The 63,012-nt window shown below is 40.4% G+C and overlaps 7 protein-coding genes across 11 annotated transcripts in view; 3 read left to right on the forward strand and 4 right to left on the reverse strand.

Annotated features, from left to right (window-relative positions):
- Positions 1-5,824: 5,824 nt before the first annotated feature.
- On the forward strand, positions 5,825-10,747 carry LOC124036174 (P2X purinoceptor 4-like). Its single transcript, XM_046350397.1, has 10 exons — positions 5,825-6,136; positions 6,417-6,564; positions 6,721-6,792; positions 6,898-6,970; positions 7,269-7,365; positions 7,728-7,808; positions 8,279-8,420; positions 9,574-9,710; positions 9,888-10,571; positions 10,664-10,747. The coding sequence occupies exons 1-9, from the start codon at positions 6,018-6,020 to the stop codon at positions 9,994-9,996; spliced, it is 978 nt and encodes a 325-aa protein (XP_046206353.1). The 5' UTR covers positions 5,825-6,017; the 3' UTR covers positions 9,997-10,571; positions 10,664-10,747.
- Positions 10,748-11,887: 1,140 nt separating this feature from the next.
- Positions 11,888-16,036, forward strand: LOC124036175 (P2X purinoceptor 4-like). Its single transcript, XM_046350398.1, has 12 exons — positions 11,888-12,456; positions 12,598-12,745; positions 13,464-13,535; positions 13,766-13,838; positions 14,046-14,142; positions 14,229-14,309; positions 14,430-14,571; positions 14,817-14,953; positions 15,025-15,118; positions 15,304-15,369; positions 15,536-15,646; positions 15,853-16,036. The coding sequence occupies exons 1-12, from the start codon at positions 12,320-12,322 to the stop codon at positions 15,880-15,882; spliced, it is 1,188 nt and encodes a 395-aa protein (XP_046206354.1). The 5' UTR covers positions 11,888-12,319; the 3' UTR covers positions 15,883-16,036.
- A 12,685-nt stretch (positions 16,037-28,721) lies between these two features.
- Positions 28,722-32,847, forward strand: LOC124036177 (protein GUCD1-like). 2 transcript variants are annotated; one of them, XM_046350401.1, is made up of 6 exons: positions 28,722-29,114; positions 29,483-29,567; positions 29,710-29,875; positions 30,306-30,397; positions 30,537-30,778; positions 31,079-32,847. In XM_046350401.1, exons 1-6 carry the CDS (start codon positions 29,108-29,110, stop codon positions 31,168-31,170), a joined length of 684 nt encoding a protein of 227 aa, XP_046206357.1. In that variant the 5' UTR covers positions 28,722-29,107; the 3' UTR covers positions 31,171-32,847. The 2 variants fall into 2 exon arrangements, with proteins under 2 accessions (XP_046206357.1, XP_046206358.1); XM_046350402.1 differs by having other exon boundaries at positions 28,723-28,962.
- Positions 32,585-43,614, reverse strand: upb1 (ureidopropionase, beta). The gene is made up of 9 exons (XM_046350399.1): positions 43,437-43,614; positions 40,519-40,690; positions 40,233-40,320; positions 39,515-39,609; positions 38,734-38,892; positions 35,678-35,929; positions 35,366-35,408; positions 33,291-33,445; positions 32,585-33,054 (listed from the first exon to the last, which is right to left on the reverse strand). The coding sequence occupies exons 1-9, from the start codon at positions 43,538-43,540 to the stop codon at positions 32,971-32,973; spliced, it is 1,152 nt and encodes a 383-aa protein (XP_046206355.1). The 5' UTR covers positions 43,541-43,614; the 3' UTR covers positions 32,585-32,970.
- Positions 43,615-45,956: 2,342 nt separating this feature from the next.
- Positions 45,957-51,318, reverse strand: LOC124035177 (uncharacterized protein C22orf15-like). Of its 2 annotated transcripts, none has more exons than XM_046348603.1 (5): positions 51,026-51,318; positions 50,592-50,678; positions 50,039-50,161; positions 47,620-47,694; positions 45,957-47,292 (listed from the first exon to the last, which is right to left on the reverse strand). In XM_046348603.1, the coding sequence occupies exons 3-5, from the start codon at positions 50,145-50,147 to the stop codon at positions 47,150-47,152; spliced, it is 327 nt and encodes a 108-aa protein (XP_046204559.1). In that variant the 5' UTR covers positions 50,148-50,161; positions 50,592-50,678; positions 51,026-51,318; the 3' UTR covers positions 45,957-47,149. The 2 variants fall into 2 exon arrangements, with proteins under 2 accessions (XP_046204559.1, XP_046204558.1); XM_046348602.1 differs by having other exon boundaries at positions 50,039-50,174.
- A 2,080-nt stretch (positions 51,319-53,398) lies between these two features.
- Positions 53,399-60,487, reverse strand: LOC124035178 (adenosine receptor A2b-like). 2 transcript variants are annotated; one of them, XM_046348604.1, is made up of 4 exons: positions 60,265-60,487; positions 59,876-59,927; positions 57,391-58,059; positions 53,399-56,021 (listed from the first exon to the last, which is right to left on the reverse strand). In XM_046348604.1, exons 3-4 carry the CDS (start codon positions 57,723-57,725, stop codon positions 55,013-55,015), a joined length of 1,344 nt encoding a protein of 447 aa, XP_046204560.1. In that variant the 5' UTR covers positions 57,726-58,059; positions 59,876-59,927; positions 60,265-60,487; the 3' UTR covers positions 53,399-55,012. The 2 variants fall into 2 exon arrangements, with proteins under 2 accessions (XP_046204560.1, XP_046204561.1); XM_046348605.1 differs by lacking the exon at positions 59,876-59,927.
- A 2,121-nt stretch (positions 60,488-62,608) lies between these two features.
- Positions 62,609-63,012, reverse strand: part of LOC124036179 (cytospin-A-like) — a 33,387-nt gene continuing 32,983 nt past the window's right edge. For both annotated transcript variants that reach the window (XM_046350408.1, XM_046350407.1), the window contains exon 16: positions 62,609-63,012. This exon is cut by the window's right edge and continues 2,952 nt beyond it. The gene's annotated coding sequence lies outside the window, so the exon portion shown is untranslated.

Consider the following 63,012-nt stretch of genomic DNA (forward strand, 5'->3'; position numbering starts at 1 on the left):
GTCCCTTACTGAAGCTGAAGGAAGATCAAACCATGATGTAGTATGGTAGTGATTTTATTTGTAATGATGTCATGTACAGCTTTCGTGATCAGTTAATTCTTTCTTCAAAGCAATTTTTTGCTCACAACTCAGTTTCGTCCTGTTTTCCAAGCAAGATACACACTGATGCTCTAATCATTACATAATAATGATACATTGGGCAAAGGTGTGCATGTAGAGTGAAAGGGGGAAAAAAACATCTGAAACATGGGCAAAGGTCTACGGCAGGTGTTGCAGAGACCCCTGCTGCACAAGAAAGACAATATTCAAATAAAATAAAATCAAACTTTATTGGTCACATACACATGGTTAGCAGATGTTAATGCGAGTGTAGCGAAATGCTTGTGCTTCTAGTTCCGACAGTGCAGTAATATCTAACTGTAATGAACGCGATGGGACATAGTACTGGTTTCATGCGCAGAGCGCATCAGGTGTTTATTGGTAAAGGACCACAGGAGGAAGCAGGTAGCTGGGTCCAGGGGCAGGCAGAATGTCATACACAGGGGGTCCAAAAAGGCAACAGTACAGGCAGGGAAGGGAAATGGCAAATAACGTCGTCTGGGAGATCAGGCAATAGCTTGATAACAGGAAATCCGATAGGCTAAAGTACAGGCAGGGAATAGGCAAAAGGCATCGTGAGTGAGACAGACAAAAACTATCATACACGGGAGGATTAAATTACGGGGAAAAACAGAGCTCTGAATAGAAGTGTCACAAAACAAACAATACCTCACAATGATGGGGTGCAAAGAACTGAACTAAATAGTTGTAACGGTTTTCTTGAGTTGAAGGAGAGGCGGACCAAAATGCAGCGTGGTTTCTATTCATGGTTCTTTAATAAAGACTCTACACATGAACAAACTAACAAAACAAGAACTGTGAAAACCCAAACCAGCCCTATCTGGTGCAAACACAGAGACAGGAACAATCACCCACAAACACACAGTGAAACCCAGGCTACCTAAGTATGATTCTCAATCAGAGACAACTAATGACACCTGCCTCTGATTGAGAACCACACTAGGCCGAAACATAGAAATACCCAAATCATAGAAAAACAAACATAGACTGCCCACCCCAAGTCACACCCTGACCATACTAAATAATGACAAAACAAAGGAAATAAAGGTCAGAACGTGACAATAGTGTGTGATAATGACATACAGGTACACACAAATGTACTGAACCTCATAGATTTGACATATTTTACAAACATTTTCACAGTGCTAGAGGCATTACTACATACATGGGTTCATTCCCAGACTGTGCCACAACCGGCCATGGCCGGGAGTCTTACAGAACGGCGCACAATTTGCCCAGCGTCATCTGGGTTAGGGGAGTGTTTGACCGGAGGGTTTTACTTGGCTCATCGTGCCCTAGTGACTCCTTGCGATGGGCCTGTAGCCTGCTGGCTGACCCTGGTCGCCAGATGAACGGTGTTCCTTCTGACACAATGGTGCGGCTGGCTTCCGGGTATTATTATATTATTGATCAATTGACTATGACTTTTTAAATCACCCAGCAGTGCTATTTGCAGAGGGGGACATAACGTGGCAGGCGGTCTGGGGGCCTTCCCATTTTTGGGGACATTTAAAGCACATTTCCTGCATTTCTACATAATCTAATATGACCCATGGTCCTTCTAGCCATCTTTAGAACAACAAAAAGCAAGCAAAAATGCCCACAGTCATCAAGCTAGGTAAGAGATGATTAAATATGTTTAAGTGATTGATAAGACTGAACCAGATCCATGATAATTCAATAATCAAATGTAAATGTAATGTGTTGCACCTTTAACCAATAGCCTAACAAATGAACAACTGTTACAAATAAATTACAAAGACAACTTTTGATTGTCTTTAAGACTATATCAAATTTCAGCCAGAACACCCAGCCAACCCAAGCCGCCTACATGCCCAACCCCCACCAGTCAAGTCAATAACTCAACTCTCTCCCCAACTTCCTTCCCATTTTTAAAAATGTAATTCAAGGAAAAGGTTTGGAAAACAAAAGATGAATGAAAACACACATACCCCTATCCATTAACACACAGAAACTATACACCCTCCATGTAATTAATATCGTAGGCCTAATAGTCCTGTAGAGCTTTTTACTTGCACACAATACAGCTGGAACACCCCGTCCTGCCCCTAGGTGTCCACGTCCCTGTAGTGCCCCAACCAATCACACCCCACTCAGCTTTAGGATCTTAGTAAGTAAGCATTTCATGGTAAGGTCTACTACACCTGTTGTATTCGGCGCATGTGACCATTTTTTACATTTGATTTAGTGACACATTAATTATTGGTTTCAGGTGTGTTAGGCCAGAGTGACAACAGTACAGCAGATCCGCAGGGCCAGGACTGAACAGCCCAGCAGCTAGAGATTGCCTTATGAATATATACCTTAGATATACCTTATGAAAGTTGAACAGTATACCTTTAATCTTAAAACAAATGTAGTGATACAGTACATAACTCAACATTTATTCCATACATTGTGGGAGGATAACCAACCTTCCAATGAATGGCAATGCATTTATTAGCCACTATAAATGCTAGGTTACACAGTTTCTTCTGATATAATGTGAGTTGTATTAGTCAGTATGTCAATGTAGCGTTATTGATCTGTCAGTTTCCCTAGTTAATTCTCTACTTTTCACACTGACACAGTAATAAACAGCATCAACATGTATCAACATTTCCAAGCAAACAAAAACAGGGAGAAGGGAGAATCTGTAGACATGCTGAGATAACAGAACATGCTATTTGCCAGAATTCAGCCAGCCTTCACAAGACCACAACACATGCACATATTTCCCCTTTTGTGCTTTACACCTCCAGCAGAATAATACCATTTTTTGAGTGCATGATATTCAGTTTCACTGGCATATATAGTATGTTATATGGATGGTCTTTATGTCTGAGATGATATGAACATGACTGGGCATTGAAACATATCTGTATCCATTCATCATCATCAGTAGCGTCTGCCTCACATTTGTGTTTGACATGTTTGGTATCATCAGGAAAAGCCTCTATCAACCCTTAATACAGTTTGGAAATCAACTTTGGAGGTTTGTCAGACTTCCTTAAAATAGCATCTGGCGTGTCCAGTGTTTGCTGGACAGAGGGAATAAAGTGTTGTATCTGCAAAAATCCACCTCACCTCTGTCACAGACTGGTCTTCCCTGGCTGCCTGACTCTGCTAAGGCCCCTGTCACCAGCTGATCCTCCTACAAAGAGGCATGACAAATAATTACCTTGGTGTACAAACTAGAAGAAATGGTTCAATAATTGAAATGAACATTATTCCCAGATCCCAGACTGTAGCTTTAAATTTAGCCTGCTGTCATGTAGCTACTGTAGGTCTACTCATCAATTCAAAATGGAACTTTGTATCATTCACTGAATATACTGTGAAATTCACCTGAACTTCATAGACTGGTCTTCCCTAGCTGTCTGACCCTGCTGGGACCCCTGTCACCGTCTGATCCTGCTAAGACATGATGAGCATAGTGTTGGACCTGCTGGTCCCGACAGAGATTATGGCTCATTTGGCATTTTTCATACTACAGGCGGGAACAGGCCTTAATCCGACGACAGACGACTTTGGGATGAAACTATTTTTGTTGTCCCACAGATTATTTGAAACTGTCCTCTTTCTGCTTTGTAAGCGTTAGCCTACCTATTGTATTAAAAGTACATATTTTTCGTATTATTCACACACTCAGAATTCGCTGCTTCAACTTCAGTAGCCTAACTTCAGTAGCCTACCTATATATATGATTAGACTGTAGTTTACTACAGTGTCTGTAAATAAACATTGATAATGAAAAGAGGTGGAAGGCATTCAACCAAAGTGAGTCGAAGTGCAATCAAATGTTTTTTATCGTGGTTGAAAAGGAAAACTCACAATAGGTTAGGCTACTATGCTGGGTGAGCTTTGCACCTTTTCAATTTCAATAAGTATGGATTACCCATTTATTTGTCTCTGCCTGTAAACAGTCCTCCTAAAACGTAGGCTATATCCTATAGGATTATGCAAAAATGTAGCAAGTGACACTGCTGCTTCCAGTTCAGTAGCCATACCTGCGAAATCAGGTGCCCGTGTGGTCTCAATTAAATAGAGTAGGCTGTAGCCTATGTATACATGGACGGAGAAGCATGGGGCAGTTATCTTTCCAAGGAAAAGTACTTCCTAAAATGGCCTGTGATTAGGCTATAATTTACTACATTGCCTAGAAATAGGCCTAAATATTGATCACCCATATTTCTCAGTCTGAAACTCTTCCCACTCCTTAAAGGTAGGCTATAAAAATAGCTGAAGAGGAAGTGCAAGTCTCTCCTACTCTGCTTGCTTCAATCTACATCTAGCATATTGGCTGATATAGCTCAGTAATACAGATTGCCTAATATAAGTCAGAATCTCTGGTAATTTAACCTGTTTCTTAAGGTATTGTTGCACATTTGATATTGCCTATAGGGCGCAAAATTGCTGGGACCATGGCTGGCAAGTGAGCTGCGTTACATACGCCTAAAATAACATTGTGGGATTAAGAAATTGGTCCTGCACAGACCTCTTCTGTGCACCATGATAGTGAAGCCTCTAATGTTAGAGCTGTTTATTACTGTGTCAGTGTGAAAAGTAGGGAATTAACTAGGGAAACTGACAGATCAATAACGCTACATTGACATACTGACTTGTCATGTATTGTCATATATTGTCATGTCTTGTCCCTGTGCTTTCTCTTCTATTCGTTTCCCCCCTGCTGGTCTTATTAGGTTTCTTTCCCTCTCTTTCTCTATCGTTCCGTTCCTGCTCCCAGCTGTTCCTAACGACCTCGTTTACTCTCTCACACCTGTCCCCTATTTTGCCCTCTGATTAGGTCTCTATTTCTTTCTCGGTTTCTGCCTCTGTCCTTGTCGGATTCTTGTTTGCTGTTTGCTGTGTTCTTGTTCCGTCCTGTCGTGTTTTGCCTTATCATCAGATGCTGCGTGTGAGCAGGTGTCTCTGTCCTGCCTCTGAGCTGACCTGGCTGTGTGGTAGCTACTCACTAAGTGTAGATTATTCATTCACTTCAGCAGAGAGGGAATGAAACATTAGCTAGCGTTACATGTCAGTTACAATACTAGCTCAGCACTGCGAATAAACACTAGTTTCGTTTTTTTCTGTTAAAGAGCAGTTACCTTGACGGCTACGTCAGTCAACTAAAGATTAGCCAGTTTCTGTTCCTTTCACAACTATGTGAAAGAGCGCAAGGCGTACACTGAACTATGCTCAACTCCCCCCTGTGCTGGTCCAGCCAGACTTCCGGAGGCTTTGCCTTCACACAGCCTATCAACCCACTCTGTGGTCTCCACATGGTCCTAAATCCAGTCGGCTAAACACTCCAAAAAGCCTACCCGACCGCTCGGAGGCGTCTGCACACCGTTGCCTTCTTTTCTATTACATTCCAATGATAATACCAGGGGACAAAATGTAAATGTCAGAATGTTGGGGAGACATCCCCCCTTCCTCAGTGAAAGTTGTGCCCCTGCCCAGATACAAAGAAGCCCTTCATAAGGATATGACCCTTTGATATGCAAATACTGATAGTGTCAGAAATCTTAATTTAATATCCTTTACCTCTTTTAATGTTCTTACCGGTATAGCCCAAGGCCTACATAATTAGTCAATATGAATATATTATTATTCATGTACTTCTCAAGCAATTTATTGTCAAATCATTTCAAAGTAGCAAATAACATAAAACAATCGACAAAGACGACTTTGTTTTCCGCTTTGGCTGCTCGGTAGGGATGTGCACGCACACTGCCTCCACAACAACGATGACTGGACCAGTCTTGAATTTCACAGACGTAGAATATTGTCCGGTCAATGGAACTGCAACAGCTGCAAGCTGACCCAGCGGAAGGAGAAGAAAGAACCAAGTATGAGTCAGAAGAGATCCTTTCTCTCAGTCAGACTTATCCAAAATGCCTTGTAAACTGCTAAATCTATGTGAGTATGAAACACATAAACTGGTCCGAATACAAAGTGTAAGGCTGGGATCGCTGAAATGGACATTTAACGGAGTCATATTGATGTTCATCTGGTGAGTAGGCTATTCTGCAGAAGGATTCATCTTGCGGTAATAACGGTAATAGACTACGAACGCCCACTCGCCTTGACTGATCAAGAATGTGTGCATGAAAATAAAGTATGAATGTTTTATGTAAGGATTATATTCTAAAATAAGGATGTATTACTTGCATCAACTGTATCTCTTGTAACCATGCCAATGGTATTTTAAAACGATTAGGGATATCTATCAAAGTAGGCTAACTTACTCCAATTTGCAACATACCATGATCAAATATTGTTTTATTTTGTAGCATTATGATGCTCTGGAACAAGGAGTACCAAGAACACGACTATGTGGTCAGCTCTGTTACTGCTAAGGTCAAGGGAGTGGCCTTAACCAGTTTACCAGATGTTGGTGATATAGTATGGGACGTTGTGGATTACAGTGGGCCATCACAGGTGTGTGTGTGTGTGTGTTTATGTGTGTGTGAGATAGTGAGCGAATATTGTTGTTTTATTGTTGTATATTATATACATATTACATTTGTAATATACATGCACATATTTTTACATTGGTTCTGACTTTCTATACATTTGTTTGACTTTCTGTTTCAGGGAAAGAATTCATTTTTCGTGGTGACCAATGTCATTGTTACAAAAAAACAAAGGCAAGGAAAATGCCCTGAGGTAGAGTGCCAGTAGGACATCCTATTACTGTACAGTCTAAGGTCTTATATCATTTCTATTTGATGACTAGAACACACTAATCTCCTAGGAATGTTTATATTACAGGTCCCTCCGTATGGAAAAGTGTGTCGGACAGACGAGGACTGTGTAAAGGGATTCTGGGATCAGCACAGTCACGGTACAACTACAACTGTCTAGAACTTCTCCCATTATCCATCTCTTCTGTTTGTGTCATCTCTATCTGGTGATACCATTTGTTCTTGCATGGAGGGGAGGAATTTGTCCCCAGTGTGTTAAGGTTTCAGACGGTCAGCTCCGCTCTGGGCTCTTTACTATTTGCAGATACATTATGGTTATATACGTTTATACAGTGGTAGTAAACATGTAGACACATGATAATAGAACATCTAAGATAATAGTTGATATTGTTTGTCATGTGACCCATACAATAATTCAAATGTTGCTTTCCTTTTCAGGGATTCAGACAGGTGCATGTGTGAAGTTTGATGTGACACGGAAAACATGTGAGGTGTCTGCGTGGTGCCCCATAGAGTCCAAGAAAAAGCCCCCCAAGTAAATAAGCTCACTATTATTGTTGTTGTTGTTCTCAGCATCAGTATGCATTTATTCAAATTCAGTGTGATTTGACATGTGGTCCCTGCAGAGGTTAGTTACTCAGTAAATAATGTTATCTTCTCTTCTACATAGACCACTGCCTGACAGCTATATTTATACTTTAGTTCCTCTAATGTGGAGGAAGCTCACTTTGTTTGTGCTGCATGTGTATGTAGTCCAATATGCCAAGGAACATTGTTTCACAGTAGTTTAACAGAAACTTTTAAATGAAAATGAAACCGTCCGCTGTAAAAAATAAAATAAAAATGTTTTCACAACTTTGCTACAATAATACAATTGATGACTCCTCTGACGTCTAGGCCTGCTCTCTTGGCATCAGCTGAGAACTTCACAGTCCTCATCAAAAACAACATCAGATTCCCAAACTTTAATTTCATGAGGTGAGACTTTCCAATTCAATATGAATGAATTTGGCTTTTTAGTTTGCACACAACAGTTCTCAAGTATATTATAATTAGAGTAACCTTCACCACCTTTACAGATGTGGGATCTTAATTTGATCACCCGGTTGCAGAAGAACTTTCCTGCAATGCAGGACATTTAAAACTTGTAGTATATTTGGGGTTTAAAACATTTTAAAGGCTTCTGAAGTTTGTATTTTCGACATGATTTTCCCTTAAGAAAAATGTATAAAAAATGTCCATCAATTGTAATCCAGACAATAATTCAAATTTCCTGTTGCTGCAGGATTATTTTCCTGCTGTAGCTAACTGGCTCAAACTAAGATCATTAATCTGTACATACTCTGAGAGCATAAAAAACGATTAAATTAATTCATAAAAATATGGAAAACAAGCACATTCTTCAATTTAGTGAAAGTGGATCTAACTGATGCGTTTTTGTCTTACAGAAGGAACATCCTCCCTGAGATGACGGAAAGCTACCTGAAGCGCTGCCAGTTTAACAGGCATACAGACTCCTCGTGCCCCATCTTCCGTCTGGGGGACATTGTAAAGGAGGCTAAAGAGAACTTCTCAGAGATGGCAGTTGAGGTGGGCTGCTTTGTTAGATGGAGTTTCTCAAACAACCACAAACTTTCACATAAACTAACTCTATGACCCTCAATTATGTATGTCCCTCACTGTTGTCTGTATCTATTTTGGCACTGCACATAATGTTGGACATATTTGATTACTTAATGAATTACAGAATTATGGTTTGGATTCAATCCGTATCCGCGTAAAAATGTTAAGGTGATTTCCGATTTGGTATTTTATTAGGATCCCCATTAGCTGTTGCAAAAGCAGCAGCTACTCTTCCTGGGGTCCACACAAAACATGAAACATAATACAGAATGAGATAATACAGAATATCATTAGACAAGAACAGCTCAAGGCAGACAGAACTACATACATTTTTTTAAAGGAACACGTAGCCCTACATATCAATGCATACACACAAACAATCTAGGTCAAATAGGGGAGAGGCGTTGTGCCCAGAGGTGTTGCTTTATCAGTTTTTTAAAACCAGGTTCTCTGTTTATTTGAGCAATATGAGATGGAAGGAAGTTCCATGCAATAAGGGCTCTATATCATACTGTACGTTTTCTTGAATTTGTTCTGTATTTGGGGACTATGAAAAGACCCCTGGTGGCATGTCTGGTGGGGTAAGTGCCTGTGTCGGAGCTGTGTGTAAATTGACTATGCAAATAACTTTGGATTTTCAACACATTAATGTTTCTTATAAAAAGAAGAAGTGATGCAGTCAGTCTCTCCTCAACTCTTAGCCATGAGAGACTGGAATGCATAGTATTTATATCAGCCCTCTGATTACAATTAAGAGCAAAACGTGCAGCTCTGTTCTTGGCCAGCTGCAGCTAAACTAGGTATTTCCTTGCAGCACTGGACCACACGACTGGACAATAATCAAGATTAGACAAAACTAGAGCCTGCAGAACTTGCTTTTTGGAGTGTGGTGTCAAAAAGTGAGCCGACATGTGCAGCGTGTACCGTGAGGGCAGTGCAGTCTCCGCGAACGCGGGAACATTGCCTTTATATTTAAATCGAGGTATAATGCGGATGTTCCCCGATACTTCGGCGATACAGATTGAATCTAGCCCTAAATCACCTTAGTTAGATTACATGATTGTCAGGTTGATATAAAACACGTTTAGTAGATCATCTCCACCATGCTCTCTCACCAAAGGGTGGCGTCATTGGGATCCAAATTAAGTGGGATTGTAACCTGGATGGGTTCTTGCGGAACTGTCTGCCCAAATACTCCTTCCGCCGGCTGGATGAGAAGGAGAGCAATAGAACACTGTACCCTGGTCTCAACTTCAGGTAATTGTGACAGTCCTTGTTCTTGAGGCCAACGGTCATGTCATAGGTCATACATGGTCAGTTGACCCATGTCAAATTATGGAAAGCTGTCAATCAATACTGCTATAGACATTTGTAATTGTATATATCAATGCAATCCAGATATTACATTGTTTAACCTACTACTTGTGTTGGCAGGTTTGCCAGATATCAGACAGAGAAAGGTGTTGAGGAGAGAACCCTGTTTAAAGCATTTGGGATCAGGTTTGATGTCATGGTGTTTGGAGAGGTTTGTATGACTGAGTAAATCTCATCATTTAAACCTGCAACAATGATGATGGTAATCTTGTGAATGTTGTTATTTTGTAGTTTTTTTTTACCCCCTTTTTCTCTTTAATTTTGATCTTGTCTCATCGTTGCAACTCCCCAACGGGCTTGGGAGGCGGAGGTTAAGTGATGCATCCTCCAAAACATGACCCGCCAAACCTCGCTTCTTAACACCCACCCGGTAAACCCGGAAGCCAACCGCACCAATGTGTCGGAGGAAACACTGTTCAACTGACAACTGCTTTTAGCCTGCAGGCACCCGGTCCGACACAAGGAGTCGCTAGAGTGCGATGAGCCAAGCAAAGTCCCCCCAGGCCAAACCCTCCCCTAACCCAGACGGCGCTGGGCCAATTGTGCGTCACCCTATGGGACTCCCGGTCACGGGGGATTGAACCCGAGCTGTATCTCTTAGTAGGCGTACATTTATTTTTCTAATTCATGAAAATCTGAAAAATACAAATGGTAATTTATATCATGTGTTCTTTTAAGGCAGGAAAATTCAGCATAATCCAACTGATCATATTTATTGGATCAACTCTATCATATTATACACTGGTGAGTGTTATTCAGTCTTTTTTATTCAACTTGTTTCAAATGCAAAACTAATAACAGGGAAAGTAAAGGACAATGATTGTGATTTTTCGTAGACCACTGTATTTATCGACTGGCTCATTGGGACCAGTTGTTACTCTAAAGAAGCCAGACAGAACTACTCCGAGAAGAAAGTTGAATCTGTTCAGGACAGAAAGCAGGTAGGTGTGGGATGTAGGAGTGGGATGGCATTCCCCACTGAGGATTATACAAACCCACAGCAAGATTGTCATTCTCATTGGCTGAATTGTTTGATGTAAATATGTGGTGAGACGCTGAACAATGAGACAATTCTTCTTCTATGTTCCAGTGCATTCTCTGTGTCTCGTTTGTGGACGAGAACCATATAAGAGTGGTGAAGAAATCACATAAGAAAAGTTTACAACAAGTGAAGCCCATCTCTGTTCACCCATGCAAGGTTAGCATAACTGTGTTTTCCCCAATGTAGTGCCATTCTCACCCTGATACAATAGATAAAGATGTCACTTTTAATCTCACTTTCTTATCCTCCTCTTTGTCTTTTATAAAGTAAGTCAGTATGGTAATACATACATATTGTATCAGTGCATATGACTAATTTGATGTGTACTGCACACTTGTTGCCAGGATGACACAGGGCACCTGAGTGCCATGGTTGGTGTATTGCAGAAAGACAACAACATCATAGACAAGCCGTCCCAGGTTCTCCCCCGGCCCAACCGTCCAGCCTGGTGTCTGTGTGGCTGCTGTCTCCCTTCCACCCATCCCCAGGAGCAGCTGTGCTGCAGGCAGAGCATTGGCCGCTGCATTACCACCTCCTCCCTGTTTGAACAGCTGGTGCTGAGTCGGCCCTTGTTGGAGGCAGTGTTGCTGTACAGGGAGCCTCTCTCTGACCTGACCGAGGGGGAGCAACGGATCGCCGCCCTTCGCAACTGCTCCTACAGACAGTACATCAGCTGGAGAATTGGGGCCCCACCCAGAGAAAGTATCCCTGTCATGCCCAGTTGTAGTGTGTGGAGAATCAGAGAGGAGTACCCCAGCCAAGAAGGAGAGTACACTGTCAGAGGCCCAGGAGAACTACCTCTCCCCAGTCCAGCCCTGACACACAGCTTTAGGGACGAGGAAGAGTCAGTGTTCTAGAAAGCTCCATCAGAGATTGGTTCTCATCATGTAGTGACTGTACAACGCATTTGTACTGGTGTATTGATCTAATCTTCCATTCAGCATTAAGGTTAACATCTTCAACCGGAACATTGTCTTGTAGATATTGTGTCCATCCATCTCACTGTCTAGGGACCATCAATAATGAAGAGGGAAATAACATAATAGACTTTATCTTAGATGAGACTGAACTGGAGCTAACTGGAGGTGGGAATTGCTTTATCTTTTCTTTGACTGTCTACTTACATTTAGATTGGAACATATGTTTTTTTTACCTTGTGCAATAAATGTAACTTTGAAAATATTGTTTACTTGATAACATAATTTCACAACTTCGCTAGTTCTTGTGTGCATACAGTAATATTTTCATTCATCCATTGGAGTGGATGAACAGCAGTTTTATTATGCCACTTGTCAGATAGGGTATATTTGCCAACTGAGCCAGGCTCCGTTGTAATTTTCATACTAGCCATTAAAATGATTAGACTATTATCTCAGCAGGCTGTGACACCTCTTTACCTCTTTAATCACTCCCATTGCTAGTTTTCTACAGTGTAACCATAACTCAGAAGATGGGTGGCTGTAGCTCTCAGAGCTGCCATCGCTGTTTCTTTGAATATGAAACAGAAAGAATGATTGTGGTAAAGAGCAAAGTAGTGGGATCCGTCTTCAGATTAATCCAGTTTTTGATCCTCTTTTATGTGATTGGGTAAGTTGGGATTCAATTATTCTGTTTCTTACATTAAAAAGCTGGTGTTCCAGTACATTTAGTCAGAGTGGATGTGTGAATGTATCACTTTGTTTCTACACCTGTGTCCCCTTGTCTCCTGTCTGACCTGCTACACTATAGGTATGTCTGTGTGGTGCAAAAGTCCTACCAGGAAACAGACTCAGTGATCAGTTCTGTCACAACCAAGGTGAAGGGCACTGGCTTCACCAACACCTCTGATCTGGGCGCCCGTGTGTGGGATGTGGCTGATTACAACATCCCCCCTCAGGTAGACTGGTGGAAAAAGTACCCAGTTGTCATACTTGAGTAAAAGAAGTAATAGAGTAATAGAAAACGACTCAAGTAAAAGTGAAAGTCACCAAGTAAAATACTACTTGAGTAAGTCTAAAACTATTTGGTTTTAAATAAACGTAAGTATCAAAAGTAAATATAATTGCTCAAATATACTTAAGTATCAAAAGTAAAACTAATTTCAAATTCCTTATATTAAGCAAACCAGATGGCACCATATTATTGTTTTTTAATTTACGGAAAACCAGGGACACACTCCAACACTCAGACTTAAGTTACAAACGGAGCATGTGTGTTTACTGAGTCTGTCAGATCAGAGGCAGTTGGGTTGATAAGTGTGTGAATTTGACTCTTTTCCTGTCCTGCTAAGCATTCCAAATGTAACAAGTACTTTTGGGTGTCAGGGAAAATGTATGGAGTAAAAAGTAAATTATTTTCTTCATGAATGTAGTGAAGTAAAAGTTGTCAAAAATATAAATTGTAAAGTACAGGTACCCTAAAAAACAAAACAATGTAAGTAGCACTTTAAAGTATTTTTACATAAGTACTTTACACCCTTGCTCAGGAAGAATCCTATACTCTATACACTTTATCTGCAGTGTATTACTTTTTTGTCCGTTTGAGTTCAGATTGTGTTGTTAACTGTTTTTGTATAGAAATATATTTTTTCTCAGAAAATGTCTTCTGTCTGGCAGGGTGAGAGTTCTTTCTTTGTGTTGACCAACATGATTGTCACCCCCAATCAAACTCAATCGACCTGTCCTGAGGTAAGTTACTGATTTCTCCTTTAAAATACATTGAAATGTGTAAGTCTATATTGTAAAATGTGTATTTATTATTTGAATTAAACACTACTGAAAATGTCCAGTGGAATGTTAAGTTGGACTGTATTTATACTAAAATACATTGACTTAGAAGATATGCATTATACAACCATTATTTCAATGGTAATCAAAAGTATTTGAATAATAGTGAAATGTGATCTTGTATCTTTAAGCTCCCAAACCAATCCACCATTTGCATGTCAGACAGTGACTGCTTAGAGGGATCCAATGATGTTCGTGGAAACGGTAGGTCTTCATGCCTTGATGATGAGTCCTTGTAAAATTGTTAAGGGCAGAAACCAGCAGGGAGATGGCTGAAACATTCATAAATCTAAATCTACTGCTCCAGATAAAATTGTCCTGAAATTCAGTCATATTTTCAGAATCATCCTGCAACATATTTGATTAACTAAAGAGCAATGTTTTCTAATCTTATTACTCTGTTAAAAAAAGGTATCCAGACAGGGCTATGCATGAACTATTCAGAGACTGTCAAAACATGTGAAGTGCTATCTTGGTGTCCTCTTGAAATAGACATCAATTTACCCGAGTAAGTAAGAACCAATTATAATATGATTCATGAGGGTATGCTCATTGGGGCAAGGTATTATAAGTGGAACACATTTTGTATCATAGACATGCACTGCTGGTTGCAGCAGAGGACTTCACGGTGCTAATCAAAAACAGTGTGACATACCCCAAATTCAACTTTCACAAGTGAGTCATGTTAATTTGTCCGGCACCGAACTTAAACATGAAAAGGAATAAAGGCAGGACACCTGCTTGAGAGTTTTACTTCATTCTGTAAAATAATATTTTCTCTTTGGTCTCTTGCAGAAGAAACATTTTGCCTGATGTTAACTCCTCCTATCTGAAACAATGTGAATTCAATCGCAAAACAGACCCTGACTGTCCCATCTTCCGCCTTAAAGACATGGTCTCTGAAGCTGAAGAGGACTTTCAGACCATGGCAATCAGGGTATAAAATTTAGCTCTACACTCTCCTCTTTAGGTCCCTTACAAGCCTCGATTCTGCATAAGTCCATACTAGATGTTCCTGTAGTTATTCTTAATGCCGTGTTTAGTGTGTGTTGCAATTGAATGGGCTTTAATCATCCTTGTTTATCAGGCCACATTTTGGCAGTAGTGTCACTCATTGGTATATCAAATTACATATTTAAATAGTTGAATTTGAGATGAGACTATATGGTTGTGTTTGTTCAGGGTGGTGTTCTTGGGATTATGATTGACTGGAACTGTGACCTGGACTGGCCTGAACATTACTGTGGCCCTAAGTACTCCTTCCGCAGGCTAGACAACAAAATCCCTGAAAACAACGTGGCCCCTGGATACAACTTCAGGTGAAATCAATGTGGACACAATGCTGTCATAGAGTATAAATACAGCTTTTCAACAATACTTATTTCCACAGGTTTGCCAAGTACTACAAAACCACAGATGGTAGGGAAACAAGAACCTTGATCAAAGCCTATGGAATCCGATTTGATGTCATTGTTTTTGGAACGGTGAGACTCAACATACAAAAAAAAGAATTGATTCTTAAAACCAAAGGAGTAGAATACTTAATTTTGACAATGTATGAGCTTTATGTTCACAAGATGGTAAAGGCAACAATTGGGACCACCACAATAAGGGTTTCAAGGTCAAATGACAAATCGGCCTACCTTCCTCTACTGTTCTATCTTTACAGGCAGGTAAATTCAACATGGTTCCGACCATAGTGAATGTAGGTGCAGCGCTAACGTTTCTCTCTTTGGTAAGTTCTGTTAAGTGGAACCATCTCCAAAACACTCATTATTTGTAAACAAACATTCATTATTAGTACCATAAAGCATTTTTTCTAAGAAATGTTAGCCTGTTAATACAGTTTAATTGAGTTGTCATTTTCAGTTTGAAATAGTCATGCAAGTGTGTGCCCTTAGGTGAATGCAGTTTGTACCTGGTTTCTCCTGACATGCACAAAGAGAAGAGACTACTACAACAAACACAAATTCACATATCTGGATAACACTGATGACAATGCTGGTGAACCTGTGAGTTACTGACTTCTCAAGCTTATTCCACTATATACAGGACCAAATTAATTATCAGGGAATACTTACAAAAATAACCATCACTATTCTTTGCTTAACAACCGCAACTTGACTGTTCATCAACTTTTTCATTATGCAGATTTGACTTAAATTAGTTATATAAATCATGTATTATTAATCTGACAAATTCTTATTTGTCTGTACAGCTGGGAGAAACAACGTATGGGACCCGGTAGATCCTGCACAGAGAAGTAGTCATTTCATATTGTGGGGGAATGTTGAAGCCATCTTTTGTCCAGATCTCTAGCCATCTCCAGCCCCTGCCCCCTAAACATCATACATGGGGCATGTACTGATATTTCCTAATATTCCAGATTAAGCCTCGTCAAATGTGAAGTGTATAATCTGTTATAAGATACCTTAAAACAAGGTACAAATAAATAGTAAGAAAATAATTTTAATATGGAAATTGTCATTTCACATAATTGATCACAAAAGAATAATAAACAAGTTACAATATAGAAAGTAGAAAATATATATTTTTAGACTATCGCCTTTTCTGGAAAATATGTCCTCTTCCCATCCCTCCATGTCCTCGACTCCTGGCAGCCACTGTGAAAGAGGAGACAAAAGCAAATAGTTTGTCTATAAAAACATACAGTACCAGTCAAAAGTTGACACCTACTCATTCAAGGGTTTTTCTTTATTTTTACGATTTTCTACATTGCAGAATAATTGTGAAGACATCAAAACTATGAAATAACACATATGGAATCATGTAGTAACCAAAAAAGTGTTAAACAAATCAAAATATATTTTAGATTCTTCAAAATAGCCACCCTTTGCCTTGATGATGGCTTTGCACACTCTTGGCATTCTCTCAACCAGCTTAAGTTTTGTAAGCTAGTCACTATGTCATTTATTAGTTTAGTCTCATATGTTGCTGTCCAGCGGTTCTGAATTTGTGATGCACCCGACTGTCCACATTTTTCTGTGCAATAGAATTTTACACTTGAAAAGTATGTGTACTGCCTCCCGGGTGGCGCAGTGGTTAAGGGCGCTGTACTGCAGCGCCAGCTGTGCCATCAGAGTCCCTGGGTTCGCGCCCAGGCTCTGTCGTAACCGGCCACGACCGGGAGGTCCGTGGGGCGACGCACAATTGGCCTAGCGTCTCCCGGGTTAGGGAGGGCTTGGTCGGTAGGGGCGTCCTTGTCTCATCGTGCACCAGCGACTCCTGTGGCGGGCTGGGCGCAGTGTACGCTAGCCAAGGTGGCCAGGTGCACGGTGTTTCCTCCGGCGCATTGGTGCGGCTGGCTTCCGGGTTGTGTTAAGAAGCAGTGCGGCTTGGTTGGGTTGTGTATCGGAGGACGCATGACTTTCAACCTTCGTCTCTCCCGAGCCCGTACAGGAGTTGTAGCGATGAGACAAGATAGTAGCTACTACAACAATTGGATACCACAAAATTGGGGAGAAAAAAAGGGGTAAAATTCACAAAAAAGAAAAAAAAGAAAAAAGAAAAGGCTATTTAATGTACATGACCAGTTTGTCTTCAGTCCATTTTAAAATGGGATAGATGGGCTATGGTATAGGTTGAATGTGATAGTCTGCCTCAACCAGCCCGAGTAGGCCTATGACTCCATTTCTATTCTATTCAGAGTTTAGAGAAATTAATAGAATTAGAAATGATTTATCATCAGGCTGATTAACTTCTCTGGGATATGTGGGACGGTAAGTGTCGTGTCTTTACGATCATTAAATTAAGACTTAGTTTTTATCAACGATTCTCTGTAATTAGTATTACGCGATCAAACTGATTAATCATGTAACTGTAATTAACTAGGAAGTCGGGGCACCAAGGAAAATATTCAGATTACAAAGTTATCATTTCCGAATATAACCTTTCAGATATTTTCATATCTGATCAATAGTTTTCTGATTAATTAATTATTTATTTTACCTCACGTTAGTCACATTCCAAATGTCGTAAATTGTTGGTTATCTGCACAAACCCAGTCTTCACTATGAGTCATCCATACATCAATTGTCTTAAATCATTTATTTATTACTAACTAAGTCATTAACAGAAATGCATAAACAAACAAGGTAAATATGGTTACAAGAAATGATAGGGGAATGTGCCCTAGTGGGCTAAACCGGCATGGCGGCTTGTTAGAAGTGGGGGGGGGGTCGACTAAGAAGTCACTACAGAGTTGATAATTATTACAATTGAAATGTTAATCCTTTGCACATGAACGCTCACTCATTCGGGAACAATTGCAATCAATAAATATATTTACGCCCAGTGTGTCGTCTTGATCGCTGTTGAAACGTTAGTTTCTTTTGTAGAATTGTCCGTCTCTCTCTCTGTCGTGATTATAGTGGATAGTTCAGAGTGACATTCATTCATGTTGTTGTAGAATGGATGTTTTGGCGGTTGTCGTTCTTCGCAGTCAATGATACCGAATTCCTAGCTGCAGACTAGTAATTAATATCAAAGACTTGTTCTTATTCTGTCGGTATCGATAGTCTAAGAGTTTAACCACGTGGTATGGTTAAAAGATTCAGCAATGGTCTGCAATCTTTGTCCTCCCATGATTGAGAGAAACATGGTCTACTTAGAATTTCTCAAAGTTTGGTTTTATTCGGAATTGCAGAAAAGGGGCTGTCCTAGGATGCCTGACCCTAACTGGGCTCATGGGCGGTCCTCTGATTTAGTTCAACTCAAATGGGAATTGGAGTTTCCTTCATTAAACAGTCCAAAATCATATTGTAAAATTGTGTAAACAGTATCATCCTCACTCATTTTATACAACAATTAGATGTAAACGTCATATCTGAGGCTATTATATAAACATCGTTATGGTAATGTGGCCGCACCGTCTCCCATGAGCTTCCCCAAGTTGTAACAAACGGACCAGTTCGTAGCTTAATTCTTCACCGATCTTTTATACCTTCTCCGGAACATGAAATTTGTTTCGGACCTCAAGTTCTGTGAGGTGGAAGAAATTCCTTTGTTCTCTATGGATTTTCAATCACTTATACTGTGTCCATGAGGAGATAATCTCTTCGAGGATTTACGACCTCACTGACCACAGCAGCCTGGTTGAAGGAGCAGAGAGAGGGGGATGATGCTTGCTGTACCCAAAGAGGGCAACGTCATGACAGTAGTGTCCCACCTAACCAACAGCCAGTGAAAGTGCAGGGCGCCAAATTCAAAACAGAAATTCCTCAAGCATACAAGTATTATACACCATTTTAAAGATAAACTTCTCGTTAATCCAGCCACAGTGTCTGATTTCAAAAAGGCTTTACGGTGAAAGCACACCAAACGATTATTTTAGGTAAGCACCTAGTCACAGAAAAACACAGCCATTTTTCCAGCCAAAGAGAGGAGTCACAAAAAGCAGAAAGAGATAAAATCACTAACCTTTGATGATCTTCATCAGATGACACTCATAGGACTTCATGTTACACAATACATGTATGTTTTGTTCAATAATGTTCATATTTACAGTGGGGCAGAAAAGTATTTAGTCAGCCACTAATTGTGCAAGTTCTCCCACTTAAAAAGATGAGAGAGGCCTGTAATTTTCATCATAGGTACACTTCAACTATGACAGACAAAATGAGAAGAAAAAAAATCCAGAAAATCACATTGTAGTATTTTTTATGAATTTATTTGCAAATTATGGTGGAAAATAAGTATTTGGTCAATAACAAAAGTTTATCTCAAATACTTTGTTATCCTGTTGCGACGAGCAATCCCGTATCCAGGAGCGTAATTATAGCCTCAAGCTCATTACCATAATGCAACGTTAACTATTCATGAAAATCGCAAATGAAATTAAATAAATATATTGGCTCACAAGCTTAGCCTTTTGTTAACAACACTGTCATCTCAGATTTTCAAAAAATGCTTTTCAACCATAGCTACACAAGCATTTGTGTAAGAGTATTGATAGCTAGCATAGCATTAAGCCTAGCATTCAGCAGGCAAAATTTTCACAAAAACAAGAAAAGCATTCAAATAAAATCATTTACCTTTTAAGAACTTCGGATGTTTTCAATGAGGAGACTCTCAGTTAGATAGCAAATGTTCAGTTTTTCCAAAAATATTATTTGTGTAGGAGAAATCGCTCCGTTTGGTTCATCACGTTTGGCCAAGAAAAACCCCCGAAAATTCAGTCATTACAACGGCGACCTTTTTTCCAAATTAACTCCATAATATCGACAGAAACATGACAAACGTTGTTTAGAATCAATCCTCAAGGTATTTTTCATATATCTATTCGGTAATAAATCACTCGTGGCAGTTTGGTTTCTCCTCTGAACAAAATGGAAAAATGCACGCACCTGGAGATTACGCAATAGTTTCGACGGAGGACACCGAGCGGACACCTGGTAAATGTAGTCTCTTATGGTCAATTTTCCAATGATATGCCTACAAATACGTCACAATGCTGCGGACACCTTGGGGAAACGACAGAAAGTGTAGGCTCATTCCTTGCGCATTCACAGCCATATAAGGAGACATTGGAACACAGCGCATTCAAAATCTGGCTCACTTCCTGTATGAAATGTCATTGGTTTCGCCTGTAGCAGTAGTTCTGTGGCACTCACAGACAATATCTTTGCAGTTTTGGAAACGTCAGAGTGTTTTCTTTCCAAAGCTGTCAATTATATGCATAGTCGAGCATCTATTCGTGACAAAATATCTTGTTTAAAACGGGAACGTTTTTCATCCAAAAATGAAATACTGCCCCCAGAGGTTCAAGAGGTTATATACCCTTTGTTGGCAATGACAGCGGTCGAACGTTTTCTGTAAGTCTTCACAAGGTTTTCACACACTGTTGCTGGATATTTTGGCCCATTCCTCCATGCAGATCTCCTCTAGAGCAGTGATGTTTTGGGGCTGTTGCTGGGCAACACGGACTTTCAACTCCCTCCAAAGATTTTCTATGGGGTTGAGATCTGGGGAGTGGCAAGGCCACTTCAGGACCTTGAAATGCTTCTTACGAAGCCACTCCTTCGTTGCCCGGGCGGTGTTTGTGATCATTGTCATTCTGAAAGACCCAGCCACGTTTCATCTTCAATGCCCTTGCTGATGGAAGGAAGTTCTCACTCAATCTCACGATACATGGCCCCATTCATTCTTTCCTTTACACGGATCAGTCGTCCTGGTCCCTTTGCAGAAAAACAGCCCCAAAGCATGATGTTTCCACCCCCATGCTTCACAGTAGGTATGGTGTTCTTTGGATGCAACTCAGCATTCTTTGTCCTCCAAACATGACGAGTTGAGTTTTTACCAAAAAGTTATATTTTGGTTTCATCTGACATTCTCCCAATCTTCTTCTGGATCATCCAAATGATCTCTAGCAAACTTCAGACGGGCCTGGACATGTACTGGCTTAAGCAGGGGGACACGTCTGGCACTGCAGGATTTGAGTCCCTGGCGGCGTAGCGTGTTACTGATGGTAGGCTTTGTTACTTTGGTCCCAGCTCTCTGCAGGTCATTCACTAGGTCCCCCAGTGTGGTTCTGGGATTTTTGCTCACCGTTCTTGTGATCATTTTGACCCCACAGGGTGAGATCTTGCGTGGAGCCCCAGATCGAGGGCGATTATCAGTGGTCTTGTAGGTCTTCCATTTCCTAATAATTGCTCCCACAGTTGATTTCTTCAAACCAAGATGCTTACCTATTGCAGATTCAGTCTTCCCAGCCTGGTGCAGGTCTACAATTCTGTTTCTGGTGTCCTTCGACAGCTCTTTGGTCTTGGCCATAGTGGAGTTTGGAGTGTGACTATTTGAGGTTGTGGACAGGTGTATTTTATACTGATAACAAGTTCAAACAGGTGCCATTAATACAGGTAACGAGTGGAGGACAGAGGAGCCTCTTAAAGAAGAAGTTACAGGTCTGTGACTGTGAAATCGAGATGAGATGGTGAAATCTTGCTTGTTTGTAGGTGACCAAATACTTATTTTCCACCATAATTTGCAAATGAATTCATTAAAAATCCTACAATGTGATTTTCTGGATTTTTTTCTTCTCATTTTGTCTGTCATAGTTGAAGTGTACCTATGATGAAAATTACAGGCCTCATCTTTTTAAGTGGGAGAACTTGCACAATTGGTGGCTGATTAAATACTTTTTTGCCCCACTGTATATCCAAATATCTGAGTTTACATTGGCGTGTTATGTTCAGTAGTTCCAAAACATCTGGTGATTTTGCAGAGAGCCACATCAATTTACAGAAATACTCATCATAAATGTTGATGGAAATACAAGTGTTATACATGGAACTTTAGATAAACGTCTCCTTAATACCCCTTCCAGCTTTATGCAAGTCAACAAGTCTTAATCTTAGGTCATCTGAGTTCTCTTTTGATCAAGGCATGGTTCACATCAGGCAATGCTTCTTGTGAGTGTTTTTTATGGGGCAGGGCAGCTCCTAACCAAAATGTCTCCTTGATTTGACTCCAGGTTAGTTGACTCCTGACTTCAATTAGCTTTTGGAGAAATCATTAGCCTAAGGGTTCACATACTTTTTCCAACCTACACTGTGAATGTTTAAATGATGTATTTAATATAGACAAGGAAAATACAATTTGTGTTAGTTTAAGCACACTGTTTGTCTTGTGAATTTTAGATGAAGATCAGATCAAATGTATGCAGTAATTCAGGTAATTCCAAAGGGTTCACATACTTTTTCTTGCCACTGTTCATCACGTTAACTTCTTTGGGACTGGGGGGCAGTATTGAGTAGCCTGGATAAAAAGTTGCCCAGAGTAAACTGCCTGCTACTCAGCCATAAAAGCTAGAATATGCATATAATTAGTAGATTTGGATAGAAAACACTGAAGTTTCTAAAACTGTTTGAATAATGTCTGAGTAGAACTGAACTCATTTGGCAGGCAAAAACCTGAGAAGAAATCCAACCAGGAAGTGGAAATCTGAGGTTTGTAGTTTTTCAACTCATTGCCTATTGAATGTACAGTGTCTATGGGGTCATATTGCACTTCCTACGGCTTCCACTAGATGGCAACAGTCCACAGTGTTGGACAGAACAGAACCTTGTTTGAGGCTTTTACTGTGAAGTGGGGGCGATTGAGAGGGGATTGAGTCAGGGCTCTGGCAGAGTGGCATTAGCTGACCAAGCGCGTTCACGTGAGAGTTAGCTTGCGTTCCATTACAATTCTACAGTCAAAGGAATTCTCCGGTTGGAACATTATTGAAGATTTATGATAAAAACAACCTAAATATTGATTCGATACTTCATTTGACTTGTTTCTACGAACTGTAATATAACATTTTGCCTGAACGTACGCTTGGACTTGCCTGCGCATTGTGAGTTTGGATTGTGTACTAAACATGCAAATAAAAAGGAGGTATTTGGACATAAATTATGGACTTTATCGAACAAATCAAACATATGTGGAACTGGGATTCCTGGGAGTGCATTCTGATGAAGATCAAAGGTAAGTGAATATTGATAATGCTATATCTGACTTCTGTTGACTGCACAACATGGCGGTTATCTGTCCATGGTAAGACAAATTGTCTATAAATGGAGACATTTCAGCACTGTTGCTATCCCCGAGTGGCAGTCCTGCAAAGACGACTGCAAGAGCACAGCGCAGAATGCTCAATGAGGTTAAGAAGAATCCTAGAGAGTCAGCTAAAGACTTAAAGAAATCTACAATACGTAAAACACTAAACAAGAATTGTGTTCATGGGAGGACACTATGGAAGAAGCCACTGCTGTCCAAAAAAAAACATTGCTGCACGTCTGAAGTTCACAAAAGAGCACCTGGATGTTCCACTGCGCTACTGGCAAAATATTATGTGGACAGATGAAACTAAAGTTGTGTTGTTTGGAAGGAACACACAACACTGTGTGAAAAGAAAAGGCACAGCACACCAACATCAAAACCTCATCCCCACTGTAAAGTATGGTGGAGGGAGCATCATGGTTTGGGGCTGCTTTGCTGCCTCAGGGCCTGGACAGCTTGCTATCATCAATGGAAAAATGAATTCCCAAGTTTATCAAGACATTTTGCAGGAGAATGTAAGGCTATCTGTCCGCCAATTGAAGCTCAGAAGTAAGGTGATGCAACAGGACAACAACCCAAAAGTAAATCAACAACAGAATGGCTTCAACAGAAGAAAATACACTTTCTGGAGTTGCCCAGTCAAGCCTGACCTCAAGCTGATTGAGATGCTGTGGCATGACCTCAAGAGAGCGGTTCACACCAGACATCGCAAGGATATTATGGAACTCAAACAGTTTGGAAAGAGGAATGGTCCAAAATTCCTCCTGACCATTGTGCAGGTTTGATCCACAACTACAGAAAACATTTGGTTGAGGTTATTGCTGCCAGAGTGTCAAACTGTTATTAAATCCAAGGGTTCAGATACTTTTCCCAACCTGCACTGTGAATGTTTAGACAGAGTGTTCAATAAAGACATGACAAAAATTCATTGTGTGATTAATTTAAGCAAACTGTGTTTGTCTATTGTTGTGACTTAGACGAGGATCAGATGAAATTTTATGCAGAAAACCAGGTAATTCTAAAGGGTTCATATACTTTGTCTTCCCACTCTGCTGCCTGTGACTGGAACGAATTGCAAAAATCGCTGAAGTTGGAGACTTTTATCTCCCTCACCAACTTCAAACATCAGCTATCTGAGCAGCTAACCGATCGCTGCAGCTGTACATAATCTATTGGTAAATAGCCCACCCATTTTCACCTACCTCATCCCCACAGTTTTTATTTATTTACTTTTCTGCTCTTTTGCACACCAATATCTCTACCTGTACATGATCATCTGATCATTTATCACTCCAGTGTTAATCTGCAATATTGTAATTATTCGCCTACCTCCTCATGCCTTTTGCACACATTGTATATAAACTCCCCTTTTTTTCTACTGTGTTATTGACTTGTTAATTGTTTACTCCATGTGTAACTCTGTGTTGTCTGTTCACACTGCTATGCTTTATCTTGGCCAGGTCGCAGTTGCAAATGAGAACCTGTTCTCAACTAGCCTACCTGGTTAAATAAAGGTGAAATAAAAAAATAAAAATCAAAGTATGTCTGTTGAATCTGAGAAAAAATCATCCCACACTCAGCCCCGCTCCACATTCTCACCCAGAGGATCCACTACTACGTCGTGGCAGTGACAATGCATACTTTTTGCTAAATGGTACGACCTAAATAGTATGAGACAATGAGTAGCCTACATAGTATGCAGTTTAAGTATGGAGCATGCTAGTATGGGTAATCTTAAAAGACCAATGACTAACAAGGACTTGGCATGATGGCACTAACAGACTGGCACCCAGGCTAGTAGGATACCAAGGTGGGTCTGATTAGGGCCAGAATGTAATGTAAATCTGTACATTGTGCTTTGAGAATGGCAGCTTTGCCTCTTCCTGCTCCAGCTCCCTGGTTCTTGTTCTTCATACTCTTTAGCATGGGTGCGTTCTTCAGCATGTCAGGGAGAATGAGGAATCGGATCTTGCTGCCTCAGATGTACACCTGCTCCAGCTGGGCTACACGACCGTCTCTGTGGGTCACTGTGATGTTGGCCATCTGGAGGAGGCAGAATGTGTAATAAAAAATACATCACATCTAGATAAGGAAAGGAGGTAAGTAGGTTGTGGAGGACTACTTTATGTGTTGCTGAGGAACCCTCAACTCCTTTCTCTTATTTGGAGGAGGGTTTTGATGACTGGTCGCGGGATTTGCTAGCAACAACATTGAGTCACCATCAGTCGATTCTTTAAAAAGTTCAATTCTGAAAGCGCTTCTCGTTTTTCAAGCAAAGGACTTTTACGGGAGTATGCGAGCACGCTCATTCGGTTAGCCGAGCTCGGCTAGGCATACTTAAGCATGACACCGGAATAAGGTCAGGGGTTACGGTTAGGGTAGGGACATCAAGGTACCCGGACAGCACAGACCAATTGAATCTCAGCTTACCTAATAAAAAAGTTTGTGGCTGTGTTCGCTAAAAGATTTTATAGCAGTATGAATTCAGCCTCCGGTGGAAGCGCCACAGTTGTAGCGTTTTCAGAATTTCATTTTTTACAAGAATCGAGATGAGATGGTGACTCAATATTGTTGCTAGCAAATCCCATGACCAGTCATCAAAATTCAACTTCACCTTGATATAAGGGAACACAGTTGAGGGTTCCTCAGCTACTTTATGGGGGACTCAGGGATCACAGAGGCTGATTTTGCTACTCTTTATTTTACTGATGTAGCTGGCAAGGTAACTACCATTTTACTTAAAATAAAAAAAGTATTTAATTCCCAGTGCCGAGTTAGTAGTGTAATTGACACGTAATGTAAGCAAATGCAGTACATGTTTCAACCACTCGACTGAAGTTATGTCTGAAGTGAATGAACTAGCTAGCTACCACTGCCAGTTCAGCTCTAGACTAGCTATCAGTTTGATGAAATAATTAAGACACACAAATGACTAGAGGAAGTCTGACCACAATTGATTTGATTGTGCCGCCTGGCTCAGACTTGCCGTGCTGTGTTAAAAAGACAGAGGCTGGTTTACCAAAATCAAAATCCCTAATTTGTTTAGGAAAAACATTCCCTATTGCCTCAACATTTGCTCTTTGTATGGGACATATACAGTGCCTTGCGAAAGTATTCGGCCCCCTTGAACTTTGCGACCTTTTGCCACATTTAAGGGTTCAAACATAAAGATATAAAACTGTATTTTTTTGTGAAGAATCAACAACAAGTGGGACACAATCATGAAGTGGAACGACATTTATTGGATATTTCAAACTTTTTTAACAAATCAAAAACTGAAAGATTGGGCGTGTTGTTGATTCTTCACAAAAAAATACAGTTTTATATCTTTATGTTTGAAGCCTGAAATGTGGCAAAAGGTCGCAAAGTTCAAAAGGGGCCGAATACTTTCGCAAGGCACTGTATGCTTCGCATACACCTGACCAATCGGGCCTGACCTATATCATAAGACGTGACAGCAAAATGGATGGCGAGGACGTGACAAATAAACTTGAAAACAGGGAAATGTTTACTGACTGCTCAGGAGGTAAAGGGGAAGTCAGATGTTTGGAATAAATTTGTCTAGTTCTGGAAAATACTGGAGATAAAGAAAAGGTATGGAGCAAGCGCTGCATGCATTTTAGGCCTGTGTGTGTGTGTGTGTCAAACAGGTGTTTTTAGATTACAATCATTTTTATGACCATTTGGAATAATTTATAAGCGTACCAGAGAGTCTGTTGTAATGTTTTTTTGGTTGTAATAGCCTTTATTACAGCAAAGACATTAAAAGTTGCATTCATTCTGGAATGCAAATCCCGAAATTAAGAAGTTTAGGTCTATTTATTGTTTTGCCTAAGTATTCAATTGTCGCTTTATTTTATTTTAAAACTAAAATGCTCGATTGCATTTCACATCATGAATGACTCATATGCTGTGCGATGACGAATAAATGACTGATTGATACAGTAGCCTATATAAGTGTTAACATATAGGTCTAAGTAAGTTACAGTATTAAGACTAAACAGGGTGCGCTCCTAGGCCTACAGCTCCATGGTGGTTATACAAGGCTTCTATACTAAGCCTACTAATGATAATGACATTACCTATTATAATAACAACAACAATGATAAAGGAGGGTTATTATTATAAATATAATTTTTATGACAATTTGGAACAGTGTAAGCAACACTATATGAATTACAAATAAGAACAGAGGCTGGTCTAACGGGGGAAAAAAGTGTAAAGCCTTTATTACAGCATAGCAAAGATTAAAAACAGACGAATTTGTGAAATTGTTGCATGAGGCTTGGTGCTCACGGAATCAGTAGGCTATCAACCAAAACACTCAAAACAGGCAACAGAAGCAGGATCACTATTAAAAGGACAGTTTAAAAGGACATTAGAAGAGACTTGCTTGGGCCAAGAAACACGAGCAATGGACATTAGACCGGTGGAAATCTGTCCTTTGGGTCGGATGAGTCCAAATTGAAGATTTTCAGTTCCAACTGCCGTGTCGTTGTGAGATACAGAGTAGGTGAGTGGATGATCTCCGCATGTGTGGTTTGCAAAAATCAAATCAAATTGTATTGGTCACATACACGTGTTAACCAGATGTTATTGCAGGTATAGCGAAATACTTGTGCTTCTAGCTACGACAGCCCAGTAATATCTAACAGTTTCACAACATATACCCAAAATATATGTAAATCTAAGTAAGGAATGGATTAAGAATATATATATATACACACACACACGTCAGAGCGGCATTGGGCTAAGATACAGTGGCATATACAGTGGGGCAAAAAATAATTTAGTCAGCCACCAATTGTGCGAGTTCTCCCTCTTAAAAATATGAGAGAGGCCTGTAATTTTCAGCAACTACTTCAACTATGACAGACAAAATGAAAAAAAAAATCCAGAAAATCACATTGTAGGATTTCTAATTCATTTATTTGCAAATTATGGTGGAAAATAAGTATTTGGTCACCTACAAACAAGCAAGATGTCTGGCTCTCACAGACCTGTAACTTCTTTTTTAAGAGGCTCCTCTGTCCTCCACACGTTACCTGTATTAATGGCACCTGTTTGAACTTGTTATCAGTATAAAAGACACCTGTCCACAAACTCAAATATGTATGTCCAATATGAAAAAATATTGTATTTAAGATGATTTGGCATTCTTTAAGGGCTCCACAATGAGCAGTGACGCTTCTCTGCGTGTAAACCTGAAGTTCTACTGAGTAAAACAGACACCCCCCTTATACTGCAACACAACGTAGAGAAATTGTGTATGATGCAATAAATTACAGTACATACAATACATTAGAGTACATACAAAAAAATAAACATTGTTGACAGTCTTGAAAAAAGAATAAATAAATAAAACACGTATCTAATTTAAATACTTTAATTATTATTTATATCATAACTAGTATAACATTTATAGATAATTGTGCACATTGTCCATCGTTTTCGCCTAATTATTAATTTACAAAGCGGAACTGTTATGCTGAAGAGTCCAAAAATCCTTGACCCAGAAGACCTTAGTTATTCTTGCACTCTTCAGTGGCGTTTTGTTTGTAGTTTTCTCTGAATATAACCATATGGCCAGTTAGCTTACTAGCTAGCTGAACAGAACTGTCTGTGTACACTAGAAACCATTCCTCAACAGTTCACATACGTCAAAGCTGTAGCTACCACTTTGAAGGATCTAACCGTTAACTTAGTGAGCGAATCGACCATCAAGTCGACCTACCAGATGTGAATAATGCTAACGTTATCTGTTAGGGTAAGCTAATTTCGTTGTTAGCTAGACAGTCCTAGCCAACACCCTCATGAGGCAATCCAACTCCGGAGAATTAGCTAGCTACCATCTGTAAACAAGTCTGACTAACTTGGGTTTTGCATCTAGCAGCAAAGAACAATCCAACAGAATGTCAGGTAAATGTAGTTATGTTCTAGCAAGAGAGTGATTTTGAAATGTAGAGTTTGGTAGTTGACCCCACTTAATTTAGCTAACGTTAGCTAGCTAGCCACCAATGTAAACAGTGGAGCAAAAGCACACCGTCCATTTCATGACATTGTCACATGTGAATACTACTTGCTTTCTATATCAGTGGTGCTAAAGGAATTTCCAATCCACGAGAAAAACATTAATTAACTAGCTAGCTAGTTCTGTAAACATGATTTGAATTAATTTAGAGAAGCTTGCCAGAACAGCAAGTAACAGACAGATTTAGGCCCAGGTGAGGACCAGTATCTATGATTGTGTACTTCTTTGCATCAGCCTCATATCTTGTTTTTGACAGGTGATGCCATTCTGCTGAATGTACCTGTCATTCGGCAGCTGTACCACTGGGACTGTGGATTAGCCTGCGCAAGAATGGTTTTGAAGTACGGGAACATTTCGTCATATACTTTACATACACGGTACACAGGCATGCATGTGTCGGCATTTTAACTACAGTAGATACAGAAAATTGTGATGCTGAAGACCTCATCATGCAAGTGTCACTTTTTGTCCATGATTTGGCAGGTACCTCCACCCTGTGAGTGATGAGGAGTTTCAGGGTGCTTGCTGGGAGCTGAAGCTGACAAAGAGCGTGTGGACAATTGACTTGGCCTACCTCATGTGCCAGCTGGGGGTCAGGTACCGCTTCTGCACTCAGACACTGGGTGTTGACAAGGGCTTCAGGAATCAGGTAACGAGGCAACACTTTGTAGACCATCACAAGAAGTACAACAGTTATAATGTATAAGTATATTTCATTGTCATGTACCCATTAAAAGGAGACCATTGTGCTCTTCCGGAAGTTTGGTTGGTGCATAGAACCTGTGAATTCACACTCAAAAAGATGCCGCATAGCTTTTTTTTTCATTGCATCAGGGATAATGTACACAGATGTTTCGGCTTTGCAGCATTCTTCAGTGTGTAGAAGGCGGCTGCTAAAATGTCCCTGATGAAATTAGTGAAATAAATAAAACGATTGTAAAAATGAAGTAAGCTTTATGCAACATCTTTTTGAGTGCGGACCCATCACACCTTTTTTGATGTAGCCCACCATAACAAATATCCTTAATTAATTAACCTGAGACTCTTATCATGTGTTTGTTACTTTCATCTTTTTCCAGTCCTTCTACAAAAAGCATTTTGACACTGAGGAAGACAGAGTGAACAAACTCTTCCTTAAGGCTGAGAGCAAGAATGTCGTGGTGAAACAATGGTTAATTAACTTTGTGAAGAATAAAGACAAATTGTTCCAAAACTACCAGCTTGTCTGGTTAGTAATAGTTGTTTTCCAGACGTAGAGAGAGAATAACTAACAGATCCTAACTTTCTCCCTTTTTCAATGTCACCTGTAGCTCTGTGACAATTCAGGAAATCCAGGAACATGTTGACCTGAGCCATGTGGCCATAGTGCTGGTCAACGCTGTGGTTCTGGTGTGTGAACTCTGCTCTCCGCCTGTCAAGTACTGCTGTTTCCTGCCTGTGGGCCAGAAGTGCTTCTGCAGGAAGCCAGAATACCAGGGTCACTTCGTGGTGGTGTGCGGCTTCAACCGGAGCAGCGGCTGCATCTTCTACAACAACCCTGCCTACTCAGACCGTGAGTGGTCCCTCTACACATCTCTAACAGTTAACAGGGCCACTGACATACCAGACCCATATATCATTAATTATAAGTGTGGAATAAATCACATTGTATTTTGAGCATTGAAGTTCTACATTTAAACACTTCTTAATAAATTACACAATAACATTGACACCTGACCTCTGCATGGTGCATTGCATGAACATGTAACCAGAGGGTGAAAGGTTGTCCATGTTCTCGTCAGTAAGCACAGGGAAATTGAGTAAGAGTGAAAATATCACATTGACAGAAAGCCTTTGGGTGTTTTACTTGCAGGCGTGTGTTGCACCAGCATTAGTAACTTTGAAGAGGCTCGAATGAGCTACGGGACAGATGAGGATATTCTGTTCATCTTCAAGGAGAGCTGATGGTGGCGGTGCAGATGACGATGCAGATGGTCTCCACATCATCATAGCGTCCCATCCTCACTATGATGACACAACAGTGGGTCTACAGGTCCCTGAACAGGGACTGCTGGTTCCAGCTCTGGCCCAGTGTTGTAGATGGGCCTGGGCTGTCCACTCCAGTGCTAACATGGCTGATTGCTCACAGAACATACAACACCACTCCAACGTCACCACACATAGCCCATGCTAGTCGTCAGTGTCTAAAGGAATAACAGCTGAAGAGATCCACAAAGCAAGTGTTGTTTTTATGTTGGTTGGGGGACAAGCAGATAGATGAAATAGAATACATTTTGACAGTGTCCCCTTTTGTTTAGTTTTAGTTGATTCTACCAATTGACATTGTGAAATATTTAGCAGTGCAAGCCTATAAATCCTATTCCTAATGCTGAGTGGACAAAATGCCAATGACACAAGTTGTTTCTTAACTTGGAGACGAGGGCAAAACAATGCACATACGAGGGCTTGCACATACGAGGGCTTACGGCAACATGATGCTTTCTTAATGGTTTATTCTGGTGTCATGCTATTTGTCATGCAAGTCTGATGGGCCATGTTCATAACACTTTGCCCAATACATATAGTGTTCCCTCAGTCCACTACTCCACTATCACATATTTACAATACAACATCCATGTGTACGTGTGTGTAGAGTGTGTGTCTTATCATGTGTATGTGTGTGTGTCTCTTCACAGTCCCCGCTGTTCCATAAGGTGTATTTTTATGTTTTTTCAAATCTAATTCTACTGCTTGCATCGGTTACCTGATGTGGAGTTCCATGCTGCCAGAGCTCTACATAGTACTATGCGCCTCCCATAGTCTGTTCTTGACTTGGGGAACGTGAAGAGACCTTTGGTGGCATGTCTGTTTGTTAAACTTAACTTATTATTTAGAATTTGCTAATAACGGAATAGAGGGAAAATTGTTTTTGAAGGACTCAGGTAATTAATGTTCATGAAGTCTGATGTGTTGTACTACGATGGCAAACCCATTTCAAACTCATTTTCTTAATTCAAAACGCCTCAACCAATAGCCTGTTTATGGAACCAAATCTGCCCGGCAGGCTTAGATGTCGGCAATCGGAACATCATGTTCAACCTCAGCCAGCTGCTTTGAACAGACTTTGCTCTTGTTGTGTATACCAGTTAATCAGTTAACTTCGTTTTCATCGGAAGGTCCCTTTTTAGGGTTGCACTACATGCCTCAATCTCCATGCTCTTTAAGTTAGAAAAAAGAGAGAATGGAGACAGTGTAAAGTCTGATACTCAGTACGGGGTATGGATGCTTTGTAGGTTTTTCTTCAGTGTATGACAACGCTACAGTAAGGTTTTAAAGGATTTCGATCATAAGATGTTCTCTGTTGAAAACTGCAATCAAGTAGAGACAACACATCTTTATTTAATTCTCATTCAACATTTATTTTTACATTTTGCTATCATGGATGATATTGCACTATGGTATTTGTACCAGCCATAATTATGTATTATTTAATTTATATTTTAACAAGATATTTTACCAATCTACTAATTGGGTGGGAAGACAATTTATTCCTGGTTGTGTACTTGTTATCTATTAAAATTGCGAACTTTTTTTCTTACAATTCCAATTATGTACTGTAATCAATAAAATAATTTTAACAAATGGCTGGCTTAATTGGTCTGTTCATACTCTTGATGGCACTAGACATGTCTGCCTCAACAGTGACTTCATGTCTACAGTGCAGCCAGTCTCCATGTAGAGGTCCCTTCAGAACGCATGGATCTTCTACTCCTTGATAATGTTGGGTTTGAAGTCCTGCTTGGTGGCCCTGGTGAGCTCCTCTGCATACTCTCCATACCTCCCAGTCATCTGCAAATAGTTACCGTGCAAACTACTTCATGCAAATGTACGGTAATAGACAAGGGTTGTGTTATCGCCAAACTGAAAGGTAGACCAGATAGTGATGTCTGTTAGGCAAACATGCATTTCCAATAAGGACGCAATGAACAGCTATTACTACCAAAAACGTGAGCTGAAATCATGTAAATGATGGCCCACGGTATGTACAATTCTTGTGAAATAAGGTTCTTATGAAAGTAGTTCACCTTAAAACTCCATTTGTCACTGATTTGCCTGGTCAGGTTGAGGTCCATTTCGGTCACAAGGAGTCCGTCACGGGTTCTGGACAGGCCTGGTGAGCGGCTGCCATCCGGAGCAGCAACATAGCTTGACCCATAGAAGTACCCGAAATCTTGGTGAGCTATAAAAGAACAAAGACAGGACTCTAGTTGACAATGAGTTTTTCAATAATACTAGTCAGAGGAATCCCAACTGAATGACAGATGGCTCGTGTCTACCTGGTCTAATTTCACCTACGTGTAACAAGAGTAGGGCAGGACTGCATGTTCAAACTGACACTTTACACATGGGTAATGAAGTCTTTGGATATGAGTATGGATATGACGTTCAGAAACATGACACTTGTTGACTTGGCTGCTTTCCCCAGGCCTGTTCTGAGTGTCAACAGCAAGCAGACACTTTGCTTTTGGGGTATGGCTCATACAGTGAGGATCAAAAGTGTTTGGATAGTGACACATTTGTTGTTTTGGCTCTGTACTCCAGCACTTTGGATGATACAATGAATATGAGGTTAACGTGCAGGCTGTCAGCTTTAATTTGAAGGTATTTTCCTCCATATCGGGTGAACCGTTTACAAATTACAGCACTGTTTGTACATAGTCCTCCCATTTTAGGGAACCAAAAGTATTTGGGCAAATTCACTTACACAAAGTATACAAAACATTAAGAAAACCGTCTCTTTCCAAGACAGACTGACCAGGTGAATCAGTCTTGATGTAATTTGTTAAATCCACTTCAAATCAGTGTAGATGAAGAGGAGGAGACAGGTTAAAGAAGTATTTCTAAGCCTTGAGACATGGATTGTGTACAGTCTGTGTGCCATTCAGAGGGTGAATGGGCAAGACAAAATATTTAAGTGCCTTTGAATGGGGTATTGTAGTAGGTGCCAGGCACACTGGTTTGTGTCGAGAACTGCAACGCTGCTGGGTTTTTCACACTCAACAGTTTCCCATGTGAATCAAGAATGGTCTTAATGGGAAACAGACGCATCACAAATCCTCAACTGGCAGCTTCATTAAATAGTACCAGAAAAACACTAGTCTCAATGGCAATAGTGAAGAGGCGACTCTGGGATGCTGGCCTTCTAGGCAGAGTTGGAAAGAAAAAGGCATATCTCAGACTGGCCAATAAAAAGAAAATATTAAGATGGGCAAAATAGCAGACACTGGAAAGAGGAACTCTGCCTAGAAGGCCAGCATCCCAGAGTCGCCTCTTCACTGTTGACGTTGAGACTGGTGTTTTGCGGGTACTATTTAATGAAGCAGCCAGTTGAGGACTTGTGAGGCATCTGTTTCTCAAACGAGACACTCTAATGTACTTGTCCTCTTGCTCAGTTTTGCCCCCGGGGCCTCCCACTCCTCTTTCTTTTCTGGTTAGAGCCAGTTTGAGCTGTTCTGTGAAGGGAGTAGTACACATTGTTGTACAAGATCTTTAGTTTCTTCGCAATTTCTCGCATGGAGTAGCCTTCATTTCTCTGAACAAAAATAGACTGACGAGTTTCAGAAGAAAGTTATTTGTTTCTGGCCATTTTGAGCCTGTAATCAAACCCACAAATGCTGATGCTCCAAATACTCAACTAGTCTAAAGAAGGCCAGTTTTATTGCTTCTTTAATCAGGACAACAGTTTTCAGCTGTGCTAACATAATGGCAAAAGTGTTTTCTAATGATCAATTAGCCTTTAAAATTATAAACTTGGATTAGCTAACACAACGTACCATTGGAACACAGGAGTGATGGTTGCTGATAATGAGGCATTTCCAGCTACAATAGTAATTTACAACATTAAAACAATGTATTTCTGATAATTTTGATGTTATGTTAACGGGCAAAAAATGTGCTTTTCTTTCAAAAACAAGGACATTGCTACCTGATCCCACGGTAGTGTACATCCATGTAAAATTCTTGACAGAAAGATGCAGTGGTGAGTTGAAATAGAGATATGCATATGATTATATTTTGTCACAGACAGGATAAGGCAGGAGAGGACAAAGTAATATGCATGATATTACGCTGTCCTAAAAAAAGACTAAAAGATTCATACCTTTTTTTCCATCCCCAGAGGTGAACTCATTGTTAAAGTGCTCCTACGTAAAACAAGAGATATCCTTGTCAGAAAGAGAATCATGATGGCACATACATCATGTAATTTACACCAGCTGTGAAGTCTAGCAGTGGCATATATGGCTATACACAATAGAAGGAATACCAGTATACTGTAGATAATTGGACTATGGAGGCAGTAGGGGGCAGCATAGAATAGATGTTACAATGCCTCTAGGACTTGGCTCAATGTTAGGTGGTTGTAATAGAGAAAGATGTGTAACAAAATAATCCTGTCTTTGGTGGCACTTACTGTCCCAACACGGTTGATTCCACAGGTGAAGCAGTGGTTTGCTATAGCTGCATTCCTAGCCTCGATTGACCACATGGGCTCACTGAGTCCTCCAACTGTTGCAGAGGGGTTGAAGATGATCTCTGCTCCATTCATGCTGTACATGAACCAGTTGAGAGGGTGATGGCGCCCATAGCAGATGTTCACAGCAATCTTTCCAAACTGGGTCTGAAACACTTTGTGGCCAGTGTTTCCCTCCATGTAATATGTGGACTGAGTTAGAGAGGGAAGAAAAATATGGCAAAGCAAAAGTCTGTGCATATCTGCATGGAGTACAGTATATCTTCCATAGAAACATGTAAGAGGTGGGCATAACACGGTTACATGTAAGGAAATATAGAAACAAAAGACAAAAAATCAAAGAAGGTTCAAATAAAATCTCATAGAAATACATTAGACATGTAGAGGTTAAGGAAATTGTTGATGCTGTAGGTGTCAGTGTAGGACAATAAACATGAGCAATGAACATGTCATACATGCCATGTCGTCTGCATGAGTATGCAGATTCCATTGACTTGTAAATAGGTTTAGTGGATGACATGACTTATTGAAAATTGCCCGAAATGAGCGTGCACCCATGTCTTCCTAAATACACCATTGTGGGAGCTGGACATTAGGACTTACTGTTTGATAAACAAATAGGACACGATTCGATTAATATGTACACGGTGATCTGCTCAGAACTTGTTGTACACTTACAGTGCATTCGGAAAGTATTCAGACCCATTGACTTTTTCCACATTTTGTTACGTTACATCCTTACTCTACAATTGATTAAATAAATAAAAAAATCCTCAGCAATCTACACCCCATAATGAAAAAGTGAAAACAGGTTTTTAGATTTTTTTTTGCCAAAAAAACTACTGAAATACCTTATTTACATAAGTATTCAGACCCTTTGCTATGAGACTCGAAATTGAGCTCAAATCAAAATCAAAATCAAATAAAATGTATTTGTCACATACACATGGTTAGCAGATGTTAATGCGAGTGTAGCGAAACGCTTGTGCTTCTAGTTCTGACAATGTAGTAATAACCAATGAGTAATCTAACCTAACAATTCCAAAACTCCTACCTTATACACACTAGTGTAAAGGGATAAAGAATATGTACATAAAGATATATGAATGAGTGATGGTACAGAACGGCATAGGCAAGATGCAGTAGATGGTATCGAGTACAGTATATACATATACGAGATGAGTAATGTAGGGTATGTAAACATTATATTAGGTAGCATTGTTTAAAGTGGCTGGTGATATATTTTACATCAATTTCCATCAATTCACATTATTAAAGTGGCTGGAGTTGAATCAGTGTGTTGGCAGCAGCTCAGATGCATCCTGTTTCCATTGATCATCCTTCAGATGTTTCTACAACTTCACTGGAGTCCCCCTGTGGTAAATTCAATTGATTGGACATGATTGAAAAGGCACACATCTGTCTATATAAGGTCCCACAGTTGACAGTGCATGTCAGAGCAAAAACTAAGCCATGAGGTCGAAGGAATTGTCCATAGAGCGCAGAGACAGGATTGTGTCGAGGCACAGATCTGGAGAAGGGTACCAAAAATTGTCTGCAGTATTGAAGGTCCCCAAGAACACAGTGGCCTCCATCATTCTTACATGGAAGAAGTTTGGAACCACCAAAATACTTCCTAGAGCAGGCTGCCCGGCCAAACTGAGTAATCAGGGGAGAAGGGTCTTGGTCAGGGAGGTGACCAAGACCCTGATTGTCACTCTGACAGAGTTCCAGAGTTCATCTGTGGAGATGGGAGAACCTTCCAGAAGGACAACAATCTCTGCAGCACTCAACCAATCAGGCCTTTACGGTAGAGTGGCCAGGTGGAAACCACTCCTCAGTAAAAGGCACATGACAGCCCGCTTGGAGTTTTCCAAAAGGCCTCTAAAGACTCTCAGACCATGAGAAACAAGATTCTCTGGTCTGATGAAACCAAAATTGAACTCTTTGGCTTGAATGCCAAGTGTCAAGTCTGGAGGAAACCTGGCACAATCCCTACGGTGAAGCATGGTGTTGGCAGCATCATGCTGTGGGGATGTTTTACAGAGGAATAGACTGGGAGACTAGTCAGGATCGAGGGAAAGATGAACAGAGCAAAGTACAGAAAGATCCTTGATTAAAACCTGCTCCAAAGCGCTCAGGACCTCAGACTGGGGCGAAGGTTCACCTTCCAACAGGACAACAACCCTAAGCACACAGCCAAGACAACGCAGGAGTGACTTTCAGTCTCTGAATGTCCTTGAATGGCCCAGCCAGAACCCGGACTTGAACCCGAGCGAACATCTCTGGAGAGACCTGACAATAGCTGTGCAGCAACACTCCCCATCCAACCTTACAGAGCTTGAAAGGATCTGCAGAGAGGAATGGGAGAAACTCCACAAATACAGGTGTGTCAAGCTTGTAGCAACATACCGGAGAAGACTTGAGGTTGTAATCGCTGCCAAAGGTGCATCAACAAAGTACTGAGTAAAGGGTCTGTTTTTGCTTTGTCATTAGAGGGTATTGTGTGTAGATTAAAAATATTTTAATCCATTTTAGAATAAGGCTGTAACGTAACAAATTGTGGAAAAAGTAAAGGGGTCTGAATATTTTCTGAAGGCACTGTACGTGTACATAACCTTTCAGACATAGAAAGCTCAGCATGTACTGCACGGCAAGTATGGCAGTAAAGTAGGGTAGGAGGTGTGCTGTCCACACATGCAAGAGCCCTCTCTGAACCCTGTAATTGAACTAATGCCAGTGTGCTTTCACTGTTAAATTCCTTGAGGCTCACTGGAAAACCATATTCTGTGAAAGAAGGAACCAGTTCCCTTGTTCATGGATAGGTTGTGGACAGAGGCACAGACCACCATGGGAAGAATCCATAGGGCCAGCTGTGAGACATACAGTACTGTATACTGGGTGTTTTGTCACTTTGTGACAAATTGGGCTGTATACATACAATTGTTTATTGATTGTTTGATCGCTGATAAAAAAAGATTGATTAGTGTACTGACCTCGTTGAAGTCTCCCACTCGGGGAATGTGATTCTTCCTGGTTTTACCCAGCACGCTGCCCGAGTTAGAGACCACTACTGCCGTGTTCCACAGAACGTTGTGTACCTCCTCTCGCTCCAAAATGGGCGATATCACTACCATATTGTATTTCTTTGCCAGCTAAAGACAAACGAGAGTAGTTTTAGACATGGGTCATCATACAAAGACACAAGGCTGGAATTGCCCATCTTTATCAGCACACATACAGTATGTGTACATACAGGGATGTATTGTGGACAACAGCGCACTGCTACATGCTGGAATGCTCATCTCCGATGGGAGCTGGTGTTTTTTTTAACATGTTTTAGTCCCCAAGCTGAGCATGAATTCCCGCTGCAAACATTTATCATTCAATATTATTACTCAATATTATTATTCAATATCATTAGGTTGCGAACTAACCTACAGTACAACCTCTCTGTTTCTTAAAACAGTATACATTCAACAATTAGGCCTATATAAATGTTGTAGAATGTGCCTTGTAATGAATCATAATGGAACATTATTTCACATGCTAAATAATACACTAAGGAGCAATGCCAATCTCCAATCTATGCAATGACATTATTTAACTGTTTCATATCTGTTAGTTGCTGTAAAAGGAATTTGTAAAACTTCAGTGTAGTTGTGCATACTTACTAACCATACTATTAAATGGCTACTACTCTGACTGTTCTCAGAGTATGAGTCACTAGCAGTGTTGCATTAGACATCTCACCTCACCTCACCTCTCACCTCTCACCTCTTGGCAGAAGCGGGTAGTGTATCCTTCTTCTGCAGACTCAGCAAATTCTGTCCACGGTTCTTTCTCCCGGGTACAGAAAGCAAAGGGCATAGCTGTGGTGGGGAACAAAGCAGGATCATCTCTAAAAACTCAAGGCAGTAAGAGTAAGGCAAGAGGGCAGTTAAACATCACTTTGGGTGCATATAATAAGTACATCTCTCAGAGGACAGAAAATATGCTCAAACTATTTGTCACATGTTCCTTCTTTACACCATGAGAAGCATTTTGGTGCAAACTTCTGTGTACGCTTATCAATGCCGTAAATAGTTGTGGGAATGGGGGTCACCTCCCTTGCGGGACACTTTGGGGTGAGTTTAGTATGTTTCTATACTGGGAGACTCTAAGGAACCAGAGTAATGCACTCCTCATTCACAACACATCAAAATGCCATTCAGGAGCCAAAACAAATAGGACAACAGACTGTTTGGTGTGCTGCTGACGTCCCTATGACCAATTAAGGACAAATGAACCTACTGCCGTTTACCCAGATCCTATCACCTTGGCTAATCCAATATCACCCTGTTATAATTTCTACAGATACTGTAAAGTGAACAAGCACAATTTGTATCCTATTTAAAGTGGAATTACCGTATACTCTGTAACAAATTGCACAAAGAAAAGTTTTGGGAAAGCATTGATAAGCTTTAATTAGGCTACATTTAGTTATGTCACTCACTCCAGGCCTCCTGAAAGCAGACAATGTTGACCCCACACATGGCCGCCACATCCACCATCTCACCAATCCTTTTGTGGAGCGCTGTGATCTGGGCAGAGGGATAAACACAGTCACCAAGCCTCATGCATCTTCTCAACACTGGTCATAGCAAGGACTTGAAAGTGCAATTGTAACTTCACATGCATATATAATGAGAAGGAAGAGAGAAAGCCATAGCTTTAAACAATATTGTAGTAGGCTTTGGTTGGTAAACTAAATGGAATCCAAGTAGTCATTCTTCTCTAACCTGATCCAGGACAGGGGCATCAGTGGGCAGGACGATGCGGTTTTGAATGAGGCCCACCCGGACAATTCTCGGGGTCCTGAGCTGCTCCGTGGAAGCTTCAAACATGTACCCCTGAAGCTCAAAGTCCCTCTCCAAAGCTACCTCCATTGCACATGCTGGTAGAACCAACTTCCTGCAAGAGATTGTCAAATGTGCTGTAAACCTTTTAGTTTCAAGGAGGAAATAAATCAATATGTGGAGGGCCAGAAGGTCAGACAACCCTAATTACCCAGACAACAATTACTTCATTGACTCTCATCTGAGTTCACAGACCCTCAGCAAAACATGTACTGCTAGTAAAACCTACAAACAAGTGCATTTTTGTGTGATTGTAATAACAGTTGGCTAACTAACAAAATACCAAAACATTGTTTTTGATTTAACTATCCCTTTAATTTGGACACGGCTGCCAGGGTGTAACAAACATATACTCAGTGAAAGGCTCAATACTTCCCCCATCTACAGGCACAAATACAACAGAGGTTGAAAGGACACCTACTGGTCAAAGTCCACTTGATTGTAAATCATTAACTCACTATGCAGAACATCATAGTGAAAAGGAATCATTGGATAGGAAAAAAAAAGACAGCAATATTTTCCTGTATGTTTCACTTTATATTAGCAGTGTCAAAATGTGGCCATACATACTGTCCAAGTAGTTATGAAACTTGATCTATTTTCTCTGTTAGCCAACTATCCAGCAGATCTGACACGCTTGCTTACAGCTGCACCAGGGTTGGACAGGCTTCCACTGTAGATTAAGACGCCATAGGAGCCAGTGCGAGATATGAGATATGGCTTGGAAAACATACCTCAATCCAGGGATGAGAAATGCATTGCACTCAATGATTTATACATACAATAGATGACTGATAGGTGGTGCTGTGTTGAAGCCACCATGTCTCCATCTTGGCACCTCAACCATTGTAAAAAAATGTTTTGGACACTAATAGAAATGCATTTTTTAATGTCTCTATTTGTTTTGTATTATGTATGTATTATTTTAAAGACACCTTAATGTATGCTTTTAAAATATATTATGTGATTTAAAAATACATTCATTCCATTCATCAACTCAAATTGCTCCTTTTGTAATGACCACCCAGAAACAGTGTTGCATCTTTTTTGGCATTGTATGCATGTAAGAAATCTGTGGCAAGACATCAGTAGGTTTATAATTGAACACATTTATGAAGATTTTACACTATTGTGGAGAGATGTACTGTTTGAAAAACATTAAAATATATATATATATATATACACATTTCCTTTAAAGTATATATTTTTATATTACTAATGTTACTGTCCCAACTACAATAAATACTTAAATACATGCAATTTTGTCAATTTAAAACTGTAAAATTCCATTCATTCCTATGGAGGACTTCTACTGGGGAGTGTCACAAAGGAGCTGATTGGCTGACACTGTCATTCCAAAATGACTGCTTTGGCTTCTGCTACCTAGTATGAGGATGAAAAGGAAATATATCTTAACATTAATAAATGTGAACTCATAGCTGTCAAAGATTGTGTGACACCTTCATATTATGGTATTCCAGTAAAAGAAGAACTTACATATTTAGGCATAACCATTACAAAGGATCAGAATTCTAGAGGCTTACTAAATTTTAACCCTCTTATTTAAAAAAACAGAAGCTAAATCAATGGCTACAGAGAGACTTATCTTTAAAAGGTAGAGTCCTAATAACCCAGGCTGAAGGTATCTCTAGACTAACATATGGTGCTCTATCTTTATATCTTGACCGTAAAATAAGCAAGGAGATAGACCAGATGCTTTTCAACTTTCTTTGGAGAAACCGTACCCATTACATTAGGAAAACTGTTGTAATGAACACTTATGAGAATGGTGGACTGAATTTTCTGAACTTTACTACTTTAAATAATACTTTTAAGATCAATTGGATAAAACAATTCCTAAGAAGACCCAATTTTATTCCTCATCATGTCTTCTCTACTTTTGGTGGCCTTAAATTCCTGTTGTTTTGCAATTATAATATTGACAAAGTTCTGCCAACCACTATATGAAGAAGTTTAAGGAAAACATCAACTCAAATTGCTCCTTTTGTAATGACCACTCAGAAACAGTGTTGCATTTTTTGGGGCATTGTATGCATGTAAGAAAACTGTGGCAAGACATCAGTAGGTTTATAATTGAACACATTTATGAAGATTTTACACTATTTTGGAGAGATGTACTGTTTGGATTCTTTACATACAATAGAAATAAGCTGAACATTTTTATGTAATTAATTTCATTATATTTTTGGCCAAATTTCATATACACAAATGTAAATTTACAAACAGAAAACCACATTTTCGTACCCTACAAAAATAAATTGAACTGTAATTTAAAACGGTTAAATGCTCTACTAACAAAAAAGCTGTTAGAATTGTAAGTATATGTATGTCCCTTAAGGTCCTTGTGTAATTGTAAAGTGATATTGTACCCCCTAGCTCGATTGTCCATTGTTTGTAATCTATGTATGCTTGTGTTCCCTCGTGTGCTTTATGTATTGACTTGTTGTTAATAAATAAAAAAATATTACAAAAAATTAAAGTAAAAAAAAATTAAAGGACGAAAAGGAAAGTTTTCCGGGAAAAATAGCAGTCTTTCAATCCTTTCGATGTAAATTGGGATGAATTGACGTTTCGGAGTACAATGTCTTTCTCATCACTCGATTGAGGTACGTTTTCCGAGTCATATCTCGTGCCGGCTCCGTGTTGTCTTAATCTGTACAGGAATACTGTCTGACCTAGTGCAGCTATAAACAAGCGGGTCGGATCTGCTGGCTAGTAACCTACAGACAGGATTTTTTTAACCCGGATAATGTTGCGTGCAGAATTCGACAACAACTCACTTGGTTTCTTTTCCAAACAAGATTCGTTTAACTTCTTTCAATTCCTCATCTGGAATATGTTTCTCCAATGTCTTCTCCAGAGATTCAAACGCAGACCCCGACATTTTGAGGCTCCTTCTGTATACTGTCCAAGTCTTGTGCGTGTGTTTGTGAATCCGATAGCCTAGTAAACCCACCCCTTCGACTATTGGGCAAAATCTACATGCGGAAATGCAACCAAGCCCGATTCCATCACATTTCTCATCGTCAAAAATCATGGTCAGCACTACAGGAAGTATGCTTTTGACAGGTCTCAGGTGTATTATTGGACTAGGGTAGGTCTACTGTGTCTACAAATGTACTGAACAAAAATATAAACACAACATGAAACAATTTCAAAGATTTTATTGAATTACAGTTTATGTAAGGAAATCAGTCAAGTGAAATAAATTCATTAGGCCCTAATCTGTGGATCAGATGACTAGGAATACTGATACATAATGCAACGACCCTGGGTTTATACGCGCGGATATCGATATTGACTCTGCCGCCTGAGCATGCTTTTGGGACTGAACCGATAGCGCGCTGGACTTCGGGCGAGAAGATCGAGGGTTCGAGGCCTGCTCCATGCCTTTTTCATAACAATATGCTGGCCAAAGATACATTTTTTTTAAACATAGGGGCGTAGATCAGTATCTGGTGACCACCATTTGCCTCATGCAGCGCGACACATCTATTTCACGTAGAGTCGATCAAGCTGTTGATTGTGGTCTGTTGACCTACTCATCTTCAATGAAATGCTTACTTACAAGCCCTTAACTAACCAGTTTTAAGAAAATAGAGTTAAGAAAATATTTACTAAATAAACAAGTATATATATATATATATATATAGGCTATACAGGGGGTACTGGTGCGGAGTCAATGTATGGGAGTACAGGTCAGTCGAGGTAATTTGTACATGTAGGTAGGGTAAAGTGACTATGCATAGATAATAAACAGCGAGTAGCAGCAGTGTAAAAAAAAGGAGGGGGGGTCAATGCAAATAGTCTGGGTGGAGATTTGATTAATTGTTCAGCAGTCATGGCTTGGGGGAAGAAGCTGTTAATGAGCCTTTTTGACCTAGATATTGGAGGGGACTGGAACACGCTGTTTTACACGTCAACACAGAGCATCCCAAACATACTCATGGGGTGACATGTCTGGTGAGTATGCAGGCCATGGAAGAACTGTGACATTTTCAGATTCCAGGAATTGTGTACAGATCCTAGCAACATGGGGCTGTGCATTATCATGCTGAAACTTGAGGTGATGGCAGCGGATGTATGTCACAACAATGGGCTCGTCATGGCATTCAAATTGCCATAGATAAAATACAATTGTGTTCGTTGTCTGTAGCTTATGCCTGCCCATACCATAACCCCACACAGCGCCATACACGTGGTCTGCGGTTGTGAGGCTGGTTGGACTTACTGCTAAAATCTCTAAATTGGTGGCTTTTGGTACAGATATGAACATTAAATTATCTGGCAACAGCTCTGGTGGGCATTCCTGTAGTCAGCACGCCAATTGCACTCCTTTAAAACTTTAGACATCTGTTGCATTGGGACGTGTGACAAAACTGTACATTTTAGTGCTCTTTTATTACCCCCAGCACAAGGTGCATCTGTGTAATGATCACACTGTTTAATCAGCTTCTTGATATGCCACATCTTTCAGGTAATAAGCGTTTTGTGCATATGGAACATTTCTGGGACCTTTTATTTCAACTCATGAAATATGGGACCAACATTTATATTGTTGTTAAGTACATATATAGGCGACCTTTATTAGTTGTTCAACTAATAATTTAATTTAAACATTATTAATTGTTGTGAATACATGGATAAGTAGGCTCAGGCTACATTTATATGCCTTTAATATGTTCAATGGTCCATATAGTATAATTCTCACATTAGACTGCAGTTTACACAGGCAGTCCAATTCGTAACTTTTTCCATTAATTGGTCTTTTGACCAATCAGATCAGCTCTTTTACATATAATTGGGCAGCCTGTGTTAACTCAGACAAATAATCCTAAACAATTCTGGGCCAATACCAGCTTCTAGTACACACAGGAGACAAGCTACATGCAAGTGCCATTCTTACTTTAACCAGGGTGTTGTGTCTTTGGCTATGCCGGATTAAGTGATATAACATGCTATTCTATAAAATCCTTTCTCTGTAATAAATTTGACCTGATTGAGCTAATCACGTAAATGTAATTAACTAGAAAGTCGGGGCACCACAAAATAATATTTATAGAGCTGTTATCTTCCGAATAAACTCTTAAAGGCCTAGTACTATTTTACATCAATAGCAGTCAATATTAATTGTCACCTTATTTCAGTCTCATCTGAAAGTTGTAAATTATTGGTTATCTTCACGAACCCTGGCTAACAAGTTGAATCAGCAATACAAAATCGGGCTTAATATTTATTTACTAAATACCTAATTAATCACACAGAATTACATATACACAGAATTAATCATACCTTGATTACAAATTATGTCATAAAGAAAATGTCCCTAGCGGACGGAACAGATATGACAGCTGGTTACACAAAGAAAATGGGGGTTGGGTTTGAGTGAAAGAGCAGGAAGACTGAAGAACAAAGGGAGAAGCGATGTCTCTTTCGTAAATACAGGATCGTATGCATTCTAAATTACTGCCCATTTGGAAAAGGAAAACATAATGAATATTTACTCTGAGCTGCGCTTCAATAGGTTGGTGGTAGATGGAAGGTCGAGTTGCCCAAGAGTTCTTCCATCCTTTGAAGAGTGTCTATGGTGGTGAACGGGAAATGTTGTAGTGTTGTCGTTGTGTGGTAGATGGGATACTCTGTCTGTCCTCTCCTAGCCCATGTTTACAGCGGCCGCTGCTAACTCAACGGCTAGGAGGTATCACTTCTGTAGCGAATAAGAGTTCAAAGTTCATACCATTCGCAACCAAAGCTCATGCTGAGGTTGGCTTCGTTCTGTAGTTATTATCTGAATCCTTCTGACATCGGATCGTCATCCTAATGTACCCGGAACAGGAGGTTACATTATCGTCAAGGGCTTTTATATAGTGGAGGGAGAAGGGTGTGTTTCATAGTTTAAAGCCCATGTCTAACCCATGCCTAACCTTATGAAAACCCAAATCTCTCATTTGGAAGCTAAAATTACATTTAATCTTTTCACCAATAATTTTATATTTAAAAATTTGAATTGCACAACAATTCCACGTGAATCTGATAACTATAATGTGTAGACTTTCCCAGATACAGTTTAGGTCGTCCTGTCATCAGTCATAATGTCTCAGATGACAACTGAACTGACATCATATTCATTAAGTACCTGCATAATGCATATTTTCAACTGGTTCTATTACCGAAATATGGTTCCTTTCCCTCCACTTGTTTGATGTTCCCAGACTCCCTGATTAACAAAGGCTATTCAAGAGTTCCTCTGTAGAGTCAAGAGAGAGGGAAGGGAGAAAGGTATTTATGGGGGGGTCATAAACCTTATCCACCGGCCCAACGCCATGACAAGGGATATGTGGGAATGTTAATTTATCAACCTAAATTTACCAAAGTAAAAAATAATTGGAGTGAAGAGAACCACAGCACCAACACAATTACATGTATGTGGTCCACAGCTTTCTATACATACATGTCCATCACCATCTTTTTCAGCCTTCCTCCTCTCCTTTCTTCATATCTTTTTAAGTCTTCCAGGATGGTTCTTCTTGTTTCCAGCAGTGGGCTTGCGCCGGATCTGATTGACAGAACCTTTCCTTGAGGGACCACCCTTTTCTTCCTGCTCCTTACATGGGTTGGAGAGCTTCTTTAGGACCTCTGAGGTAGAAACATTTACAAAAGTAACATACATAAGTATAGACAGTTAATACATATTAAGATACATATTAACCACCACATATTAACCACCACATATTAACCATCCTAATCATGCAGTCTTAAATCAGGCTTGATGTGGGTTTGCTTAAGGCTAGAGTACTGCAAATGTACAGGAACTAGGCAACAAAGTCAAGTTACAGGTATTGTCCCATTAGGAGGCCACAAAGAATTACTTTAGACCATGCTCAGTGCCGGCACTGAATAAAGCCATGCAGTGGTTTCAGTCGGGCACATTTGACTCAGTGCTGTGGATGTTTTTTTCATTACCTGCTAACTCGGGATGGCTCTTGTCAAGGTCATTTAGGAGTGGCACGTACTTCTGCCCTTCAGTCCCATCACCTCCTGGGGGAAATATGAAGTGAATTAAAGTTAACCAGTTTCATTACTGTAAAGTAACTTGAGTAATAATGACATTAACTTCAGCCATGTTAAGGCCAGGCACCACAGGCTAATAGATCTTTTTTTCTTCCTTTACTCTCATCAGATTGAACCTTTACCAGTTGAAAGTATCCATAAATACAATAGATTATTTTATTACAATATGTGCTCATTTGCATATTCCAAGAATCTGTTTTTAAACACGTTGCTTCAAAGCAGAATGTTTTAAAAATGTTTTATTGTGATATGACACTCAATAGTCTGACTTTTACAGATCATTTTATAAAAATATTGTAATTTCATGGAATTATTTAAAAAAACATTATTCAGTTTATAGTCTAACCAGACACCTAGGTATTTGTAGATGTCCACATATTCTAGGAACCGTCCAGAGTAGTGATGCTGGACGGGCGGGCTGGTGCGGGCAGCGATCGGTTGATGCATTTAGTTTTACTTGCATTTAAGAGCAGTTGGAGGCCACAGAAGGAGAGTTGTATGGCATTCAAGCTCGTCTGGAGGTTAGTTAACACAGTGTCCAAAGAAGGGCCAAAAGTATACAGAATGGTGTCGTCTGCGTAGAGGTGGATCAGAGAATCACCAGCAGCAAGAGCAACATCATTTATGTATACAGAGAAAATAATCAGCCCGAGAATTGAACCCTGTGGCACCCCCATGGAGACTACCACAGGTCCGGACAACAGGCCCTCCGATTTGACACACTGAGCTCTATCTGAGAAGTAGTTGGTGAACCAGGCGAGGCAGTCATTTGAGAAACCAAGGCTGTTGAGTCTGCCAATAAGTATGTTAACTTGGCTTTCGAAGACCTTAGAAAGGCAGGGTAGGATAGATATAGGTCTGTAACAGTTTGGGTCTAGAGTGTCTCCCCCTTTGAAGAGGGGGATGACCGCGGCAGCTTTCCAATATTTGGGGATTATTATCTCAGACGATACAAAAGAGAGGTTGAACAGGCTAGTAATAGGGGTTGCAACAATTGCGTCGGATAATTTTAGAACGAGAGGGTCCAGATTGCCTAGCCCAGCTGATTTGTAGGGGTCCAGATTTTGCATCTCTTTCAGAACATCATCTATCTGGATTTAGGTGAAGGAAAAATGGGGGAGGCTTGGGCAAGTGGGGGTGCAGAGCTGTTGACCAGGTTAAGGGTAGCCAGGTGGAAAGCATGGCCAGCTGTAGAAAAACGCTTATTGAAATGCTCAATTATCGTGGATTTATCGGTGGTTACAGTGTTTCCTAGCCTCAGTGCAGTGGGCAGCTGGGAGGAGGTGCTCTTATTCTCCATGGACTTTACAGTGTCCCAGAACTTTTTGGAGTTTGTGCTACAGGATGCACATTTCTGTTGAAAAAGCTAGCCTTTGCTTTCCTAACTGCCTGAGTATATTGGTTTCTAACTTCCCTGAAAAGTTGCATATCGCAGGGGCTATTCCATGCTAATGCAGTACGCCACAGGATGTTTTTGTGCTGGTTAAGGGCAGTCGGGTCTGGAGTGAACCAAGGGCTATATCTGTTTCTGGTTCTACATTTTTTTGAAAGGGGCATGGTGAGTAAAGTACTTTTAAAGAATAACCAGGCATTTTAAATAATAAATCGCCCCCCCTTCTAATTTCCTTAATTTTGACTCTAGAGTCAAGTACTTTCTGTGGCACACATCAGAGTCAAATACTTTATATAGAACAAACTTTCCGTCAGGCAGGATAGGCAACCGAAATTAATAATGAATGTATGTGTGTTATATTCAACAGAGGAGGGAGTAAAATGTAGGCAATAAACATTTCAGAACAACTACTAGTCAAATAAGACATGGGAGAGATGATTAATTTTGGACAATTTTTGGGGGGGGGTTCTGGCATGTGGGAGCTTTTCGGCACAACACCGGAAAACAATATTTTGCATGATATATGATTATATTATTATATTATTATATTATATATATGATTCAACATGGAAAGTTTTAAAATTAGAGGTAGAAGTTCTACATGAAAAATGCTAACGAGAACGACATTTATGGCAGGTGTAATTGACGGAGTTGAGATACAATTATACAAATCAAGTATTTATATACATTATTGCCGATTTATTTGTAGTTGCAAATGTCCCAAAATCTGAAAATGTACAAATGCAAGTAAAATCACAATTTCTGCCTGTGGTGCCTAGCCTTATCAACCTACCTGTAACATATTAGTAGGCCTAGTAATCGTGTGTAGAGCAGGCAATGTGAGAAAACACTCTTTGATCCCATGGGCTCTTTAGACATACACAGCCTAGTGCCTTTATCATATTTGGAGAGACTCACTGCAGATGCGTATGAGAACGTAGCTGTGCCTCTCCTTCATCAGACTGCTGGCCTGCTCCATGCTCTTCTCCTTTACACTCAGGTTCACCAGCTCCCCTGTCCTGTCCATCAGGTCCACATAGTCTGTAGAGTACATCTGTAATGTGACATTTACACTGGGCTCTCTCAGTCTATTACATTTTCACTTATTGGTATTTACTCAGTCAGGAAACAATCTGTCCGGCTGTTTCTATAATTTCCAATCATTGGCATAGATACCATGTGCATACAACCTCACACAGAAATGTACTGTATAACATATATCCAATAGTATTTGTATTGCTTTCAGACTCTTATCTTTAAAAAAATAATTTTTAAAATATTTTCTTTTATGTGTAATGCAATTTGCCTTTATGTGTTTGGACCCCAGGAAGAGTAGCTTGATGGGGATCCCTAATAAATAAAAATACAAACACTATCAGGTGCTTCTGAGGTTAAATAATGAATCTAATACAACATATCGGAAGTTCAACTGTGAATTATTCTGCACTGTGGGAGAAGTTCGGAACTGCACCTTGAGAATCCAGATAACATCTCTCCTTCAAACTGTGGATGAAGTCTATCACCCTGCAGTTCAGGTTAAACAGTTCTGTTTGGCCCTCTTTCAAAATAAGAAAAGAGAAGTATGTTTGTACATTTCCTATAACATTGTATTACATTCCTATGACATCGTACATCACAAAATTACATCTACTGTTTAAATGTGTTATTCTCAAATGATCTGTTTATATCTCCATAGGTGTCCGAAGGTTTCATTAGAGGTCAGCTGTTGGCCTCCATAGAGATGATGGAATTATACTCCATCATGATGATGATATAGCACTGTCTTTCACTTACCTCCAAACTGCACGGTGACAAACATTTCACCTTGTCTCTACACAAAACACTTCAGACCAGACCACTAAAGCCACCTCCCATAATGTTGCTACAAGTATCTGAAGCACTCACCTCTTCCATAGAGCCAAAGGAGTGATGAGTTTGGGCTTAGCACACAGTACCACAATAGTACAACAAAAAAAATCTATGTTGTTGACTACTGTCATACTTAGTGACTAAGCTTCTGCACCGAGGAGGCCATTGTGAATGGCTTCTGCAGTTGCTCTGAGTAAACCAACAGTTGACAGGATACGTTATCCATTTGGCATTTTAAAGCCAGACCTGTAAACAGTTTTGAACTGTTGCAGAGCCAGCAAAAATGTTTTTCTTATACACACATCGAAAAGCACATTCCCCCTGGTTGATAACCCATCTGACTCCCCCTCGTCTCTCCTCTCCTTTCAATGGAAGAGAAGAAAGAACCTTTTATGTGAGGGAAGTGTTCTTGTTTGTTTCCATGGAGTCAACACACAGACACATAAGTCCTCTGGCTTTTACTGCTACTTGTTGAACACGGAGGTCTGACTTAGATACGGTGGGGGATGACTTAGATACGGTGGGGGATGACTTAGATACTGTGGGGGATGACTTAGCGGGTTTATTGTCAGCCGACCACTAACTGGGATTAGACTGACCATTACCCATAGAGGCAATGCTACTCTACTATCTAGTGAATTATAATGACAAGACAGTTGTTACCATAAGCATCATCACAACAAATCCAAGAGAGAAATGACTTGTCTTTTGCTTAGAAATGTTAGGATCAGGGATCTGAGCTTTTCCTCTTTTTTCACAATGCCACACACGTTGTATGTAATACATTCCACACATTCTGCACTTAACACCATAACAATGACCGGTACAGGAGATCATCTGAGGACCTCAGTCCATTCATGGCACGTCCCGCTGACTTGTATGCTACATCAAATCAAACTGTGTTTGTTACATGTTTCGTAAACAACAGGTGTAGAATAACAGTGAAATGATTACTTACAGCCCCTCCCAACAATAAATATAGAAAAACATTTTTTTTTTTAAATTGAAAAATAACAGTAGGGATAAATACACAATGAGTAATGATAACTTGGCTATATACACAGGGTACCAGTACCGAGTGGATGTGCAGGGGTGCGAGGTAATTGAGGTAGATATGTCCATATAGGTAGGGATAAAGTGACTAGGCAACAGGACAGATAATAAACAGCAGCAGCAGCGTACGTGATGAGTTAAGAGTTAGTGCCAAAAGGGTCATGATTAAACCATCAACACTGAACTATCAATCAACTCTTTCCCATTGTACGACCATGAAGAGAATGTGCGTTGTTACTGCTCAAATTACACTGTCAATCAGATGAGACAAGAGTACCAGACCATCTAACACTTGATAGATTGTACATGCCAGTGACTGAGGCACTATAGAGCCACTCAGTGAGAGAATTAGATTAGCCTTGTTCCGTGAGCACCATTTTTCATGGCCAAATGTACAGTAAACCATGTACAGTATCAGGATCACTGAGTCATGACAGGAAGGAAGCTATGTCTGTAACATTAGGTGGTTGCTACTTAAAGTCCCCAGGACATTCACAGTATTAGGCAAGACTGCCTTCTCTTCTTGTGCACCAGATGCATGGAATAATCAACAATCCATGTTTCATCTAGATATCTTACTGCTACTGAATTAATTTAAAATATTGATGGGAGACTCTGTTACGGAGGAGTGTAAATGCTTTTTTATAGGCTGGATCATGTTGTTGATCCCATTGAGACTTTGGGTCTCAATGGGCTTTTCCTGGTTAAATAAAGGTTAAATAAACATTTTTTAAATGACCCTCCAGTCCCAGGTACAGAGTACTGTTGATATAGAGGTTAGCACAGTAAAGATACATTTGGGTGAGGATGGCATTGTTAAACACGTATGTGGTGAGTGAAAGAGATATTGGCCAGTTGTGGAAGTCTTATTTAGTCATGTCAGAAAGGGGGTGAGAGTCAGGATGTTGTTGTGTAGAAAACACCAGTCAATTATGCTGGTAACATATTTTTTTTTAAACACTACAATGTAATTTCAGGAAGCCCCTGGGAGGACATTAAAAGGAGAATGCCCTGTGCCCCATAACCTGGAATCATCTGGGAATTTGGATAAAAGCTGGGAAAGCTGTAGCAATCAGAGGAGCTCACAGTTTGTAAAAGGGGACATAAATCCCATGGCCCATCTGGTCTGGTCTGGTCTGCCCCCTCCACAGACTGACCAGCCCTCTTATGGAGCTTCATTTTCCTTTGTCCAAAACTCCTCCCTTCTGGGAGCAAAGCCACGGTGAGCCCTGGAGCTTTCTCTGCACTTATTAATTCATGTTTGGGAAAACTGTACAGTACTTGTAATACTTAAACAGCTCAACATGGAAACGAAAAAACAGATATACTTAAAAAATATATTTATTTTTGGACAGGAGGTATTGCTCCATGCATTGCATCCGAAATGTGAGAATGCACAGAATGCCATAGATATGTAACACTTGCGAGAGAGTCATTTTTAGTAGAAAATATAAGGTGTATGTCATTATTTATTTGTACCATTTAATTGTCTGTGATATCTGAAGGATCTGCACAGGTTCGTGCTACTGACAGTTAGACAAGTTGAAAGAAGTGTAATGTAGAGAAAGTGACAGTTAGACAAGTTGAAAGAAGTGTAATGTAGAGAAAGTGACAGTTAGACAAGTTGAAAGAAGTGTAATGTAGAGAAAGTGACAGTTAGACAAGTTGAAAGAAGTGTAATGTAGAGAAAGTGACAGTTAGACAAGTTGAAAGAAGTGTAATGTAGAGAAAGTGACAGTTAGACAAGTTGAAAGAAGTGTAATGTAGAGAAAGTGACAGTTAGACAAGTTGAAAGAAGTGTAATGTAGAGAAAGTGACAGTTAGACAAGTTGAACGAAGTGTAATGTAGAGAAAGTGACAGTTAGACAAGTTGAACGAAGTGTAATGTAGAGAAAGTGACAGTTAGACAAGTTGAACGAAGTGTAATGTAGAGAAAGTGACAGTTAGACAAGTTGAACGAAGTGTAATGTAGAGAAAGTGACAGTTAGACAAGTTGAACGAAGTGTAATGTAGAGAAAGTGCCAGTTAGACAAGTTGAACGAAGTGTAATGTAGAGAAAGTGACAGTTAGACAAGTTGAACGAAGTGTAATGTAGAGAAAGTGACAGTTAGACAAGTTGAACGAAGTGATAAATGTAGAGAAAGTGACAGTTAGACAAGTTGAACGAAGTGTAATGTAGAGAAAGTGACAGTTAGACAAGTTGAACGAAGTGTAATGTAGAGAAAGTGACAGTTAGACAAGTTGAACGAAGTGTAATGTAGAGAAAGTGCACAGTGGTAGATCAGTAGATCCTTCTCAAAATAGTTTAAAACCATTATCATTGAAAAACTCTTAGCGAGGCAGATTTAAGCTTTGTTGCATTCATACATTTGCAAGATCATAAACCTGAACATCTAAAGGAAATGCACTCTCATCACGTCCATCTATATGGGACACAAACATGCTAAATCAATGAAGTAGTACGGTCCCCTTATCACACGCTTGAAACATCCCTGCCATCCCCAAATACACAGGAGTAATCCAATCACGTCGATGTTATTTCTTTAGGGCAAAGAACAAGAGCCAATTGTGAAGCTTCAGATCTAAGCACCACATGACGTCGCAGACCAAGAGAATAAACATCACAAACAGAATCACATTGAACCATTCAAGTCACATTTCTGTTATAAATAACTTCAACAATCTTTTGCTTCAAGAAGCTGAAAGGTCCACATACAGTTTGTTTTGTATGGCTGCCTTTGTGTAGAAGCTCGGCTCCACTATTAGAATCCCTGCTGATAGAATGCCTCCATTAGGCCATCTAGATAACATGCGATACATCCGATCCTCAGCTTGTGAGCCTGCCTACCCAGTAATCTACCATTACACTCAGAGCTGACTCCCCAAAAATAAGAGCATCTGAGTAATTTCACACAGAAGGCCAGGTGTTAAGGGATCCTTAGTAGATGTCTGGCACCAATTCTGTATCCATCAGGACACCCCAGAAAGCTTGGTGAAGCAGGTTTTATGTTTATAGAACAGTGATTTGACCTGGACAGGGGAGAGATCCTGCCTGTCCTTTACCTCTTCCATCTCCGGTCCTTTAGGAGACTGCTGGTGGTCCCCATACTGCAGTGGATGACATAAGGGTTGTGTCTGGGTCTGTATGAGAGGCTGTGGCAGAGGGGAGCTCACATTGTGATTGTGGAAACTAATCACAGAAAGAGGGTGGTTGTGAATGGGTGCTGAGGTCAGAACGGCACCTGCAGGTGTGACATGGCTCTCACAGCTACAGGTGTTGTGCTCGGTGTGGAGGTCGAAGCTGAGGCAGTTGGCCTTAACCCTCACTGAGCCACAGACGCTGTTGTGGGTGGAGGTGCGAGTGCTGCCGCCACTCTCAAACAGCTGCCGGCGGTGGAGGCCCAGGAAGTGGCGGCGGATGATCCTCCTGAAGGTGTGACGGAACTCCCGGATGCGGTATGCATAGATGAAGGGGTTGACCACCGAGTTGCCGTGGGAGAGGATGATGGCCACGTATATTATCCAGAGGGGTGGGCGGGCACACTGAGGGCAGAACAGGGTGAAGCAGTTGATGATGTGCAGCGGCAGCCAGCAGATGGCAAACAGGCCCACGATGATGGCCAGCGACTTGGCCGCCTGGACCTCCTTCTGCAGGATGGAATGGGACTTCCCCCCGTGGACAGCTTTCAGTTCTATGAGCTTCAGCTGATGCCGAGCTGCCATGAAGATCTGCAGGTAGATGACCAGCATGAGCAGCAGAGGCATCAGCACACAGGCGAAGAAGTTAAAGTAGACCATGTAGTCCATGACAACCACCTCTTCAAACAGACACTCCATCAGGCCTGGGGAGCAGGTGCTGTTGGGGCGCTCAGTGGACTTGTTCCAGCCCAACATCGGGGTCAGGCCGATGATGATGGACAGCACCCAGCAGACAGCAATGATCCCCTTGGCACGCTGGCCTGTCACCAGGCTATTGTACCTGTGGGAACAAAAAAGATATGGACTCTGTTAGTAAGACACACAATCTCTGGGGGTTTTCCCCTCCTCAATTGGTAGTTATAGTCTTGTCCCATCGCTGCAACTCCCCTACGGACTCGGAAGAGGCGAAGGTCGAGAGCCATGCGAAACACAAGCCACGTTGCTTCTTGACACAATACTCGATTAACCCAGAAGCCAGCCGCACCAATGTATCGGAGGAAACACCGTCGAGCTGGCGACCGAGGTCAGCTGGCAGGCGCCCAGCCTGCCACAAGGAGTCACTAGAGAGCAATGGGACAAGGAAATCCCAGCTGGCCAAACCATCTCCAAACCCGGACAACACTGGGCCAATTGTGTGCCACCTCATGGGTCTCCCGGTTACGTCTGGCTGTGACACAGCCTGGGATCGAACCCGGGTCTGTAGTGATGCCTCAAGCCAGAGACCACTGCGCCACTCTGGAGGCAAACATGCTCTGTTGGCTTGGGGAGCATGAGTTGTCTCTCTGGAGGGTTAGATTCTCCCAGAGGTTAAGGGATAGTGAGTTAAATATTAAACATTATAATAGGCATATCATTCACACACTCTTTCTTTATGGGAAAACATCTCGTTTAAGTAATAAAATAGATGCTTAAAAACAAAATGTTAGCATTTGGAAGGAACGTCTATTTTGAGTGTGTCTGTCAGTCAGTGTGAGAGAGCAGCTAAGCTATTTGGCCTATTTCTGCCACATTCTCAAGATGTTAAAGTTCAAAGGTTTAGCTATGAGAGATACAGGAACACAGCCCTAAACTCAGAACAACAAACTATCTTGGATGCAATAAGTCTGCACACACTATCAAAAAAGTGTATAAGTAATTACTGATTATTAATCCATTTTAAGGCATAATGTCATTTATATTTGTTTACATAGGACAATAAACAAGTTGTCTAAACGGCTAACGTTTTTGACATGTGTATAGTTCTGAAGAGGGGTCATGGTCAGTATAAACTCGTAGTCAAAGGAGATTCCACTTATATCTGGATCCACTGAGGAAATCAAAAAAGCTCAAGATTTCAAGTTCATTCAAAAATAGCACGATCCTCTGCTGCTCTATTCTGAAAATAACTATCACATGTTTTAAGATTTACTTCAGAGTTTTTTTGTTGCTATTTGCTACTGGCAAAACTACACAATGTACCTGAAACCCGGGTATGCAAAAATCAATCAATAACCCCATACAACCTCATAGGGTACATTGAAAATCTTTACAAAGCCTAATGTCTAACCGCTTTGTCCGTAATTGGGTCTGAACTCTCAGAGAGGAAAACAGCATGACGGCAGCAACATGTTAGCACATTCTCTGTTATGTTCATACAATGTTGAACTGACCTGAGCGGTATTGTGATGGCGATGTAACGGTCTATGGCGATGGCCAGCAGGCTGAAGATGGAGCTCTGGGTGAGCACCAGCACAAAACAAGCAATGAAGAGGCAGCCATAGAAGTTGGAGCAGAAGCCAGTGCTGATGACGATGGCGAAGGGGATACCCAGCACTCCCACAGCAATGTCTGCCACCGCCAGGGACACCACAAAGAAGTTGGTGATGTTCTGCAGGTTGCTGTTGAGGCAGACGGCCCAGCAGACCAGCACATTGCCCAGCACGGATAGTATGGCGATCAGCAGTTCCACCACAATGTAGATGACAGAGGAAGCATCGTTCAGCATGGTGAGAGGAGCAGCGAGGTCACTGAGGAGGAAGGAGGACCACTCTCCTCAAGGTCCATAGCTGCAGGCTGGTAGCGGTGGCCTCACCCTGTAGGGCTTAACTCACTGCCTGGGACTATGGCTGAGCTCTCCAAACACAGAGACCACTTCACCTTAAAGCCTCTTAGAAGTCCCACAGTTGGTGGTCAGAGAAGCAGTCCAACCTTCTGTTATCTTATCTGTTGTCCTGTCTGGTGCTCTCCTCTCAAGTTCTTCCCCTCACTGTTGCACAATTTAGCATGAAACTCCAATGGGGCTGAGACTGAGCCAGGAAGCGATCACAAGTGTCATACCGCTGCAGATAAAGGGAAGAAAGAGTGAATAAAGTGGAAGTGCTGAATGCCAAAACAGGAAATGATTGCAGAAAATACCAATGAATATTACAATGATAATTTCCATCAAATATTAACCACGTTTGAAGTCAAACAATAAATATGATGGTGTATTATCTGACATGATACACTGGAATGTCCAATGTAGCAAGGAAAATACACTGTAACGTAACAATTTCAGTGTTTACTTTACATTAACTGTACTGTATTCCTCATAAAACTGCTGTTCATCATCATTCATACTCGATCGAAAACCAACATCAAGATCTGAAATAGTCACCCCAGTAAAGTACCTGGGCAACTGTAGTGTTCATGTTAACACATGATAACTGGCTTCCCACCAATCATTCTTTACCCCATTAACAACAGTCACTGAACTGTAAACCAGGGGTCAGGGGAAATATAACCAGCGTCAGAATGACACGATGGTGTTATGGAGCTACTATCCCAGTGAGTTAAATGTCAGCTGTACCAGAGAGAGGAAACAATATGCTTCAGGGACTGGAATGTTCTATATGTCCCCATGAGATTTCCCAACCCCTGCCTGATAAGGGGAGAGGAGTCTTGAGGACGTCCAGAGAAAGATTCACTAAATGAGGTTATGAGAACACCAAACGAATCATTTTGATTTTGTTAGATGGGTGTCGTCATGCTCAAGACAAAAAAGAAAAGGAAAACCATTCAAGTAGTGCAGTGTGTGATTTGAGAATACAGCAGGCATAATATACACTCCACAATTGTTTTAATTTAGGTCTAATTTGTCAATCAACTGAGGTCACTGTGCAACACTGAATTCCCTGGAATTGTATGTGAGAGTGAAGAGGTTTCCAAGCTCCTTCCGTACAGAACTCTCATCGTGTTTATGGAGGAGAATTCCCACGGTGAAGCCAAGGATGTTTTCGAAGGTTACTCCTTGTTTCAGGAGATAGCAGCTGTGCTGGAACTGAAAGGCCTTTTTACTCTCAGAAACATTTTCCTTCTGGTGGGACTGAGGTTCTTTCTCCCGACCGATCTCAGGCACTGTATACGTTTCCATACTGTTTTAACTTTATCACACACATACAGTATAAGGTGCAAAAATAGGCGGTTGCAAACTGTATGTATGTAGTCATAGAGTAGTACTCTGTAGGAAAGCCTAATATGGCTACATTTCTATACTGCATGTGAGAAAGGAAGAGGCATAATTATGTTCACCATCACACAGACCGAGTCACAAGTGAAGGTGCAAAGAGGTACATTTAATATAGAGGTTACAACTGAATTAGAAGTGATATCTCAATGTGAACCGTGTGTGTGTGACCCTGTCCCAGTCACCTTACAACAGCTAGGTAATAACACGGTATTTCAGTTGTTCTCTTTGACAGCACTTGAGGGGCATGAATAGTCAATCATGTCAAATGCATTTATATTCCATCCTGAAATGTTTCTCAACAGTTGTAGCCAACAAGAGTTCTGAGAGTATTCTGCTCAACAGTGGGTCCTGGTGGTTGGATGTAAACCAAAGGGGTGTATTCGAAGTGCATTGATATCTCAATTGAAAGGTCCTGTATGTTTCAGATTGACACAAATGTAAAAGAATTGAAATAATGTCCATGAATAGAAACCAACTGAGCATACAGGGCCTTAATAAATGCACATAAACAGCTTAATGTATAACTGTTTGCCCAGAAAACACTTTAGTAGATTACCTGGAAAAGTCAAATCATTGTGGTAAAACCTGCTACATCCTGTTCACATGTGGAAACCTATACCTGGCAAACCCTCAAACATTATCCTTACCAGAAAGTGACAGTATTATTCCCTGGCTCTCTCGTCTCCCTCCTGTGACTCCCTATCAAAAAAGGGAGTAGACCAGAACATACAACGGAATTTGTGTAAATACAATGTCTAGAAATCGATCAAGTAATTCCAAACACTCCCCAAATTGTACCGAGCACAATTGTCCATAAAAAAAAAAACTTGGCATAGGCTACTGTCCAGTTTCTGTATACCTGGCTGAAAATGATTTTGATCGCACCAGGATCAATAACTGTTGTGTAAACTTTCAAAATATTTAATTAGGCTATTCGTGAATTGGATTTAAATAAAATACTCTAAATAGAAATACAAACCCTTGGACTTCTATCTAATGCTATTCTAATCCTATTTTCAATTTCTAAAAAACGTACCTTTTCAATATATCCCTCGACGTGTCTTATTCCAAATGAATCACAACCTAATCGAAATAGTTTGCATCATGCCAATAAACATCGCTCGAATAAAATAATTCACATTATAGGCCTACGCTTTTTAAGTGGCGTAAAATAGAACGCGCGTTGTAAAGGATCATAGCTGGGGAACGTAATCTGATAGGCAATTTGTGCGCTCCCACTGTTTGACTACTGATGCTTAAACCGATTCTCCTCGGTTCAATATCGCACAGGCGGACCAGACTGACACGTGACCCCAGCAGCACAACATAGGATAATAGTCAAATGCTTTTGGGAACTTGGGCAGAAAAAGTTGACATCAATCAACTGAGGCCAAGAGGACAATCTCGGAGTTTATTTCAATAAGATTTATTTTTCACAAAAGCATGTGTAAGGTGTCAATTCACGCTGTTATTTGAGATTTTCTGAGATTAGCCTATTCAATAAATAAATTATGAAACGTTGAAGAAAAACATAATTCTTCCAATAAATGTTTAAGAAAAAATTATTTGTACAGTGCATGTTCTAAATGTAAATGTGCGGGTTAATGGCGCTCATGCAGCATTTGCAGTGATACGGCCTCTGCAGAATTCAGTGCATTCATACTTCTTGCGCTAAATCAGAGCTGTTGAGCAGAACTGTTGTGATGGAAGTTGTCAACGTAGTGAGTTTGTGTTTATACAGGACCTGCTGCTCCCACCTACCGTCAACCAACCATGTCAATGTAGACCTATAAGGTGCCCTCCGCATTGTTACAACATTTGGGAGGCGCATGGCAATTCGGTATGGAGCTCAATTTGGCCTCTGCATGCATCTAGAGGCTCTTCGTCACACATATGGAGTCTCCTATCACATTTTCAGATCAAGCATAAATGGACTTTTAGGGTAGGGGTGTAGGCCTTCACTTCATCACATATAGTCTGGCGTTGTAGACGGGTTAAAGCCAATTTATGCTTGATCTGAAAATGTGGTTGGAGGCTCCATCTCAAAGTAAATGCTGTATGGCCACTGCAGAAAAACATATTTACCATGCATTGCCTTAAATTAGCAACTGGGGGTGAGTTCAGGTGAACAAAAACTGACCCCCACATCCCTAACATAGGAAAAAAAAAAAAAAAAAAGTTTGGTCTGATTTGTTATTCAGAATAAAACACATGGAAGGGAATGCATTGTGATTGAGCTCTTCATCTGGTATACACTGTAAAACCTATCTTCCCCTCTGCTAATATTTGTCATGTTAGCAATAGACTTTACAGGCTATGGACTTCATCTTTGACATTTGAACAGATATTATCCCAAGACTTGGGAATGAGATCACTGGCTAAAGTTTACATTCGATTGTGCGTATTGGAAATATTCAGGTCTTAAATCAGAATATATTTTCATCTCCATATGATCCTCTTCACTTGGGTTGTATTGTGTGCAAGCTAAAATAATACACCATTACTGGGGGGGGGGTCACTTTGATATGAATCCCAAGTCTTTACAATAAAATATACATGTTTCTTTGTTAAAACCTTAAAATCTTAATCTGTTCAACAGTTACCAAACAGTTCATAGAGAAACAGCTTATTCAGCTTATTATTATTGAATCTGGGTATTATCACATCATTCCACTTCCACAAAAATACAGAAATACTCCTGAGCAGCATGCCAATTGCATCTTCCCTCAAATCTTTGACATCTGTGGCATTGTGTTGTGTGACAACGGCACATTTTAGAGTGGCCTTTACTGTCCCCAGCCCAAGGTGCACCTGTGTAATGATTATGCTGATTAATCTGCTTCTTGGTATGCCACACCTGTCAAGTGGATGGATTAGTTTGGCACAGGATAAATGCTTACTAACAGGAATGTAAACAAATTTGTGCACAAAAATTAAGAGAAAATAAGCTTTTGGTGCAACATTTCTGGGATCTTATATTTCAGCTCATGAAAAATGGGACCAACACTTTACATGTTGCGTTTATATTTTTGTTCAGTGTATATCGCTCCTTATCAGAACAAAGGCTGCTGCTGTATTCCAAATACCACAGGCTAGCGGACTGAATTAAACACTTCATTCATCACAATCTAATTTGATCTAAATTATCCCAGTAGTTTTAATATGCCCTGGCCCTACAAAGTAGAGTTAATATTAGTGTTGCCTGTTTCACGAGCGAGGAATGTTTTTTGTTTATCAGTGCCTTCATTCACTTTAGACCAGTAATCTGATAATACATTCAGGGCAACAGTTAAATCATAGCCTCTTACTCTATAAAAAGGGGGATATGACTGAATTAACCACATGGCAAATTAATTTATGCCTTCACAAAACATAACACATTCCTGTTGCAATGATTATTTAATATTACTGGTCTGCAAAACAAAACAATATAAATACAGATAAGCCTTTATTGTTTTTTTACCGAATTGTTGATTATCATAATGTGCATTTGGCTTACTTCCCTACACCATACTCTTGATATTATCATTACCCAATCAACAGGATACATTTTGATTCAAGACACTCCATTGGAAATTCATATTGTGGCAATCATGACTTAGAGACAGAATGAGACAAAAGGAAACATGGGTCTCTTGGCCTCCTTATTGCCAAGTAATACTCTGGCAAGAATGACATATATTTGTAGGCAAAAGGCACCATTAATAAGAACCAAAAGAAAGCAGCTTAGAAAAACATCAACCTTTCAAGTAAACAGAATTAACCTCTAACGGACCCGTAAAAA

Source organism: Oncorhynchus gorbuscha, linkage group LG05 (assembly GCF_021184085.1).
Source record: "Oncorhynchus gorbuscha isolate QuinsamMale2020 ecotype Even-year linkage group LG05, OgorEven_v1.0, whole genome shotgun sequence".
NCBI lineage: Eukaryota > Metazoa > Chordata > Actinopteri > Salmoniformes > Salmonidae > Oncorhynchus > Oncorhynchus gorbuscha.

What these genes read in the sequence shown, in the direction of transcription:
- LOC124036177 (XM_046350401.1), top strand. An exon ending in TGCGCAAGAATGGTTTTGAA is followed by an intron (nt 29,568 to 29,709) that starts GTACGGGAACAT and finishes ATGATTTGGCAG; the next exon opens with GTACCTCCACCCTGTGAGTG. An exon ending in CAACCCTGCCTACTCAGACC is followed by an intron (nt 30,779 to 31,078) that starts GTGAGTGGTCCC and finishes TTTTACTTGCAG; the next exon opens with GCGTGTGTTGCACCAGCATT.
- LOC124036174 (XM_046350397.1), top strand. Translation starts at nt 6,018, where the DNA reads ATGCCTTGTAAACTGCTAAATCTATGTGAGTATGAAACACATAAACTG. An exon ending in GGCAAGGAAAATGCCCTGAG is followed by an intron (nt 6,793 to 6,897) that starts GTAGAGTGCCAG and finishes TTTATATTACAG; the next exon opens with GTCCCTCCGTATGGAAAAGT. An exon ending in TCTCAGAGATGGCAGTTGAG is followed by an intron (nt 8,421 to 9,573) that starts GTGGGCTGCTTT and finishes CTCTCACCAAAG; the next exon opens with GGTGGCGTCATTGGGATCCA.
- upb1 (XM_046350399.1), bottom strand. Translation starts at nt 43,540, where the DNA reads ATGTCGGGGTCTGCGTTTGAATCTCTGGAGAAGACATTGGAGAAACAT. An exon ending in GAGTGGGAGACTTCAACGAG is followed by an intron (nt 35,930 to 38,733) that starts GTCAGTACACTA and finishes TCTCTAACTCAG; the next exon opens with TCCACATATTACATGGAGGG. An exon ending in GTGACAAATGGAGTTTTAAG is followed by an intron (nt 33,055 to 33,290) that starts GTGAACTACTTT and finishes AACTATTTGCAG; the next exon opens with ATGACTGGGAGGTATGGAGA.
- LOC124035178 (XM_046348605.1), bottom strand. Translation starts at nt 57,725, where the DNA reads ATGCTGAACGATGCTTCCTCTGTCATCTACATTGTGGTGGAACTGCTG. An exon ending in GCCATCACAATACCGCTCAG is followed by an intron (nt 56,022 to 57,390) that starts GTCAGTTCAACA and finishes TTGTTCCCACAG; the next exon opens with GTACAATAGCCTGGTGACAG.
- LOC124035177 (XM_046348602.1), bottom strand. Translation starts at nt 50,174, where the DNA reads ATGTACTCTACAGACTATGTGGACCTGATGGACAGGACAGGGGAGCTG. An exon ending in CGTTCTCATACGCATCTGCA is followed by an intron (nt 47,695 to 50,038) that starts GTGAGTCTCTCC and finishes TATTTCCCCCAG; the next exon opens with GAGGTGATGGGACTGAAGGG. An exon ending in GAGCCATCCCGAGTTAGCAG is followed by an intron (nt 47,293 to 47,619) that starts GTAATGAAAAAA and finishes TTTCTACCTCAG; the next exon opens with AGGTCCTAAAGAAGCTCTCC.
- LOC124036175 (XM_046350398.1), top strand. Translation starts at nt 12,320, where the DNA reads ATGGGTGGCTGTAGCTCTCAGAGCTGCCATCGCTGTTTCTTTGAATAT. An exon ending in ATGTCATTGTTTTTGGAACG is followed by an intron (nt 15,119 to 15,303) that starts GTGAGACTCAAC and finishes CTATCTTTACAG; the next exon opens with GCAGGTAAATTCAACATGGT. An exon ending in CGCTAACGTTTCTCTCTTTG is followed by an intron (nt 15,370 to 15,535) that starts GTAAGTTCTGTT and finishes GTGTGCCCTTAG; the next exon opens with GTGAATGCAGTTTGTACCTG.